The 72,089-nt window shown below is 41.0% G+C and overlaps 1 protein-coding gene across 1 annotated transcript; it reads right to left on the minus strand.

Annotated features, from left to right (window-relative positions):
- Positions 1 to 219: 219 nt before the first annotated feature.
- Positions 220 to 41,758, minus strand: CHRNB3 (cholinergic receptor nicotinic beta 3 subunit). The gene is made up of 6 exons (XM_036749993.1): positions 41,704 to 41,758; positions 26,964 to 27,115; positions 24,496 to 24,540; positions 6,561 to 6,670; positions 4,416 to 5,298; positions 220 to 354 (listed from the first exon to the last, which is right to left on the minus strand). Exons 1-6 carry the CDS (start codon positions 41,756 to 41,758, stop codon positions 220 to 222), a joined length of 1,380 nt encoding a protein of 459 aa, XP_036605888.1.
- Positions 41,759 to 72,089: the final 30,331 nt, after the last annotated feature.

Here is a 72,089-nt window from a genome sequence, read left to right on the forward strand (position 1 = left end):
AATGGGGACCCAAGAATACAAAATCATTTCCTGGTAAACCCATATTCAGGAAGCTTCTCTCCTGGGCAGAAATGTTTTCTGAGCCAGGACCATTTTTAGGATCAGGGCCATTTTCATAAGCATGCTTATTCTGCTTCTGAATATATGCTAATTAAATATTGATTCTAAGAGATAGCTTCATCTTTATGGCATTACTGAAACTATCACAGAAAATGATTTTTAGTGGTAACTGTTTAGCCACATCTGCAAAGCTGGAGTGAATATCAGGACAGAACCTGTTATCGATACTAGCAGAAATAGCCAAAGGAAGATACGGTCGAGGACTTGAGCCACAAACTTCCAGTCCTGGACGACCTGCAAACAAGGAAAATGACATTTTAATAGAGTGAAGACAAGGAATAACTTACCTGACTTCATTCGGCTTTTGTTTGTTTTGGAAGGGGGAAGGCAAGGCAGTTGGGGTTAAGTGACTTGCCCAAGGTTACACAGCTAGAAAGTGTGTCAAGTATCTGAGGTCACATGTGAACTCAGGTCCTCCTGACTCCAGGGTCGGTGCTCCACTCACTGCACCACCTGGCTGCCCCACCTGACTTCATTTGAAGGATACGTGATTGCAAGTTTCAGATTTATAGTACTTCCGTTTGCAGTGAGCTGCAGGGCAACACGGTGGAGAGCATGTTGGACTTGGAGTTGGTCAGTAAACATTTATTAAGCACCTACTGTTTGCCAAGCACTGTGCTGAGTGCTAGGGATTCGGTAAAAGGCAAAGACAGTCTCCGGTCCCAAGGAACTCAAGTTCTAGTGGAGAAGATAACAAGCAGAAATATATATGCTAACAAGTTGTGTGCAAGATAAATTGGAGATAATCAGTAGAGGGAGGGCATTAGCATTAAGGGGGATTGGGAAAGGTTTCTTGTAGAAGGTTGGGATTTTATCTGGGACATGAAGGAAGTGAGTGAGGAAAGACCTCCTTGAGTTTCAGGTAACTCTCTAAAACCTTAGGTTACAGATGGATTCTAGATGGGTCTGTGTTAGGAGAGGGATTTCCCATCATGGCTTGTGAGTTTATATCCTCAATATTCAGTGTACCATACTATAAGGCAGGTAAGTGGTACCATGCATAGACCACTAGGCCTGGAGTCAGGAAGACCTGAGTTCGAATTTGGCCTCAGACACTTACTAGCTGTGTGACCCTGGGTGAGTCACTTAACTCCTATTTATCCTGGTTCCTCATCTGTAAAATGGAGATACATTGGAAAAGGAAATGGCAAACTACTCCAGTATCTTTGTCAAGAAAACCTCATGGACGATGTCCATGGGATCACATAGAGTTGGGCACAGCTGGATGACTGAACAATATTGCTGTATGGTCCCTACTTTAGCCAATACCGTATATTCAGAGTTTACGGTATTGGATCTGTCTTTGAAAATGCTCTGCATAAAACAGCTGTGGCCGATGGAGCTCAGTCCATTTAGGCTGGGACTTTTCTCCTGGCTTAGTGAGGAGCCCTTCCAAATATGTCAACAAAATAATGTCAATGGAATGAAAAATATTCAAAATCTGGACTCTTTTCGAGTTTTTATTTTTAAATGCTGTTGATGAAATAACCCGTCATCCTGTGAAAAATGAGAAACCCTCAGGGCTGTGGATAGCCAGCTTAACGTGTAAAATTAGATTACTTAGAAATAGAATAGAGGTTACTCAGAATGAACAGTACTTTGTACTTTGGACCTTGACCTTTTCCCTTTTCCTCATAGTGTTTTTGTGAACTTTTGGGCTGAAAATTCTTGCCTCGATCCTATGTCTTTTTCAGGGTTTACTTAATTAAGGAAAAAGTACCATTTCAGGCAGAGAGAAAACTGGAATAATAGTAATTAGCTGACACTGCTATGGCTCTTTAAGGTTTGCAAAGTCCTTTACACATATTACCTCGTTTGAGCCTCAGAACAACAATCCCTGTGAAAGTGGGGCAGAGGTCAGAGTGCCAGGCCTGGGGTCAAGACACTCATCTTCCAGAGTTTCAATCTGGCCTCAGACACTTACTAGTTGTGTGACCCTGGGCAAGTCATTTAACCTTGTTTGCCTCAGTTTCCTCATCTGTAAAATGAGCTGGAGAAGGAAATGGCAAACCAGTGTCTTTGCCAAGAAAACCCCAAATGGGATTACAGAGAATTGGAGATGACTGAACAACGACAAATGACATAACAGCTCAAGGACTGGCTTTGGAGCCAGGAGGATCTGTGTTCAAGTCCTGCTTCCGGCAATTAGCTGTATGACAACAGGCAAGTCACTCACTTAATGTCTTTTGCTCCCAGGCAGTTCTCTAAGACTCTAAGGTACAGAGGAGTAGCTTTGATGCATTTGTGGAAGGAGTTTCCATACTGAGAGTTTTGTACACTGGCAAAATCACAGGTACTGATTGAAAAAAACCAGTATTAGTCATTTTATAAAAACTTATAAATTTACTATAAATTAAAAATTTATAAAAATTTCATTTTGATTAAAAATAGTAAGAGTGCATACAGAGACAGGTGACCTGTATTTAATTAAATTCCAGTTCCAATATTCTCTACAGTGCTTGTGCAACATTGTTCAGTCTTTTTTCAGTCATGTTCGACTCTCTGTGACCCCTTCTAGGGTTTTCTTGGCAAAGATACTGGTTTGCCATTTCCTTCTCCAGCTCATTTTACAGAGGAGGAAACTGAGGCAAACAGGGTGAAGTGACTTGCCCAGGGTCACACAACCAGTAAGTGTCTGAGGACAGATTGGAACTCAGGAAGAGGAGTCTTCCTGACTCTAGGCCTGGTGCTCTTTGAACCATGACACCACCTAGCGGCTACTGCTTGCATGACATGGGGCAAGTCTCATTCTGTATCCCATCGTCCTCACAGGATCTTAGCTCTAGAGATGGAAAGGACCTTAGAGACCATCGAGTCCAACATCTTCATTTTACAAATGAGGAAACTGAGGCCTAGATAAATGATTTGCTCAGAGTCACAGTTGGAGAGTGTTTGAATCAGGATTCAGGTCAGAATCTTACATCTCCCTGACTTCAAGAAATGGGCTCTATCCACCTTACCAGGCCGTTTCTCGTCCATTAGAGGGGGCGGAGATAGAGAGAAGGAGAGGGAGAGAGACAGAGAGAGACACATACAGAGACAGAGACAGAGAGACAGAGAAAGAGACACACAGAGAGAGACAGAGACAGAGAGAGAGAGAAGGAAGGAGAGAGAGGGGGGAGAGAGAGAAGGAGAGGGGAGAGAGAGAGACAGATACACAGAGAGAGAGAGAGAGAGAGAGAGAGAGAGAGAGAGAGAGAGAGTGAGATACCCACACACAGAGACAGAGAGATAGAGACAGACAGAGACACACAGACAGAGAGACAGAGAGAGAGAAAGAGAGAGGGACAGAGAGAGATACCGAAAGAGAGAGAGAGGGAGAGAAAGAGAGAGAGAGAGAGGGAGGGAGGGAGAGGGGGGAGAGAGAGAAGGAGAGAGGAGAGAGAGACAGATACACAGAGAGAGAGAGAGACACACACACACACACACACAGAGACAGAGATAGACACAGAGAGAGAGAGAGAGAGAGAGAGAGAGAGAGAGCGGAAGAGAGGGAGGGAGAGGGGGGAGAGATAGAAGGAGAAGGGAGAGAGACAGAGAGAGAGACACATACAGAGACAGAGACAGAGAGACAGAGACAGAGAAAGAGACACACAGAGAGAGACAGAGAAAGAGACACACAGAGAGAGACAGAGAGAGAGAGAGAGGGAGGAAGGGAGGGAGGGAGGAAGAAGAAGAAGAAGAAGAAGAAGAAGAAGAAGAAGAAGAAGAAGAAGAAGAAGAAGAAGAAGAAGAAGAAGAAGGGAGAGACAGAGAGAGACAAAGAGAGAGAGACACAGAGAGAGAAGGAGGGAGAGAGAGACAGAGAGACACATACAGAGAGAGAGAGAGAGAGAGAGAGAGAGAGAGAGGTACCCACACATAGAGACAGAGAGAGAGAGACAGAGATGGACAGAGAGAGACAGAGAGAGAGAGAGAGGGAGGGGGGGGGAGAGGAAGAGGGGCTAGATGAGCTTAGGTGGCACAGTAGATAGCGTGCCAGGCCTGGAGTCAGTAAGATCTGAACTGGAATCTGGCCTCAGACACTTACTGGCTGTGTGACTCTGGGCAAGTCACTTCACTTTTTTCTGCCTCAGTTTCTTCAACTGTAAAGTGGAGATGATAATAGCACCTACCTCCTAGGATTGTTGTGGGGCTCAAGTGAGAAGATAATTACAAAGTGCTTGGCACAATGTCTGGCACATAGTAAGCACTACATAAATGAGAGCTACTATTATGACTGATTATTATTGTTATTATTATCAATATCACAATGGGGGCTGGCTCTGACTTCCATGTTTTCTGAGTTCACTCACCTCGTTGATGAAATGCTCTTTTTTCACATGCCTGGAGATGTACCTAATGGACTCGGCAGCCTTTTCCAAAAAGGCGACCAGGACTTTTTCTCCGTCTTTCATTGGCTTCTGCTTCTGCTTTGCTGGCATTTTTGCTTTAGCCTCTGGCTGGCTTTCCACTAAATCGGGGAAGGGGTAGCGATCGATGGGGCCTTTCATGCAGAGAAGTTTTGGGAGCTTTTGGAGAAATAATCTTTTTACCCAAGGGGCCATGGGGTGGTAAGTGGAGGAAGAGCGGTGGTGAACATTGATAACAAAGACCGTGACAATGATGGACAGGGTGACAAAAATCATGATGAACAGCAGATATTCCCCAATCAGAGGGATGACCTTGGAGGACGATGGGATGATTTCTTCAATCACTAGGAGAAAAACGGTCAGGGAAACCAGAACTGATGTGGAGAGTGAGAGTTTTTCTCCTTCGTCAGAAGGCAAATAAAAGACAAGGACCGTCAGGAAAGACAATCCAAGACAGGGGATGATGAGGAAAAGGGTATAGAACAGAGGCAGGCGCCTCAGAACGAACGAATATGTAATGTACGGGTAAGAATACAAACCCTCCCTTCTGTTTCCTTTCATGCCTTTGGCATAGAGTATTTCCCATTCTCCGTTATCAAAGAAGTCATTCCTATCAACGTTCTCATCGATTAAAACAAGGTCAACCATGGTGCCATCGTAAGTCCAGGAACCAAACTTCATCGAACAGTTCTGTCGGTCGAATGGGAAAAATGTCACGTCCATTGTGCATGAGCTTTTGTAACTGGATGGAGGAGTCCAAACAATGGTTCCGTTGTGTCTTACTATGACCTTGGTCATTAGAGAGCCTTCAAAGCGTCCATCGGCACTGAAAGAGAGACAGCTACTTTCACTCTGAAGATTTGTCATGCGTGGGAATGATTGGTTGTTTCCTTCAACATCATCAGAGCTGCCATTATTCTTTTCCCACTATGAGGATAACTGGGAACCCAACTCTACTACATACTGTGCGACCTTATACAAGTCACTTTATGTCTTCGGGTTTCATCTCTCTCCCTTGTAAAATAAAGGGGTTAGAGCAGACCAAAGGATTATAAACTCTCCAGGGTCCCCTCCATCTCTAAATCCTCCCATCTTCCTCATAGAAGCCTTCTCTTCTTTTTAAGACAATGAAATTATTATTTTGCTATTATATTAATAACCAATTATTAAATGAGGATGCAGGCTTTTTCCCTTTATTTCCTCATTTCAGGCCTGGCCCCTTTAAAGAGTCAATCTCTGAAGGACTTGACTGATTGATGTGCTTATCCTAGTCCTCAAGGAACGTGCTCTTCAGTCTTGAGTGGGAGACCTTGCTTCTGTTTAGAGTGTAAACAGAATCCAGTCTGGCTGAGTTCTTACCCCAAGGAGAAGAGCCCCTATCCTTGTACCTCCCCACTAGAGTTTAGGGTGACCCAGCTCATAAAGGAGAAGACCAACCAGAGTGGTCTGGATGGAGATGGATTCCCCTATCCAGACTGTTGGAGGCTACTGCGTCTCCTGATCAAGACATATTCTCTGCAGGAGGAGCTGAAGACTTCTAGCTCACTTCCTCATTAAATGTCTACCAATCAGGGTTGATTTTCAGTTGTCAAAGGAATTCCCTTTCAAGGATTGTTTAAAGCTTTCAGGCTCTTTATCTTTGGTAAAGGAGAGAAACCACTGACCATCAATTTATTGATTGCTGGCTAGCCTAATTAGTAAATTGATTATTAATTACCCAAAAACTCAGTCTCTCAGGGTTCTTCATTTGTCACAATACAGCTCAAGCATCATCATCTCCTACAGGAAGCCTTGATCCCCCCAAATGATAATGCCATCCCTCTCAAACTACCATGTATTTAACTAATTTGTATACATTTCTATTTATTCTGTATGTATACTTATGCAGGGTGTCCCAAAAAGTCTTAGTACAGTTTTAAGCTATTAAATCTTATGAAAACTATGAAAAATGGATATAGACATACTCCTAGTTGTCTTTCTCTTGAAAAATTTGGTTGTGTTTTACATTTCATGTCACTAGAAAAGCAAACGTTCCTCTTGAGTGTTGCAGTTAATTTCCTTAGGCCATTTCCCTCTTAGATAACTTACTTTTCAAAAAGAACTATATCAGGGAGCCAAAGAGATTCGGATGGAACTTTAATTGAGCTGATTCCATCATATTCATCAGGGTTCCAGCGTAACTTGTGGTCTATCCATTCCTGTAGAGAGTCAGTGAAAAAGTAATTAAAACTTTGTTCTTATTAATTGTCCATCCCTCTCCTAGGGACCCTATAGGCAACTCCCATGGTATGGAGGAGGACAATTTCGTGATGAAAAACACGTCTGAACTCCAGGGAAACCAAGAAGCCCCTATCCTTGTCCTGAACCTCCAATGATTTTACAATTGTTATATTTAACTATTAATTATTTAGCTATTTTAAACTATTGTATTTAACCATTAATAATAACTATTAATGTATTTGTCATATTTAATTAAGTAGTATGGCAAAGGGAATAAGGTACTAGCATGGAACTAAAGTCTTGCCTCTGATACATACTGTGATAACTGACAAGTTGTATATATCACATCATATAGTAAGCACTTGCTTTGTGTGCCAAGGACTGCGAACCTCTTGGTGCCCTAGGAAACTTTTTTTTGGAGGGGGGAGGGCAGGGCAATTAGGGTTAAGTGACTTGCCCAAGGTCACACAGCTAGTAAGTGTGTCAAGTGTTTGAGGCTGGATTTGAACTCAAGTCCTCCTGACTCCAAGGCAGATGCTCTACTCATTGCGCCACCTACCTGCCCCCCTAGGCAACTTTTCTAAGACTGCAAGTTACAAATAAATTCCTGAGAATGTAAATCCCTTGAGGTCCGGGACTGATTTGACCTTTCTTGTTATCTGTAGTGCTTAGCACAGTGCCTTGTACATAGTAAGCACATGATAAATGCTTGTTGGTGTTCTGACTAACTGTTCTGTATCAGGGGAAAGATTTTCCACATCAGGATTTCTAAATGCTGATGAAAACGGAGGTCCAAATTAAAAAAAATAGTTTTAGCTTCCAGTGATTTTTATATGGTTAGCTTTCTGCAGGTGGTTTTTCATTGTTAAGTCATTTTCACTTGTGTCTGACTCATCATTTCCCCATTTGGGGTTTTCTTGGCAGAGATATTGGAGTGGTTTGCCATTTCCTTCTCCAGCTCATTTTACAGATGAAGAAACTGGGGCAAAAACAGTTAAGTGACTTGCCCAGGGTCACATAGCTAATAAGTGTCTGAGGCTGGATTTGAACCCAGGAAGATGAGTCTTCTTGACTCCAGGCCTGGCACTCTTATCCACTGTACCACCTAGCTGCCAATTTTCTCATTAAAAAAATAATTACAGGGGCAGCTAGGTGGTGCAGTGAGTGGAACACCGGCCCTGGAGTCAGGAGGACCTGAGTTCAAAGCCTCAGACACTTGACACACTTACTAGATGCGCGACCTTGGGCAAGTCACTTAACTACAATTGCCCTGCCTTTCCCTCTTCCAAAAAAAAATATAAAGATAGGGAGAACAAATCAAATTAATTTTAAGCTAGTCCATTTATCCAAAACATCTAACATCAAATCTGAAAAGTGCTTGATAGTCATCAGCCATGCATGTTTTCTGTGGCACCATAGCCTGCGATAGACAAATAAATATATGCCAAGATTATTCTCCTATGCTGTCATCTGACTGTCTTCTTACAAGCTCCCATTTAGATTTCAACGTAATACTTGAGATCTGGTTATCTTCCACATGTTTATATACATTTCATTATAATAAAATTAATTGTCATCTCCGAGTTCAGCAAATTGAAGGATTGTAAGAAAAACAAGACAAAAACCCCAGTCCCAATGGCTTGCTTGACTGGATTGCAGAATATGAGTAGGTGATCGATGGATATCACAATTATAGTGCATGTGGATTTTAATAATGCTTTAAATACAAAATCTCATGGAATCTGACTTGAAAATTAGATTCCTCTGCATTTATGCCTGTTGTCTGGACAGTGAACAATTATATAGTCTCTCGCAGAATGACATTATACCGAGTTAAAGAGAGCTGCTCCATGGGGTTCTTTCAGGATCACTGTGAGATGTGCCTTTATAATTGAGTCAGGAATAAACAAATGGATGATATAATCGCATGCTAAAATAGTGAAATATTCATGAAACCTGAAGACTAATTGAGTAGGGCAATATAGCCAAGTCATCATCATGATTAATATATACTATGCTCTGAAATTTGCATGGCACTGTGCTCCATCTTGGAAAAAGAAAGGCAAGTGGATGCAGTCACTTAAAGAGCTTGTAATTGCAGACATAAAATTTGCATGACTATGGCAAAAGGCTTCCCCGTGTACTGACCATTCTCTAGCACCAGCTAAGATGGCTGATTTTTCTGTACTTCTTTGAAGTGACAGGACCTGTGGGATGCTACTTTGTGATCTTTTACTGAAAGGATTTTCTCCCCCTTTTCTGCAGGAGTGAAAATACTCCAGTACAAATATCTCACTGATGTGGATGTTCTCTCTAGTGATTCAGATTAAAAGCTATCTATGCCTACCTGTTCCGTAACACTTTCCTACATCCTTCCAATAAACTTACCACAAGTTTATTGTTCTGGGGCCCTTCCTTGTATACGCTTGACGTCTCACTCTTCCATGTCAATGTAGCACAAAGAAGGTCCATGAATTATTCTTCACTCTCTCCATGTGACCAGCCCATCCTTTCTTATGGCCATATGAATGAAAATTCTCTCCAAAAATCCAATCTTTCTGATCTAGATCTGGGCTAGTTCCTATGGGGGCAAAAATCTCAAATATTTCTCATTTAAAAAGTGGGCAGCTAGGTGTTGCAGTGGATAGAATGAGTCAAAAAGACTCATCTTTCCTGAGTACAAATCTGGCCTCAGACACTTAATAGCTGTTTGACCCTGGGCAAGTCACCTATCCCTGTTTACCTCAGTTTTCTCATCTGTAAGATGAGCTGGAGAAGGAAATGGCAAACCATTCCAGTATCTTTGCCAAGAAAGCCCCAAATGGGGTCACAAAGAGTTGGAAATGACTGAAAACAACAAAACCTAAAGTAAAGCATCTCCTGTTTGGGGATCATTATGTGGGTAGTTATTAGGGGGAGTGGGTAGTTATTAGGGCCCTTTGAAATTCTCACTCCACTAGTTACTATGGACCCTCTTGGAACTTAAATATCTAAATCTAATTCATAATCAGGAATACTGACCCAACAATTTTTGTCTAGGTAATAATTTTTGTTTTGTTTTTGTAGTTGAGTCCTCAGGGAGATAATATATATTACAGAAGTGAAACTCTGGGTAAAAATTTAGACATAACCTTTACTCACACTTCTTTAATCACTTGTCACATAGCCCATTGATTTTCAGTGTTTACTACAATCAGAATAATATCTCCCTCTCTCTTGCCTCTGATATAATTAGTAAAATATCTATCCCAGTCCAAAATGGGGAAGTAAGCATAGCATATAATGTCAAGTTGTGTGCTATACGATTGGAGGACAGATGGTTGGAATGTAGACTAGTTGGAATGACGAGAGTCTTCATTTAATTTCCACTTGAGCAGTTCCTTAAAGGAAGTGGCATTTCAGAAAACATTTGGTAGAATGTACATTTATAGGATAGTTTGATTCAATTCAACAAATATTTTTTTTGAGCATCACCCAGATGTAGAACATGACCTAACAAGGACGTTTAGTCACATTGCCCAAAGAAGAATGAAACGTCGCTGACCTCAAGGAGTTTATAATCTAGTAAAAGACGCAAGACATTCATAAGTAAGTATGGAGAATGTGGGAAAAAAGTTCCCTTTGGCCCCATTGGTGAAATCACAGAACGGGTAAGAGAAAGGTGGGTTATTAATGTGTTAAACAAAATAGAAAGACATGTCTATGCCTTGTGATCGCTTCACAAAGTGCAAAGGAGTTCTCCCTGATAGCATCAGAGGGGCAGCTTGCCATCATTTGGCCAAAGATTGGCGATACTGTTGATGGTTTGCCAATTCTGAAAGATGGCTGAGGGACAGCCAAATCAGGAAGTTGCTTTGTGGAGTATAATTCCTACACTTTTATCAGAAGGCAGTGGAAGGGGAGATGGGATCTACCAATCTTCCCCCATTGGCCATGGCATCAGGTAGCAAAGCCATGCATCCAGTAGGAGGTACCATATCCTGGAGAGGTGGAGGGGGATGAGTCATTGAACCTGTGAAGTTGGCTCCAAGGGATAAGACCCTTAGTAGCAGACAAAAGAGCTAGCTATGAATTCAAGAGAGAATTAGCCCTGCCAGTCATGTTGAAGAGAGCAGTAGAACCAGAAAGCGACTGAGAAACCTATCCATCCCTTATGGCTGCATCTGGAGGAAGTAGAGTGAAGATACCAAGTGAAGCAAAGAGACGTGGAGATCCTGAAGTACCAGAGGCTTACGTTACCTTGGCAACATGCATTCCTTTCTTGTGTGCTTCACAGCCAGCATACGCTAAGCTTGTGCCCACTTTTCCCATTGACAATGTATGCTTTTGAGGGAAGGAGTGTCAAAAGTTTATGGAGGAACACTGTGTAGCTACTGTCCTTTGTAAATGCCTTTGCTTTGAGCTAACTATGTCTATTGGCTGACTACTAAAGCTAAGTGCACCAATAGAGACCCTGTAAAGACAACCATTTACTTATTGCTCCTTTGGGGGCATATCTGAATCAGAGGTCAGGAGAAAAGAGAAGAGAAGAAGAAGAAAACAGTTGGGGGTGGTGCATTGTAGTGATTTCCAAGTATTTCCAAGAAGTATTGTCCTGAGGATGGGTGCTTCAACTTTTTCCTGCTTGGCCTCAGAAGGCAGAACTAACAGCAATGGGTAGAAGTTGCAGAATGGTAGACTTAGATTTAATATAAGGAAATATTCCAAGCCATTAGAATTATCCGAGAGCGGAAATTTTGTCTTGGGAGGTAGTAGGCTCCATTTCACTAGATGTTTTCAAGCAGAGGCCTGTTGAGGATATGGAAGATGGGTTTCCTTAAACAAGTATGAGTTGGACCCGGTGGCTTCTGAGTTCCCTCACAGCTGAGATTCAGTGATTTAGGGGACCTTGACTCAAAAACTACTTTAGCCCATGATTTTTAGCAGGCAGTAACACCCCTGGGTTCATGTTCCATAAGGGATTTTCTTGCTTTCAGACTCTATGTCCCACTATCTAAATGTCTAAGTTGAATCCTGGGCAAATCTAGCCAATACAAGAGTGTATTGGTAAATGCCCAATACACATTTAAGTTTAATTTGCATTATTAACATTTTCTCCATCACTTTCTTATATCTAGACAATCAACAAAACAATAAATCAAGCCCTGATTTGAAGTGTTTGTTGATTTCCAAGGTGTAAATACTCACAATGAAAATTTAACCGTTGGCTCCTGGGAGCCAAAAGTCTGTGGGAAAGATTAAAGAAGTCAACACAGCTAGGCACCTTATAAGGCTTTTCTCTTGGGGTCTGCCCGGGGTCAGGATGTAGTAGACAGCACTAGCCACAGAAGAAGTAAAGAGCTTTGTTTGCTCACAGCCAGCCATAAGAGCATTTTGTTTGTCTTATTTTAAATTGTGTTAATGACCAGTTCCTGTACAATTGATCAGATCAGCCTTGCAGTTGATTTAATTCAGTCATTAGGGTGGCTGAAAACTCTAGACTGACTCCTTTTTGATTCAGATGTTTTGTTGTTTTTGTTTTGTTTTTTTATTTATTGCATAGACCCAACCACTAAGCCCTTTGGCTTTATCGATGTGAACCTTGTGACGCTCAGCTAAGTACCATGGAACACATGTAGATTTCCCCGGGTTCATATTTTGATGAAAAAATCTTAGAGTTTGGCCTGTGTGGTATTCCTGTATCTGGATTTCAGAAAATTATCCTGGAGACGCTGGTGCTGTTGTTTACAAGGAAGGAGTTTCACAGTCTGCCATCTTGAATTCAGAATCAGAATCTCTTAATCATTTGAGCGTTTGAGGTCATCTAGTCTAATCTGTACATGAAAGGAATTCAGAAAGATTCCTTTTGTGAACTTGTTTACCACCCCTGCCCCCACTTCAAAATGCACTTAAATCTAGGACATAAAGGCAAGAGGATCAGTGAAACTGCCAGGTCTCCAACCCCATTTAAACTCTTGAAGAAAATACGGTAAGATGGATTTGGGCCAGCACAGTACAGTTGATAGAGTGCTGGATTTGGAGGGAGAAAGACCAGGTTTCAATTCCTGACTCAGACACTTACTAGCTGTGTGACCTTGGGCAAGTCACTTAACCTGTTTGCCTCAGTTCCCCTTCTGTAAAATGAGAGGCTTGGCCTGGCTGGCCTCTAAGGTTCCCTTCCAGCTCTAAAGCTATAATGCCACGATGATAACCCACTTGGTAATTCTGTGCAAAAGACTGACAGCAACAGCCCTGCTGTCTCCCCTACAACCTGCCCACAATGGCGGTGAAGAGGCTTCAAAGCCACAACCCCCCAGGGCCCTGTTCTCTCAAAAGCCCCAGGAAATTGTTGACTATATCCTTGTTACCCTGACCCCTGATCTCCTGCAGCCCTGGAACCTCAGGAGGGCTCCCCTCCCTGCCCTTCTCTCCTTCCAGCAGCAGCTTAGAAATAACATCCCGTGTTTGCGCAGCCGGTTCCAGTCAAGACTCTCAAAGCCCTTTCCAAATATGAACTCAGAGTTGTTTAACATTGGCTACAATAGGAAACAGAATAGGGGAGGAGGTATACAGACAGTAGAACCAAATATTAAAGTTAATCCACAGGAAAAAAAAGAACCCTTGATTCCAAATATATGTCATAGCATCTCCTCCTACATTTGCCTTCCTTGCACATTTACATAAAATAACCTTTGCCTGGTTAGGTTATGATGATCTGAAACAATATTCCATTTAAACCCTACTAAATTGGATTTTTCTCACTGTAAATAAACCAACCTTTAAAATGATTCAGCTTAAAAGTTGAATCAAATGTGGGTGAGGATCAAATCGGAGTCACAAGACCAACACTTTAGGGATAGATGAGACTTTAGACTTCAGCTGGTCCAACACTCTTATTTTTCAAAACAGGAAACTGGGGACCAAAGATGGGCCCAGAGACTAGAAATAAGTTACCTAAAGTCATACAGGGAGTAAGTGATGGAGCTGGGATTCAAATCCATCTCCAGATGCCAGACCTAAAGATTCTGTCTCCCTCCTCCCCTCTACAGTGATCTCTCATCGATTCCCAAGCCTTATATCTAATAGGGTAACCCACACTATGTGAGGGAAGGTACATTGTAAAATTCTCAAAATAAAATTAATTCTGCTTCACTTTAATTTTAAGGTAAGTATCCGCCAAACAGCCTTTGGGCCTCATGCAACGATTCCATTCTCAGATGGGATAGTTCAGCCATCAGTTTCAGTGTGGATAAGAATCACAAATGGCCTTTGTTCATTGTAAGGAGAAGGGGCAGAGCCAAAGTGAGAGTCAGGAGACATGGTAAGGTGGCCGCAACTGAAAATAGAAACGAATCCTATCCAATACATTGAATAGAAGCAGGAAGCTTTGGGGATATCCTCTAACCTTTATGGTTTGGTTCTAAAAGTCAGAGGGCTTGGGTTTGCTCCCACTTTGGATGATCCATAGAGCCTCCCTGGGCCACCATTTCTTCATTTGTAAAAGGACAGGGTTGGACTAGATGGCCTTCTGAAAGGTCCCTTCCAGTTCTTGAGCTATGATGATCTAATGATTTTAGAGGCAGATGTCTGGGCTGAATGGTTCTACCTCGTTTTGTTCCTCCTTAATAATAACATTGGGGTAGTCACTTTGGGTATCATTACCTCCACTTTATAGATGAGGAAATGAAGTCTCAGAGAAGTCTCACTTTTAGTTGTGTGACTTTGCCCGTGGTCACATAGTCGTAAACATCTAGTTTAGCATTCTAGTAATTTAGTATTTAGTAATCTAGTATTGTTTCCATTATGGCACGTTTCCTCCATTATATTTTTTATATCATATCATGTCATATTATACCATGTGAGTGTTCAGTTGTTTCAGTCATGTCTAACTCTTCCTGACCCCATTTGGGATTTTCTTGGCAGAGATACTGGAGTGGTTTGCCATTTCCTTCTTCAGCTCATTTTACAGATGAGAAAACTGAGGCACACAGAGTTCAGTGACTTGCCCAGGGTCACACACCTAGTAAGTGTCTGAGGCCAGATTTGAACTCAGGAAGATAAGTCTTTTTGATTCTAAGCCCAGAGCTCTATGCACTATGGTGCCACTTAGCTGCCCACACGTTATACTGTACTATCCTATATTAGTTACATATTATAGTTATCTAACATATGTGTTTTATTTTCCAATCAGATTATAAACTCCATGAGGGCAGGGACTATGCCTTGTAAACTGGTACCAGCCCTGCCTGGCTTTGGACATATAATTAATGTGGTAGGATCAGGGTTTCTTGTTTCCTGCAATCTTTTTCTCTAAAAGGCAACAAAGCTATCTTTGGGATTTGATTGGTCCCTGAATCCCTTGACACGGCTTCCAGGTCACCTAAGTGAATTAAAGTGTCCCACTCATGTTTGGTCAAGGAGACTCTGATTTGGTGGATTTCTGAAGACCACACTAATCATCATGCCCTTCACCATAGCCTACCCTGATAACCAAATGCATTTCCATATGTGGAAAAGGTTTGTGTATTCAATTGTACCCAGAGAAGCAAAATACCACCACATCTTTGTTGCACACACTTGTGCCAGAGCAAAGAAATCTATCCTTTTGTTGACAGCTCAGTGCTGAACGAGAACCTCATTTCATTCTGATGTCAGACCTGAACTAAGCAAATACTGTTGTTATGGCTGCCTCCAACAATAAACCCTCACGTTTGCTCAATTAAATGTTCTTTGTACTCTTAGTTGATTTTCAAAAAATCAGCTATTGGAGAAACAACCCTGACCTGAAATACTGACCTTGACAAATAGCTAACCAACTTTATTTTCTTTAGATGGGACAAGGTGATAAGTGACCAAAGAAAGTCTCAGCTACAGTGGAACTGAGATTGCACAGATCACCCAGGGATAGCTCAAAAATTTCAACACAGAGACCCTAGGGCACGTAGGCTTTGCCAGACACCCTGGCTGGGACCAGGAGGATGGATGATATAGCCAAGTGCCCATGATGACGAGTGGCCCAGCTTTAATGGGATTAGATCTGGGGAAAGAAGATGATGTCCAAGTCCCTGTGTTTTCCCTGGTTCTTATTACCCTGGCTTATTGGCCCTGAGACTTGTTACTTCCTGCTGCTGCAGAGCAGTATCAAAAGTCCCAGATACACCATGGCTGTTTGGACCTCGGTCGTGGAGGGGCATGAGGATGGGTAGAAATGCTAATGAGTCAGGAACAAAGAATGGGATTCCCAGCATTGGTAGTTAAATGGAATTTATGAAAAAATTAACAGCACATTCCCCACCCCTGGCCCAAGAAGATGCAAACAACCAGACCCATCAGACACCCAGTGGCTTCTAGTCCTGTGTCTGTCTGTCCCTTCCTCATCTTTGTTTTGCCCAAGTTCAGCACTTGCTTTATTTTCTGGCCTCACGTAGACCTCCCTTATTAGTTGTGGGATCCTAGGCTAGGCCCTTAAAGCTTCCTTGGTTTCAGTCTCCTCTCTGTAAAGAGAGAATTGTCAGGGTCCCATGATCACTGAATTGTAAGCATTCTGTGACTTCTGACACAGGCATTCTGAACCACTAAGGAAGTGCTCCAAAGGCGTAGTCAAAGATGCAGTGGTCTGGGACCTTGGGACACAGTCTTAATTGCCAACCCCATGGTGTATCATGTGCAGGTTACCTTATCATCAGGTACATTAAGACACACACACACATCACAAAGCAACACAAACACAGGGAAGGTCACAGGTAATCAGACTCTATAGAGTTGTGTTTATGTGCCAAGTTAAGGTTTCAACGTCTTTCTTGCTTCCCCTCAATCAACCAATCAACATTTATTAAGCACCTACTAGGTGCCAGGCGCTGTGCTAAGCCCTCCCATTAACACACTTAAGTCTACTGCTTCGTCATCAGGGCCACTTTAGAACGCCAGCTCAAGGATCCTGGAATCTCCCCGATATTATTTGCTGCCAACAGGTAGCCTCAGGATGAGAATAAGTCTGATTCTCTTCTTAGAATACATGTTAATAATCATCATTGTAATAATAGCTAACATTTACATAGTGCTTACTTTCACTAGGACCAGGGATGGGGAACCTGTGGCCTCAAGGCCACATAGGGCCCTCTAGGTCCTCAAGCGTGGCCCTTTGACTGAATCCAAACTTCACAGAGCAAATCCCCTTGATAAAAGAATTTGTTCTGTAAAACTTGGACTCAGTCAAAAAGCCACACCCAAGGACCTAGAAGGCCACATGTGGCCTCGAGGCTAGGCACTGTGCTAAGCTCTTCGATCCTCACAACAGCCCTGGGAGGTATGTGCTATAACTATCCTATTTTACATATGAGGAAATTGAGGCAAAATGGGGGTTAAGTGACTTGTCCAGGGACACCAAGCTAGTAAGTGTCTGAATCAAGTCTTCCTGGCTCCACGACCACAGCTCTCTCCACTGCCCTCCTTGTTAAGGCAAGGTGTTGACAACGCGCACATGAATAAAGGCGCACACATACACACACACACACACACACACACACACACACACACACACACGAGCTATCTTTAAAACCACAAGCCACTTGGTCCTACACTACTACTTCCCTGCCTCCCCCGGCCCTGCTCTTAACATAATAATAATACAAATAATACTAATGCCCATGCCACTTAACTCAATTGCTGTGAGGCTAACATGAGATGTTACATGTATGCAGCCTGAGGCTATTAGCATGCATCATCCTCATCCCTGTGGTCACAGCTTGTGGTGGGAATATTTGGGAAGCTGTAGGCCTGGAATGGCTGGCATAGTGCTTGGAGCACATCCATTTACCTCGGTGGACCCTTCTCCACTCTGCATTTTTAGCCCCTGACTGCTGATACATCTGTGAAAACTTTCACAGGGACAGAGGAGTCGTGCATTCAGTCTCATCTACCATTACCCTTACTCACTGAACTGTGAAGCTTAGTGACTCAGAAGATGAATTTTTTATCTTGCTGATCCTCATCTCCTTGAAACAGAAACTTCGTAAGGCGGTTTTTCCTAGAGGTTGTTCATGAGGTAGTTTCTCGAGTGGCAGCATGGAGTGGTGGGATAGGCATCAGACTCAGAGTAAAAACTAAAATAATAACTAGGTTTGAGTGTCAAACTGTTTTCAGTGGTGCTGCCATTTATTACAGATAGAGCGCTGGGCCTGGAGTCAGGATGACTCACTATTCTGAGTTCAAATCCAGCCTCAGACACTTACTAGCTGCATGATCCTGGGCAAGTCATTTAACCCAGTTTGCCTCAGTTTCCTCATCTGTAAAATGAGCTGGAGGAGGAAATGGCAAACCGCTCCAGCCTCTTGGCCAAGAAAACCCCACAGAGGGTCAAGAAGAGTTGGATACGATTGAAATGACTAAACAACAGCAAAACCTGTGTGACATTGGGTGAATTATGTGGGAAAGCTTTATTTTATTATTTGAACCTAGCTCTGCATGGATGGGCAATCAGACCTATTGCTTAGAGGCCAATTTATTTAATGCTTAAGTCAGGACCTAGCTTGTGCTGACCAGAAACCTAGTCAGATCTGAAGATTAAAGTAAGAAGTTTCCTCCCTCTGTAAATCTCAAGCAAGCCATGTGTCTTCACTGAAAACAGCCTCCGTGCTGGCCAATCAGCTACTGCTCCCTTGTTCCTTTATTTGACTCTCAAGGGGAGTGAGCCACCCCTTTTTCGGATCTACCATTTGACGGATGATTTACCAAACCTCTTTTTAATTATTTCACAGTCAGGCATGACCAAAAAGGACTAAACAACAAAAATTATTTCAGGTCTGGGTTTTCTTCTCAGCCAATACTTGCTTAACCCCATTGTACCTCAGTTTCCTCATCTGTAAATCAATCGATAACCCTTTATTAAGCACCTACTATGTGCCAGGCACTCTGCTAAGTGTTGTAAAATAAAATGTGCTGCTAAGTAAAATGAGGGGAACTTGGATTAAGTGGCCTTTGGGGTGATTTCCAGCTCTAAATCTGTGACAGGTGGTAGTCGACATACTTCCTCCATTGACAAAAGGAACAGCTTGACCTCAATGATGTCTAAGCCTCTTTGATATGGTTTATAGTTCTTTGATACATTCTATAGTTCCCGGCAAAGGGGCCAGATCTATGTCACTGAAGGAAAAGCAGGCTCGATTTCTTGATTGTTTCTAATAGTTTGTCCATGCTAAGGTCCTTTTAACCTTGGAGTGGGGGGTGTGGAAGTCGGGGCCCAGGGCATTAAGTAGTTTCTCGTGCTGGCTCAGCGAGTCACTATTAATAATATATTTATGGTTTATGGGTTTTGATTACTTTGTAGAGTGCAAAGGAAAGAGGAAAAAGTATATGCAAAGTAAAATCAATACAAATAAAAATAGCTCCCCATACAAGTCTGCTTTGAACAATTGCTGGGCCTCTTTGGTGGGATGAGGGAAGACTGTCTAAATATACATCAGGACGATAGCAGGGAAGGACAACAAGATGTGGGAGGACCAGGTGAGAAGAGCAAACCTTTGGAATGGTAGAACCAGCCGTGCAACTTGCTTCCACTTCTGATAGGTAGAATTTCTGTTTCATGTGGGAGTGGATTGGGATGAAGGAAGTCATAAGTTTCAGTAGCAAGTCAGCTTTGATGTAGCATTTTATCTTAATTTTTAATAGTGATGTAGTCACAGAATCACAGAGTCTCACGTGGAGGCTATATTCTGGGTCTTGGTGTGGCATTTTATTTTTATTTTTAATAGTGACGTAGTGGCAGAATCAGGGGCAGCTAGGTGCAGCAGCAGAGAGAGCACTGGGCTTGGAGTCAGGAAGACTCATCTTCCTGAGTTCAAATCTGGCCTCAGACACTTACTAGCTGTGTGACCCTGGGCAAGTCACTTAACCCTGTTTGCCTCAGTTTCCTCATCTGTAAAATGAGATGGAGAAGGAAATGGCAAACCACTCCAGGATTTCTGCCAAAAAAGCCACAAATGAGGCCACAAAGTGTTGGACACGACTGAAATGACTCAACAGCAACAAAAGTCACAGAATCACAGAATCTCACGTGGAGTCTGTATTCTGGGTCTTAGGTTCCTGGGGGAAATTTCTAGTCACAGAATGTTAGTGCTTGGAAGAGACCTTAGAAATAAGTTATTGCAAATGCTTCATTTTGGACACGAAAGAATGGAGGCCCAGAGACTCCAAGTGACTCACTTCCTGATTTGTTAGCTCCTCAGGAAACTGAACCCTGGAGGAACCAAGTGACTCAGCCAAAGTCACGTAGTTAAGTGTCTTCACTGGGACTTGAAACAGAGAGTTATTATCTCATTCGATCCTCACAGGAGGTAGGTGTTATTATCCCCATTTTACATAGGTGGAAACTGAGGCAAACAGAGTAAGTGACTTGCCCAGGGTCACACAGCTAGTAAGTGTCTGAGGCTGGATTTGAACTCAGACCTTCCTGACTCCAGGCTCAGTGCTCTATCCACTGCACCACCATCTATCTCTTCCATTAGTCAGATCTATGTAATAACTCCCATGTCCAGTATTTTCTGAATTCTTCTCCACTGCTGCTGCCACAGGAAAATATATTTAGAATGCGCTTTCCCCATAGAAATGGTGGTTGGATGTAGGTGAAATAACATAATTAGGACTCAGGCAGAGTGGGAAGATGAAGATAGGACATGATTATTATCTCCAGACATTTAAATGGTTGTAAGAAGGATTAGGTTTGTACTGCTTGGCCTTGGAAGAGTAATGGAGGTATATACCTCCTACAGCTTAGTCATCATTATATTTACTTCATATATATTTTACTTTTATTACATTTATTTATCCGTGGCACCTGTAAATAGTGCCTGGAACATAACTGGTACTTAATAAATGCTTGCTGATTGACTGACTGGATATGCTGTGGCCTACTTATGCCTACCATCTATGTTCTCAATGCCTTTCAGGTGACCTGCCATTTTAATTCTTCAGAGAATGTGATATTTCATGATTTATAGTCAATATCATCATTGGATGAATACCAATACTAAAAAGATTAGTCTCTGTTTCTGGGGTCATTAAAAGCACAGAGCAATTTCCCAAACAATCCAGCCTGCTACCTTTTTCCTATTTAATTCTGATCCCAGTTCACTTTCCATTTCTAGAGTCTGTACCAGACTTGTGTGTGTGATAGACTAGCTCTTTGAATTGTACCTCAGTTGTACAGCTGACACAATAAGCATCTTTCATTGAATTATTTTTTCCACTGAATCTCAAATATACTACCCTGGGTCCTAAGATATGATAGTTGAAGATTGGGATAAGGTCTGTTAAAGATAGGATGTGGTCATTTAAATCAGTGGTATCAAACTCAAATAGAAATGGGGGCCACTAATCTGTCCATAAGAATCCCTGCTGAATGCATGTTGACTTGGGTTTTAAAATGCAGTGTTATCTACATTTTATTGTAGTTTTATGTATTTTAAAAAATACTTCCCAATTACATTATAATCTGGATCTGTGCTTTTGGGAATTTTGCAGCCGAAGATACCTCTGATCTAAATCATATTCAGATGGGCACACATTACCAAACCTTTGTGGGACAACTTTGGTTGTAAGTAAAATAACGTACAATCAATCCTTGACTATTAAGTTTTCTCACTTCGTGCCAGGAATGCATGCAAGAATTTTTTACTAATCATAGAATCTCTGAGTAGGAAGGGACCTAAGGGTTCATGTAGTCCAACTTGTAACTACATAGGAATTCCTTCCCTAGTAGACCTGATAAGATCTCTTTCAACCTTTGCTTGAAGATCTCCAATGAGGGAAATTCATTGAATGTGCCACTGACTACTTATTTCCACTATATGTTTTTCCAGTGCCCATTGGGCCATTCATAACCCAAGACAGTCCATTCCACTTGGAAAAGCATTAACTCTTAGGAAGTTTCTCTTTACTCAATTCTAAATTTCTCTTTTTTGTAACTCCTATCCATTGCTCCTAATCTGGCTCCATGGATCCAGGAAAAGGTTTCATCTCTCTTCTATGGGACCATTATTCAAAAACATGAAGACAGATATCATGTTGCCTCTAAGTTTTCTCTCTTCCAAGCTAAAGATCCCTAGTTCTTTCAACCTGTCCTCAAAAGATATGAAGTAGAGGCCCTTTGACATCATAGTTGCCATCTTCTGGGCATTCCTCAGCTTATCAATGTCCATCCTAAAATGTTCCACCCAGAAATGAACACGATGCTCCAGATGGGATCTGCTCAAGGCAGAGGACAGCAGGATGCTGACCTCTCCATACCTTTATTAATGCAGCCCAAGAATGATTTAAATTTCCTGGCTGCATATCGCATGATTAGCTTACATCAAACTTTCAGTTGACTAAAACCTGCAGATCTTTTTCAGAACTTACATCTAGCCATGCCTCCTCAATAACGTACTTGCAAAAATGATTTTTGGGTCCAAGAATAAGACTTTACATTTATTCCTACTGTCTTTCATCTTATTAGATTTTGTTCAATGTTCTAGCCAGCCACGATTTTTTTTAATCCTCACATTTATTTATTTATTTTTAGCTATTCCTCTAAGCTTTGTATCATCTGAAAATCTAATAAGTATTCTACCCGTGATTTTATCCAAGTCATTGTTAAAAATGTTAAACAGCATGGTGTGCCCAGCACCATGGCGACAAGCACAGATTTCTCTACTGGAGATTTCTTTCCAAGCTGTCACGGTTCCATTAATAACTTCTCTTTGGGTCCAGCCATTCAACCAATTCCAAAGACCTCTAACTATACTATTATTTAGCCTACATTTCTCCATCTTGTTCATAAAAAAGCATAAGAATCTGTCAAGTTTTTTGTAAAACTCAATTAAAATATATCTATAATGTTCCCCTGGTCTACCAGGTTAGTAGTCCTGTCAAAATAAGAAACAAGGTTAGTTGGGAATAACCTGTTCTTGGTAAAGTCATATTGGCTCTTCATAATCACAGTTTCCTTTTCTAGAGATTCACTGACTTTCCCTTTAATAATATGCTCTAGAATTTTCCCACGAGTCAAAGTCAAGCTCACTTGGCCTAGAATTTCAGACTCCGTTCTCTTCCATTTTTGGAAATTGAGGATAATATTTTCCTTTCTCCCACCCTGTGGTATATCTCCAGTTCTCCACAATCTTTCAAAAATCATTGATAATACCATACAAATTATATATGGCAGATTTTTTAATATTGCAGGATGTATTTCATTTGGGTCAGGAATCCTAGAAAGATAACATGAAAAAAATGGAAGGGGAGAACAACAGTCCTTCCTTTCTCCAGCTATGTCATTGACTAACAGAGGTATCGGCTCAGTAACAGGTCATATAGTTGTTGGGTTATTGAATTCAGAGCTTGAAGAGATCTTGGAGATCAACTAGCCAATCTACTTATTTTTCATATGAGAACAATGTTGTTCAGAGAGATGAATGGGGTTTGTCCAATATCACCCAGTGGCACATCTAAGATCCAAACCTGCATCTTCTGACTATAAATCCCTTCATACCACAGTGTACATGCCACTTTAGCCTGTCGGTAGAAATAATTGAGCATTAGACTTAGGCGAATAGATATTACATATGTGGAATAAAATTAATTTAGTGCCTAAGTATTTTTTCCCTAAAAATGTGTTTTCAGGTACTCTAATTAGAAAGAGAGAGAGAGAGAGAGAGAGAGAGAGAGAGAGAGAGAGAGAGAGAGAGAGAGAGAGAGAGAGAAAGAGGTGGCAGGAGGTTGGAAGGAGTGAGAATTAGCAGATAGTTCTTTTCTAATTTTGAAGTAATTTATGTTAATTTCAAATGTTTGAATTTTATTTTTAATTTTAAAAATATTTTATGGCTTGTTAGTTATTCAGAGAAGCACCATGGGAAGACAGAGAGACTTCATGGTGTAGTGGATAGAAAGCCAGCTTGGAAGCCAGGAAGGCTTGAGTTCAATCGTGCTTCTGACACGTGTGATCCTGGGCAAGCCACTTAACTTCACAATGATCAGGGCAACTCTTTAAGACTATATAAACTTTATTTTTTCTCCTAAAATTTTTTTTTGAAATTTTCAGTTCTAAATTCTCTCTTTCCCTCCACTCCCCTCCCCACCCGTTGAGAAAGCAAGAAATATGATATCCATTAGACATATGAAGTCTCAGATGATTTATAACTTGTAGAGAAGCTGCATTAGAAGAGGAAGTTTCCACACTTTCTAGTTCCCTAAATTAGTGAAATTACAGGTCTAGACCCTATCCCTGACTATGCATTCATTATTGGGTAAAGCATGAAACTGAATTGAACTTCAAACATAATAGCATAGTCTTATGCTTTTCTGGGAGCCTCAACTGTATTTAAATCCTGACTATTCTCTGTTCTAGCTGTGAGATGCTATGTCGTCTCTTCTCCCATCCTTTAAAAGTTAATTCCAAAGCCACCTCTTATAGGAATTTTTCCTGATCCCCTTCTCTCTCCAGGAAAACCATTATGCACCTGCATAATGCATTTATCAGGTAATGTTTATATTATTGTCATCTGTGTCGTGTATGTATCTATAAGTTCCATAACTGTCCTGTCTAAATGTTGAATATCTCCTCCCTTCCCTTAGCACCTACCACTCTGCTTTACACATAGTAGGCACTTAATATTGCTTATTAAGTTGTACTGAAATGAATTGAAAGAGTGTTTAGATTTGAGGATTGGGGCACGTACTTAAGTCAGAGGGCCTCAAGGCTCCTTATTAGCATTTCTTCCTTAATATTAAAAAAAATCAATATTTCCAAATTCTTCTGCGGAATTAATTTGTTACCTTTTTGTTTTTAGGTTACCTGTTTAAGCCATACATTCGTTGTCATCAGCTGATTCTTTTCATCCTAGGAAAATGACAAGGAAAAGAAAGTGTCAATTGAAACAAAGAACATTGCATGAGGTCGCTATTTGTCTAAGATCACCCTCTATTTAAGTACATCTTTGGAAGGGTTTAGAGGACTCCACAGAAATAATCATTTCATTCATTCTCAGTAATTTGCCAACTGCTAAGGTGTTTGAGTTTGAGATGGTTCAGAAAGGCCATTACTCACTGAAATGGACCAGTGATTACTAGACCAAACAACTCTTACGTAGGAAAGCTGCCTCTGTCAGTGTTCCCCCGAAGCTGATATCCAGGAAGATACTTTACTGTTACTGGTTAGAAGGTAGCTACTTGGTTGACTCAAGAAGTAGGATGGATAGAGGAAAGGGGAAGCATATTTTTGCAAACATTAGAAAAAACAGAGAAAAGCTAAACAGAGCATTCCAGAGGAGTCCAACCAGGATTTTAAGGGGCTTGGACACTATGCTATACATGGATTAGCTGAAGAAATCGGGGCTGTTTAGTCTAGAGAGTAAAAGACCTAAGGGGAAGGACATGATAACTGTCTTCAAGTAATTAAAGAGTTTTCGCATGTGTTAGACTTGTTCTGCTTTGATCCAGAAGGCAGCACATATGGAAGATTTAGGCAAAGAGGTGAATTTAGGCTCAATATAAGGGGCATCTAGTTGGTACAGTGGATAGAGTGCCTGGCCAGGAAGACCTGAGTTCAAATCTGACCTACATGACCCTGAAGTCACTTAACCCTGTTTGCCTCAGTTTCCTCATCTGTAAAATGAACTGGAGAAGGAAATGGCAAACTACTCCAGTATCTCTGCCAAGAAGATCCCAGATGGGATCACAAAGAGTTGGACATGACTGAAACGACTGAGCAACAAAAAGGAAAAACTCTGACAGTGGGATCTGCCCAAAAACAGAACGAGTCTTAGTTCTTCCTCAATAGAGGTCTTCGAGCCAAAGATGGATGGCCTCTTGTCAGGGAGCATGGAGCAGGTTTTTGTTCACATAAAGGCTGTACTTGATAATATGTAAGGTTCCTTCCAGTTCTGAGATTCAGCGATTCACAACTTTGAGGTAAAGAAACGTGCTAGCCTTAAGCTAGTAGGCAGTCAGTTAGGATATACTCACGTGAGATGGTAAAAGGATGAACGCAGGATTTGGGGAAACTAAGTAAGGGGACTTTAAGCATTTGGGAATTTAAGGATCATCAGTTTTCCTACAGTTATCATTACAAGAGAGGTAAAGATTTAGTGTGTGGACAGGTTACCAAATTCTACAAGCATTTGTTATAGAAATTCACAATGAGTATACATCCCAGAGTTAACACCAATTTCAAGGAAAGGAAGTATGCTTTTTTTTTTGGAGGGGGGAAGGCAGGGTGATTGGAGTCAAGTGATTTGCCCAAGGTCACACAACTCATAAGTGTCAAGTTTCTGAGGTCACATTTGAACTCAGGTCCTCTGGACTCCAGGGCTGGTACTCTATTCACTGTACCACCTAGCTGCCCCAGGAAGGATGCTTTTAACAAGGTTGTGCAAAAGGAATATCCTTTGTTAGACCTTGCATCCCAATTTGAAGTTCAGAAAATATGGTCCTCATAGTTATAGAGAAAAGCAAAGATATAGGTTAGTGTGTTCATTGAGTGAGATGAGTGTCTTAATTAAGAGTTTCTTGAAGATAAGTCAATAGGGTTTAGGGGTCTATTAGTAACTTATTTTCTAGAACAATAACTCTAACCAAGTTGAGGCTCTCATGACAGCTAGTGCTCAGTGTATCATCTGCCCTAAAACAGCAAAAATAAAAATATCCCTTTCCCCATTTTGCTCTGCCCTTCATTTTGGACTCATCCCTAGCAAAATCAGGAGGAAAAAAAAAGAAACTGTTGTGATGGGATTTGAACCGAACACAGCAGAATTAATGACACACTGGAAAGCATAGCAGTTGTCCCAGGTCAGGTCAATTCGTGTTTAGTTACTGTCTTCTATCCCCTGACTCCTTCTTCAATTCCTTCAGGGCATTTGGTACAAGTTAGCCCTGAGTTATGTATTTAGAGCTGGAAGGAACCTTATAGATCATATTATGGTTGAGTAAACATCACATTTTGTAGCTAAGGTAGGCACAGAGAACTTACGTGACTTGGCCACAGTCACACAAGTAGTAAGGGACAAAGTCAAGGTTTGAACCTGGGTCCTCAGAGTCCAAATATAGGGCTCTTTTCATTACACCCTCACTGTGTAATTTCCAATGACATCTTCCATGCCCAAACAAGAGCTCTTAACCGTGGTCACAAATCTCCATTTTACTTCCACAAAGCTTCTCACTTTTTCCCTTCCAGATTTCCAGTGTGCCTTTCTCTCACAATTTTTTTTAGGTCTTAGTCAAACAACTAGGTTAATGACTCTATTTTGGGGATTCTCAGTTACTTACCACATCTACTAGCTGAGATATTTTTAATCCAAAATACACTTTTATGGTATCATTGGCATTCAATACAGGGCGGACCCATTTGTGGTACCCTTGGAATAAGTTCCTGAGGAGGGCATCTTCAGTTTCTGCTATGGAACTGAACCCTAGAGAGGCTATAAGGACAAAGAAAAATTCAGAATTAATAAAGCATGATGCTGAGTTTAGCTTTCAAAGCTTTTATAAGGAAAAGGAGTATGGTGGGCAAGAGTTAAATGAATGACGTAAAAATAATTACATAATGAACTAAACTTCCTCTGATGCTGCCTTGCTGTGTGGAGGTGACCAGCCTCTCAAAGGCTGAGCTCAAACTTTGGTAGCTGCTACTCAGCTAGAAAGGCTTCAAGTAAAGGCCCTTTTCTGGTGGGTGTGTCTGTCATCTGAAGATCAGGCCACAGAGGCTCATCAGCAGGATGACTTCCAGGTGATGAATTTTTCCAGCTAAAGTCACTTACAGTTATAATCTACTTAAGGCAATTTTTTTTGTATGCCATGGACCCTTTTGGCAGTCTAGTGAGGTCCACAGGCCTTCTCAGAATAATGTTTTTAAATAATTGAAGAAAATGCTGAATTTCAGTTAGAAATTAATGCAAATGAAAATGTTATCCACCCTCCCATCTAAGTCCAGAGACATCTTGAAATCTATCCATAGACCATGGGCCAAAAGTTAAGAACCCCTTTTCTAAGGTATAGTGGCCATACAAATCAAAACATTCATTTTGAATTTTGGAAATACAAAAGTCAGTCAGTTAATAAGCATTTATTAAGTACCTACGGCATGTCCCAGGCATTGTGCTAATCTCTGGGGACACAAAGAAAGGCGAAAGACGGTCCCTGTTCTCAAGGAGCTCACAGTCTAACAGCCAAGAGGTCATACCACGCTGACTACCTAGTAACATCGAATAATAATCATAGTCAGCTTTTACATTGTACTTTTAAGTTTGTAAAGTTTGTATGTATTTTTTTGTTGTTGTTGTTGAGTTTGTTTCAGTCATATCCAATTCTTCGTGACCCTGTTTGGGGTTTCCTTGGCAAAGATACCAGCATGGCTTGCCATTCCTTCTCCGGCTCATTTTATAGACGAGGAAATGGAGGCAAACAGGGTTAAGCAATTTGCCCAGGGTCATACAGCTAGGAAGTGTCTAAGATCAGATTTGAACTTAGGAAGATGAGTCTTCCTGACTGCAGGCCTGACACTCTATCCACTGGGCCACTAGGCTGCCCCAGGGGTAAGACCAGCTTTTTGGGAAAATTCCCTCGCTGCTACACACACACAAACATGCACACAGGCATATATACACATAGACATATATACATATGCATATATGTAATGTGTGTATATGTGTGTATATTATATAATTTCATGTGATCCCCACAGCCTTGTGAGATAGCTGCGATTATTAACTCCTTTTTATAGCTCAGGAAACAGACTCAGAAGCAGCCAGGTGGCTTAGTGAATAGAGCACTGTATTTGGAGTCAGGAAGACTTGAGTTCAAATCTAGCTCCAGACACTTACCATGGGCAAATTATTTAACCCCTGTTTGCCTCAGCTACCTCATCTATAAGATGGGGTTAATAATAGAACCTACCCCTCACAGTTGTTGTGCGGATCAAATGAGAAAATATTTTTAAAGTACTCTGGAAACCTTGAAGTGCTGTATGAATATCATTGTCAGCATTATTCAGAGAGATTAAGCGATTTGTTCTGAGTCACACAGCTTATATACATCTAGGGCAGAATTCAAACTCTGGCCTTCCTGACCCCAAGTCGGGTACTCTATCTATAATGCCTTTCTAGCTGCCTCCCAAAAGACAATAAGAATCTCTAAAGACCAGCCCACATAGAGGATTTTAGAACTATGAGGGATTAATGATATGAAGGGGCTATTAGGACTTTTTTTTTTAAATGTAAAGAGAGTCAGTGTTTTTTGTCTTGCTTTGTTTTGTTTATTTTTTGAGAATTTCCACATATACAAAATGTAAACTGCTGAGTGCTAACCCTCTCTGTGACTTCTTGAGGTTTGGGCTCCCTGTATAAGTGTGGTAATCCAATTGTACAAGTATGAACATATGTGTGTGTGTGCAGATATTTCTATGTACATGTGTATGCCAGGCCTAGTGAAGCTTCTTAATTAACAGATTCCTGATTAGTAAAATCTTCAAAACTGGAATTCCACACTGATCGATTTGCCCAAATCTCTTTCTTTTCTAATTCTGTATATGTAGTGAAGTCTTCAGTTTTTTTTTCCTTCCTGCCATGCAATAATACTGGCGGAGTACTTGGGCATCTTTTCCTCCTTCTAATCTGGATGTTGTGGGAAATAGTTGTGGATAATTTGAATAATTTCATCCTGTTAGACTCAGAGAGACAATTAGGGGAAACTGGGTTATTTTGTTCAACTTCTAGAAATACCTTGTCTCAGAGCTCAGGAAAAGGGACTATCAGACCACACCAAGGTGTGTTCAGTTTGAATTGTGGTTCCTATCTATTTCAGGTCTCCCACAAAAGCTCTCCCAGAAATTAGGAGCAATGCCACCTCTCTTATCTCTGAGCTGCAGACACAAGACTGAGCTCCTTGAGGGTAGGGACTGTCTTTTGCCTTCCTTTGTACCTCTAGCACTTAGCACAATGCCTGGCACATTGTAGATGCTTAAGAAGTGTTGTATATCTGGCCAGGGATGTAGGGACCGATCAAATGTAAATGATGTGTTTCTCAGTACTCCTTATGGTGTCTTGCTTCTTTTCATTTATTTTGTTTCTTATTTTTCTTTTTTTTTGCAGTGGAATATTTTCTAGTTGATTACATACAGATTTAACTTTCCATAAAATTCCTTGAAATACTTCCAAACACCAAATAGTGCAAAATATAAAACCAACTAAAGAGCAAAAAAAGAAAGAAAATCTTGTTTGCTATGCATAAATGAAAACAAACTAAGTGAAGTTCTTAGAAAAAAGCTGTTTACTAATTGCTTTGAGAAGTTCATTTCCTTTCACTACTGTGGGTCGTTCCCTAATTAACAGCATTATTACCTGTCAAGTGAGTTCTCCTGGAAGTTTCTGGTCTTCCCTGAATTCTGAAACAGCACCCTGAAGGCAACTGGACCAAGAAGTCTAAATAATTCCAGTAGAGTTCCCTTTGCGAAAGACTCGTGGAAATAGATATTCTCTGAAAACCAAATCCTTCCTTCCAGTAGGGAGATTCCATAGAAACAATAGATAACTCCCTGGAGTTATGTCTAAATAATTTATTCAGAAGATGGGCTGTAGCAATTTCTAAATAATTTATTCACTAATCAGTCATTGATCTAGTCTCTTTTAGGCCAGAAGAGACCATTTTCCTCTTCCTAAAAAGGTTTTACCTCTTTTATCCAGATATGTACCAGGTCAGTATCAATTAAATAAAAGGACCACTATCTTCCATATTCTATTGTTTCTTTTTTTCTTGATATCTGTGCTTTTTTTCTCTATTTTTTTTGAAGTTACAATACTTTGCTTCCATCTAAGCCAGAAACAAATCACCAATTTCTTTTTCTTTGATCCTTTTGTGTGCTTTGAATTAGTGATTTTAGGTCATCTGGGCTTCCACTAAGGCTTACTTAACTTCTTTCTCACCCTTTCTATTTCCTTAGCATCTTCTTGAAACTTTGTGTTCCTCCTTGTCTTTTGCTTTGACTCTTTGAAGGAGGCTTTAGAGCAGAGATTTTTAACAGGGGGTCTATGAACTTTCAAAAAATTTTAATAACCATATTTCAATATATTTGGTTTCCTTTGTGACCTTGTGTGTTTTATTTTATACATTTAAAAACAAGATTCAGAGAACAGGTCCATAGGTTTCATTGGATTGCTAAAGGGGTCCATCACACACACACACACACACACACACACACACACACACACACACACACACACTGTTAAGAACCTCTTCTTTGCAAAGTAGAACTTCCCCAGAATTGATGGCCTGTTGGATGGTGTCCATTATTCTGGCTTCAGCCATCTATTCCACATACAAACTCCTTGATTTGATCTGTTTCTCTCTTGAAATCCATATAAATGTGTTTAATATCAGTCAACTTTTCTTTAGAACCTATGTACTTCTTTTCTAAGATGACCTTTTCAAAGAGCAGCCTCCAATAGGACAATCAGTCCTTGTCCTGGTGGAGTACATTGGACTCTTTATCCACAGTTCCTTCTATGATGATACACCGCCCATTTCTCCTTGTCACTTGGGACAGAATAGACTTTCCCTAAAACTTGGAACTGTCCCAGGTATAGCCTGGGCAGACTGCAAGGCCAGTGCCTGGTACAGGTTGGCAGTGCCAAACTCCTGCTCAAAGGGCTCTAGGAGGCCTATCCCAGTGCCAGGGAGCAGGAAAGGGGCGGTCTTGTCCTAGCTGTGGCAGGCAAGTAGGGGGAGGGAGGTCCATAGGGCTACCACCCTCAGACACCTAGTGCCACCAGCATAGCAAGGGCTCACCTCTTTTCATTTCATATGCTCCAAAGTCTTCAGTGGGATCCTATTACCTATCAAGTAAAATTTGCATTGCTTTTTCTAGTATTCAAGGCCTTTCTTACCCTTTGAACTTCATCTCATGAGCAAAGAGAATGCTTCCTCTCCCTTATACTCCATGTTCCAGACAAACTAGATAATTCTCTGTCCTGAATATTTAATTCATAACAGTGCAACAAATATTTTTTTCTGTTTTTTTTTTGGAAGGGGGAAGGCAGGGCAATTGGGGTTAAGTGACTTGTCCAAGGTCACACAGCTAGTAAGTGGGTCAAGTGTCTGAGGCTGGATTTGAACTCAGGTACTCCTGACTCCAGGGTTAGTGCTGTACTCACTGGACCCATAACTGCCCCACAACAAACATTTTTAAAGCATCTGTGGACGCAGAGATAAAAAAGAAATAATCCCTGGCCTCAAGGGGTTTATATTCTACTTTAGGGCTGGGGTGGTGGTATATAAAATGTATACATAAGCAGGCCAATACAAGATGATTTGAGGAGGGGGTGGGTATTAACAGTTGGAGGATCAAGAAAGAGCTTGTAAGGAGGAGGTCCCTAAGCTGTGCCTTGAAAGAAGCTAAGTACTCTAAGAGGTGGAAGCGAGGAAGGCAACAGTCTATGTAAAGGACTGGAGGTGGGAAATGGAGAGTTGTGGATAGGCAACAGCTGGCAGGACAATTTGATAGGATAATAGGAAATGTCTGGAAAGGTAAGTGGAGGCCAGATTGTGAAGGTTTTAAAATGCCAACGTATAGTTTATTCTATTAACAATAGGAAACCACTGAAGATATTTGTATAGAGGAATAACATGTTTAGGCCTGAGCCTTAAGAATATTTTGGTAGCTATGCGGAGGTTGGAATGGAGAGGAAAGAGGCTAGAAGTAGGGAGATTGCTTAGGAGGCTATTGTGATAGTCCAAATGAGAAGGCCTGAGAAAGGCCCTGTGAATAAAGAAAGAAATAGGTGTAAGAGATGATGACTTATTATGTTAAATGTCATAGTATCATTATAAATGCAATTATTATTAGCTAGATCTAGACTGCTCTTTAAGATGACGTTATGGAGGTAGATTTTATAAGACTTAACCACTGATTCCATAAGGTAGAAGGAAGAATCAAAGATGACTTCAAAGTTACAAAGCTGGTGGTGCCATTGACAGAAACAAAGAAGTTTGAAGAAGAGTGGGTTTATGGAAGAAAAAATTTTGGACATGTTAAGTCTGAGAGGTCTAGGAGACAGCCAAGTAGAGATATCCAAAAGGTGATACAGGACTAGACTTCCAGAGAGAGAGAGATTAGGGCTGGGTGTATAGGTAGGTTTGGTGTTAGGAAGACCTGAGTTCAAATCTGGATCAAATCTGTGACCCTTGGGCAAGTCACTTAACCTCAGCCTGCCTCAGTTTCCTCGCCTGTTAAATGGGAATAGTGATAGCCCCAGGGTTGTGGTGCAAATCCAGTGAGATAACAATTACAAAGCCTTCAGCACAGTGCCTGGCACGTAGCAAGTGCTACATAAATCATTTTTTTTATTATTTGCTTATAAATGATAATCAAACCTATGGGAGTTGGTGAGCTCACTAAGAGAGACTGTGGAGAGAAAGAGAAGCAGGCCTAGGAGAGCCTTGAGGGACACCCATGCTTAATGGGAGGGAGAAGAAGAACGATCTGGCAAAGATTTCTGAGGAGGAGCAGTCAGACTCTAGAACAGCAGCTAGGATGGAACAGGGTTGCAGAGGCCCAGAAAAGCACAAAGGATACTGACGGTATTCAGCCGTATCAAACACGGCTTTGAGATCCCAAAGGATGAGGACTGAGAAAAAGGCCACTGGATTTGGCAGCTGAGATGTCTGTCAATCTTGACAAAAAAAATAGAGTTCCATTTGAGCGGTGGGACCAGAGGCCAGACTGTAAGAGCCAAGAAATGAGTGGGAGGAAGAGAAGTAGAAGCAATGGTGTAAGCATTTTTGTTTTTTCTCTAGGAGTTTGACTATAAAAAGGAAAAGAGATATAGGACAACAGTATTGAGGGATGGCGGCTTTATGCAAAGGATTTTTTAAAATGTATTTATTTATTTTTCATTTTCAACATTCACTTCCATAAGATTTTGAGTTCCAAATTTTCTCCCCACCTCTCCCCTCCCCCACCCCAAGATGGCATGTAATTTGATATAATCTCTACATATATATATTCATATGGAACCTATTTTCACATTAGTCATGTTGTAAAGAATTAGAACCAATGGGAGAAAACACAAGAAAGAAGAAACAAACAAAAACAAGAAAAAAAGAGTGAGAAAGCAAATAATATGCTTCAATCCGCATTCAGACTCCATAGTTCTTTCTCTGGATGTGGATGGCATTTTCCATCATGAGTCTGTTGGAGTTGTCTTGGATCCTTGCATTGCTAAGAAGAGATATTAAGTCTATCAAAGTTAGTCATCTATGCAAAGGTTTCTTAAGGCCTGGGGAGACATGGGCATGTGTGTAGATGGCCAGGAAGAAGCCAGTGGATAGGGAGAGATAAAAGATCAGAGAGAGAAGAGAATAATTAGAGCGGTGAGCTCTTGGAAGAGGCATGTGGGATGGTATTGAGGATACGAGTGACAAGGAGAAGGATCAGAGATCTGGAAGGAGGTTTAGAGGCCATCTGGTCCAACCTCTTCATTTTATAGGTTACAAAAATGATACCTTAAAGGACCTTAAGTGAAGTATCCCAGGAGATAGAGGTAATAAGCATGAGGTAGGATTTGAATTTAGCTCTCCTGACTCCGCATCCCATATTCTTCCCACTACCTCTTGGGCCACCATTTTGTAAGAGACTCTAGCAAAGCAGTGGGGGGAAGGTGAAAAGGGGTTTTGAGGTGTGGAGAAGAGAGAGCCCAGCTGAATGGCCTGTTTTCCTAGTAAAGCTAAAGGTAAGGACTTCTGCTAAGAGGGAGAGAGAGAAGATTTGAAAGTTGCTGTGGGGAATATGATAGTGATTGTGGGAAGAATGAAAGAATCCATGTGTATCAGTGGGGGCCCAGTTAAAATAAGACAAATGCATTGTGGACCCAGAGCATATGGTTAACTGCATTTCCCCTGTAGGATTCTGCAGCACCAAGTGGCATTGGAGAAGGTAAAATAGTTGTGTCATCCCAGAGTTTGGGTTTGGGAAGGCACAAGCAATAAATGAAGGCAGGGTATACTTGAGCTGCCAACGACGGTGTCTGAACTGTGAAGGGAGGAAAGTGAGACCAGTACAGGGTGATGGACTGGAGGGCCTGGACACTGCTGTTGCTCATCCTTCATTCTCAAAGAGGACCAATGACATCCTGAGGGGGAGGCAGGAGCCATGCAAAGTCATCAGCCTTGTTCTGTCTTCCAGAATCAACCGAGTCCAGTGGCAAGACAAAAGCCAAGACTACTGGCAATGGCCGAGGTTAGAGTGGGTGATCTTGGCCTTCCTAAGTTAAGGTGTTTCTCAGGTCTCAGTTTGTCTGAGGCAACGCCCATTTAGTGACTAAGGGCTAGGTAAGAATTGAGACAAAACATGGCCTAGTTTACCTGCAGATTGCAGTGAAAGTGAAGAACAGATTTGGAAGATATAAGGCTGAGAGAGAGAGAAGGAAGGACAAGATGTTATAATGAAGAGGAAAATTTCAGAGTTCAGGATCACAGAGGATAGTTCAGTTTTAGTGATGCTGACTTCTAAGGCATAGTATATTGTCTCTGTGGTTGAAAAGAGGGTGTAGATTCAAGAAGGTTAAATGATTTACCCAAATTCACACCGGTGGTAAGCATCAAAGGTGGAATTTGAATCTGTGTCCTCTGACTTGAAAGCTAGTACCCTAGTGAACCATACAAAGGCTACCAGACTATCAGCTTCATGAGGATTACTGGAGGGCAGGAATTAAATCTTAACTAAATTTCATGTAACACTACACCAGTGCTGGGCTCGGGGAGCTATAGGGTACCTAGCTTCTCCCAATAAGGAGCCCCCACCTCAAACTCTAGCTTGTGCAGATTGGGTTGAGTCCTGGGGGAGCTTGACCTCTGAATGGGAGGAGTCAGGTTCTTTTCCCTCATCCTCTGTCTTTTTCCCTCCCTACTTTGAAGCCCAAAGGAAAATCAATTAAAGCTTAGATTTGCCTTATTTCTATGGTATCCCTCAAAAGGAAATAGAAAAAGAAATACTTAAAACACAGAAGACTAAAAAGCACACGCTAGCAAAGACTTAAAACACCATACAAGTCTCATTATATTCTCTCAAAAGATCAATATTTAAAGTATTAAAATATGAAACATTTTGTGAGACTGCTGAAGTCATTCCCCCTTCACCTCAGCTGTGTACGGTTTGTACGTCTTCCTCAAGGTCTATGTCTTCTGGCACACCAGGGCATAGCTTGGACTCATACTCCTAGGAGTGGTTATCTTCTCCTAGAAGGGTATAGTGCCAAAAAGCTCCCTCTACCAATTAGGATTCGGAATCTGAAGGACTCGGGAATGCCTGATTTCTCATATTCTTGAGGTTGTCTTCAAGATTGGAAATATCCATCTCAGGATCACTGTTTGGTCACCTATGCTCAGGGAAAGAAATATGAAACAGAAGAGACCACCAGGGGTCCAAAGTCCTTCAGGCTCAGGCTTAGCTAGGTCAGACATGTGCTTATTACCATATTTGAGCATCTACCATAGCTGACAGGGATGGGAAAGGAGAACAAAACCTTCTCCCCACTATGGGAAGTCCAAGGGAGTTTTCAGAGTTACCCTATACTCAGAAAAGAGGAAGAAGAAATCAAGAGCAGAACTGATCTCTCCCTTCGAGGTCCACTGAATGAGTGGCTCAGTGACCAATCCTCTTTGACTTACTCCCAAGCCCTATGTTCATTCTGCCATGCAATGCTACCTTAATCAGAAGGATGGGTATTCCAAGACCAGATAATAATAATGGCTAATATTCATATAGAGCTTACTATGTGTAGATACTGTGCTAAGTGCTTTACAACTCTTGTCTCATTTCATCCTCAAAGCAACCCTGGGAGTTAGATGCTATTATTATCCCTGTTTTAGAGATGAAGAAGCTGAGGTGAACTGGGGCAAAATGACTTGCCCAGGGTCACACAGCTATTAAATGTCTGAGGCCAGATTTGAACTCAAGTATTTCTGATTCCAGGCTTGGCACTCTGTTCAGTGTACTGCCTAGCTGCCCACAAGTGACAGTTGCCTTCTGTTCCACCGAGACCAACTCTAAGTTTTCTATTGGGAGTATCTTTTCTACCACTAGGAAAGATGTCCTGTATAAGTACATCCACCCTTTTCAATTAAAAGAAGGTTTAATCAAGTCAACAAAAGCAAGTCTAACATGGATAATTATCTACAATTGACAGTGGGTACAAGGCAGAGATTACACAAGGCCTCTGCCCACTCAGGTTGGGTGGTGCATGCACTGTGCATGTGTACGGGCACATAACTCCTGAATGGCTGAGAGAATACTGAGCCACAGTGCTGTGTGTACCTGAATGAAGGAGATGGGACGTTTTCAGATTGTTGGAGAACTTTGAGGGAGATGGCTGTGAGAGAAGTGTGCTAACCTTTGAATAGCTAATAGAGCTATATAGGAAGCCAGTCCTCCTCCCCCAATTGTGCTTTGACTTCTAGTGCTTAAACCTCTGAAACTAATAAAAATATGCTCCCCAATGGCGAAATCTAAGATTGTTCCCTTTCCTGGTTTGAGCTGAGATATTATCTTGCTCCCAGACAAAGAACCCATCTACTCTTATGTATCCTTGGGCTATTTGAATCTGTACAACCTTACCAATTTTTCTATATACTGCTTACTTTGAGAAAGAGGTTTGGTAAAGATGTTTACTAGCCATCTGTGATGGTCCTTTATGTAACCTCATGAAAGGGTTGGTGGTGACAGTAAGCTAGATAATACCTTCCCCTTTGAGGATGATCAGGGAAAGTGGTGTTTATCTTGTGCCCCAAAGTATCATACCCCTAGACTAGCAATATTTGAGGTATGGTGGATAGGTATAATTCTAATCCAATAAAACTTTTTGAAGGTAGGTGAGTGAAGAAGCTAGTGCATATCTCCAGCCCTCCTCCTGCTTCCCACAGATGTGGCAATCACAGGTTCCCTTGGAGAGGGGTGGGTGGGATCCTAGATCAGATATCGATCCAACCCACACATGAGCTAATCTGTGTTTTTATTTAGACAGCAATCAGACGTGTCTATCATACATTTAGTTAGGGTATGTGCAGACATGGTCAACTGTGAATTGGCACATGTTGAATCTTAAATCAGACTTGATATGCCACACCACTTGTCAGTAGGTGTAGGCTCATGACACAAGTGAGCTGTGTCATACTGATAACTGTATTTGAACATGAAATGTGTAGACTTGAAGTCAACTAATATTTGTGCAGAAGTTAAAAATACCATAATTTGTATTATATTTCTCAATGTCCTTCATTTTGGTAAGAATGCTACAGTAAGGTGTTTGGTTTTTTTAATCCCATCACTTTTTTAAAAAATGGAAACAACTAAAGAATGATTATGGTAATCATTTAAAATTTAATGATTAAATTTAATTATACATATTTATTTTTCTAAAAGTTTTGAGGGGGGTCTAGTAATTTTTTTGTTAAAAAGGAGGTATTGCTCTATAGTTTGAAAACTATTATCTCAGTTGAGGGTTGTATGATTTGAAAGACTCATGATAAAAGACATCAACCGGTAGCCAACCTGCTGGGAATGAACCTCTCTGAACTTAGGTAGAGTAGTCCTCAGATGATAGACAGGTAATCTGTATCTGGGAATGTACTTGGAGCTTTTCCAGCTTGGTGGAATCTACCAGAACTTGTGTCCTACTGGTATAGCCTTTGAGAACCCAGGGTCTGCTGTACACCATGAAGAGGCATTAGAGATTCCCAGTGCCTGGTACATAGTAGATGCTTAATAAAATGCTTGCTTGATTGGAGGAAACTTTAGTTGAAGTTGTCAAACCATTTTCCTCCATTTTTGCTTCAGAGAATATGATCACTATGAACATGGGAATCCCTTTGCCTAAATTTCTGCCTATGATCTCTCTGTCATGGTCCCCCATGCCAGAGTCACAACTAGTAATCCTTATGCTTGGGTCAAAATCAGTTGAATGTAGTGGGGAGCTGGGCAGGGCAGAAGTGGCAATTCAGGTTCAGTAGCTGGGAGAGGGGACTGATCATCCCTTAGAGAGCCTGGATGTTGCCTCTACAAGGCCTGGAGGGAAGATGGGCCCTGGGAGGGCACCATGGTGATGGTACCCTATGGATAGCAGCCAAGGAATAGTTATGGTACCCAGAGACACTGGACAGTGAGGGACCGAAGAGTACAATTAGAGGTACAGCAGTCACCACCAAGAAAAGTCTTAAATCTGCCTTTGCTCTGGACAGTCCAACACAATTTCAGAAAATATAATGTTTAGCTATGAATTAAAACAATGCATTATCTCTTGATGACCTGGGGAATGTCCCTTCTTGTTTCCATTCCCTATACACTACGCTCTTCCTTCTCCTTACCTGTCCCATATCTGGGCCTCATTTTTACCTATTGGCTGATTCCTTTAGGAACCAGCCTGGCAGACTCCCAGGCTCGCAGCTGTCCTTCCCCAGGAAACGAGCTCTCTTCTCCCTCTAGGGAGGTCACAGGCTGAGAAAGCCCTCGGACTGAGGCACCTGCTCCCTTCAGCAGGACACACCAAGGCTCAGAAGGGTTGGCTGAGCTGCCAAGCTTTTCTCTCAGCAGAATCAGAATCAGGGAATCCTTGAGTACACAGCCTCAAGAGGCAGAATGCTGCGGGGCAGAGTGGGTCCTTAGGGGTGTGCCGATGCCAGGTAACAGAGCCACCTCTACGGTTTCTATCCAGCAGGGAATCGACCAACTTGACTGCTGTTTTCTCCTAGCAACCAGCTGCTTCTGACTGATGTGATGGTTATGGCTGGTTTTTCTTTTAGTTTTTCTTTTGGTAACCTTATTTACTTTAATCCACATGGTGTGGTAGTGGATAGAACTCAGACCTTAGAGTCAGGAAGACCTAGATCAGAGACTTACTAGCTATTGCTACTGGGCGAATCACTATACCTTACTGTGACTCAGTTTCCTTATATAGTAAAGTGAAGGACCTGTTCTTGATGAGCTCCAAGATCTTTTCTGGCTTTAAATCTATGCTTTCTCTACTGGATGACCACCTCCACCTTCTCCTGACCTTCTCACCTACTCTTCTTTCACTTCAGACTCCATTCCAGAATCCCCTCCCCCCATAGGTGAGTTTTCACCCTATTTTGCTGGGGTCCAGTCCTCCACACCATTTCCTAACTGTTTACCTGTCCTTCCCCCCACTTTTTCTATCACCTCTTCATGTGTTGTCTTCCCCTATTAGAATATAAGCTCTTTGAGCAGCTTGACTGATTTACATGCTCATATTTGTGTCCCCAGAGCTTAAGATGGGGACTGATACACAGTAAGTGCTTAATAAATCCTTTGTCTATCTTTAGTTATCTCCCCTCCTCAGTTTCTTTACCTGTAAAATGGGAGAGGGTTGGGTGGGCTAGATCAATTCTAGGTTCCTACATTCTGTGTGTGTGTGTGTGTGTGTGTATGTCAACTTGGGGGTCCTTATCTCACCCAGGCTGGAAGCCCATCAGCCCATCATGGGCTCTATTCTACTACTGATCAGCATGGAAACTTTCATCTATTTCATTTTTCTGACTTGGACCAATTTATCCCTCCTTAATGAGGGTAGCCTTCCACTCCTGGGGGCTCACTATTTTGGCAAAAGACTTATGTGAGATCACCCAGTTGGCTTTAGCCCTACTCTCTCAGACCCCCTGTTAAATTACCAGCACCTGAGGGCAGGGACTGTGCCATTTTTCATTTTTGTATATCCAACATGGCCCCCCTCGAACACTGATGTTTTGTTGATTTGAATGAATGCAGGGACTAACCCCAGAAGGCAGTTCTTCCTCCCATCATAATGGATTACATTTATATAGTGCCTTAGGGTTAATAAAATTCATGCTGGAAAGGAATAATCAAGGTATTTCCCTAGCCTGCTGAGGTAACAACGACCCCCACCCCATCCCTTAGATGTGCCCATGAACCATTTCTAATGCTCTTATGTAACACCTATTATACAGAGGCATCGATGTACAAAGGTTTGTATTTTCTGCTATTGTTAGCCAAAGAAAGGAAAAGAAAGAATCTGGTCGTTTTACAAAAAATGATAAACACTTAGGAGTTTAGGTGAAAATTTGTCAGAAATGCAAATAGCAAATTTACCTTAAAATCCACTGACTTTTTTTTTTATTTTGAAGGGCCATTATATAGCAAAGTAAATACAGAAGTTTGCCAAATTTGATGATGTTTGAAGCAATAAAAAAGTGAATTAATTTAAAAACTCACAAAGTTAGAATGCTAATATTGGCCTCTCCTCTTCCTCTCTTCTCTTTTTCCTTCTTTCTTGCTTTTCTGTTACTGTTCATTCCTCACCCTTTGCCCCAGTGTTCCTCTGCTTTCAATAAATACATGTGTAAATATATGTACTAACAATGATGGTAGGGGGGATTTAAACCCCGCTCTTCCTTATTCCAGGTCCATCACTTCATCTTTATCTATAGACACATGCATGTATGTGTATACATGTAACATGGCACCCAAACCTACTTCAGATGTTTACGCAGGTCTAAAAATAAAGAAACCTACTTCCATGTCCTTACATAGATGGAAACAGTTATAACCAGGAGACAGGTTTCTGCACCAAACATATTGTGCCAGCTTTTGAATGTCATCAACTCTTTCAGCAACTTTTAAAAACTTTTTTTAAAAATGTTTTATTTATTTTCAACATTTAAAAAAAATTTTAAATTACTTTTTAGCAACTTTTTGCCAGTACAACCTATCCCTTTAAATTACCAGCCCCGATTTAAAGGAATATCATGATCCCAGACTTCCCAGGGCACCGCAGAAGTTCTCAGAATTCTGGAACGGCTGATGACATCTTAGAAACATTTAGGTTCCATGACACTGGCAATGGGATCCACACTTACCAGCTGTCATTCAAACTTCCTGGCAAACACATTCCCGGTCCCTACCAGTATACACGGCAGGTCGCTGCGGGATTCCTTCTTAAACCATTCTGCCATCCCACCCTCGGTTTTTAAGTGAACAAGTTGTCCTTACCTGAGGGGCTCACAGCCAGGACGAGGAGTACTGTAAAAAAATCTGGAAACACCATGATGTCTGTCGGTTTTTTGGAGGGCAGTCTTTTTCCTTTTCCCAAACCATAAATTCCCTTTCTAGAAAGGATTTTGAATAGAAAGTGCAATCATTCCCAGTTAAAAGAGGAACACTTGTACCTGAACAGATGGGTAAGTGGAATTCAAACCCTATCTCCCATCAGTCTGATGCATCTTAAAGCACATTTCATTGATTTCCAGGCAGCTGTCACGTCCTTTAAGTATCCCTGGGTCCTAACTCCTGACTTATTTATTTATTCCCTCTCAAGGCTCTGCTGGGCAGTAGAGACTTTGCCAAGTTAGGAAATCAGCCGTATTGTGAGAGCTGGGAGGGGAGTTGCAAACCATCTCGGGCTGTTTTGGTTGCAGATGTCCAAGAAGAAGAGAAACAACACCATACACATCCTTCCAGGAGGCCTGGAGGAAATGTCCTAGGTTGTAGTGTTCTCATGTTGGCTTTTCTATTTGAGCTTGGATTTTTAAAATAACTACTAGATGTGTGAGGACAGGCTTAATACTGTTTCACAGGTCTGTGGCTCTCGAGGATTTCTATCCTATAGCCCTGCCCTGAGGTTCCCCAAGATCCCTCTGTGATCCACTGCCATTTCTCTTTTCCCAAATGGGTGGTATTTCCATGCTTTTGAGAAGGGGAGAGTGACGATGAGGCCTATCTGCTTCATGTATTTCCAATTCTCACCTACTGCAGTGCAGGAAACACTGCAAGCCCTCGGGGAATGAGTGTTGAATGAACAGAGGGGTCTCTAAGGTGTGCTGACCAGTCCTGCAGGCCACGCCCAAAGTTGGGACTGGGGAGGGGACCTCCCTTGGGCTGGAGAGTTTGCCAAGGGATCTCCCACTCCAGTTCATTGCCCTAATCCCCTCTCTTACCTCCCAATAATGACCTCTCCAAACATGGTAAGGGCAGCTAGGTGGCGCAGTGGACATGGTGCCTGGCCTGGAATCAGGAAGACTCATCTTCCAGGATTCTAATCTGGCCTCAGACCTTACTTGCTGTGTGACCCTGGGCAAGTCACTTAACCCTGTTTGCCTCAGTTTCCTCATCTGTAAAATGAGCTGGAGAAGGAATGGCAAACCACTCCAGTTTCTTTGCTAAGAAAAACCCAAATGGGGTCATGAAAAGTTGGACACGACTAAACAACAAACATAGTAAAGGGAGGAGCTATTATACATTTAGTGGATTCCAAACACTGAGGAGATTGCTTGGGCAGTAGCTACATATCAGGAAAAAAAGGGGACTTGAACAGTGTGAACTGAAGGATTTCACAGTGGGTGTGGAGAAAAGGTAACAACTGACTGGGAAGTTACAGCATGGGGAAGGGAGAGGCACACAGAGCCAAAGTGGGTTAAAGAAGACCCTGGCTGCCAATCAGGAGACCAGAGAAAGGGTTAAGTGCCAGGATCAAACTAAATCTGAGGAAGCCGCTAAAAGACACGGTCTGAGAATAATAATGGTTAGCATTGGGGCAGCTAGGTGGCACAGTGAGTAGAGCTCCGGCCCTGGAGTCAGGAGGACCTGAGTTCAAATCCAGCTTCACTTACTAGCTGTGTGACCTTAGGCAAGTCACTTAACCCCATTTGTTCTGCGTTCCCCCTCTGTTGGGGTCCACTACCCCCAACACCCAACTTGTTGGGGTCTGTTACCACCCCCCCCCAACACCCAGACCTTTGTCCAGCAAAGAACCTGATCTTGCGGACAATGAATGGGGCGGGAGCCAAGTTAGTAACTCTGTTTTATTCAGGTTAGAAGCAAACGTTTATATCTTTGGTTACGCAGGCATTAGGGCCACCCTGGTTCCGCCTACTCTCCTCCCCTTCTCTTCCCAGGCTAACCCGAAGTTCCCTGTGGTCAGGCAGTCCAGACAAAGAAAATGAAAGTGCCATGTGCTCAGGCAGGTCCAGACAAAGAGCCGGGAGTGTCACGTTGGCAACAAAGGCGAGGCCGCTCCTCCTGTATCTCAGAGCCCTGAAGGTCCGAGGAGGGCAGGGGTTGGCCCTAACTCGCCTGTTACACCCCTCCAAAAAAAAATAATAGCATTTGTTTCGGGCTTTAAGGTTTGCAAAATACTGTCCACATGTTATCTCATTCTATCCTCACGACTGGGAGGGAGATGTTCTTGTTATCCCCATTTTATAGGGGAAGAAACTGAGTCTGAGGGACTTGCCCAGGATCACACAGCCGATTAATTTCTGAGACAGGATTTGAACTCAGGTCTTTCTGACTCCAGTGGTCACCAAGCTGCCAGAAGAGTTCCCTCCTGGGTAGGATAAAGTTTCCTACTAAGATAGCAGAGAGAACCTCGCAGAGTTTACATAGTTTTCAGTGTTCAGTTTCTGGATGCACGTTCATATTCATACTTCTCGTTTGAGACTATCTATCTATCTTTTAGCATCTTCTAAACTGGCTGCCATTTTAGATGCTTTATCTCTGTAATGTCCTCTGTAATGGTTACCCTCAACTCACAGGAGCCCCCTCACCCCAAATGGCTACTTCAGAATCCGAATGCTACTCAGGCACCCCTAAAACCATAACTCATGAACCTCCACAAACCAACGCCTTTATCTTTAATAGTCAGAGGAGGCAATTAATACAAAGCAAAGATATTTAAGGAACTGGTACAGTAAGAAAAGCAGCAATTAAACATTTCATAGGAACAAACCATTTCTCCCATAAACCAGAGGCAATACACTTTCTCAGGATGAATGTCAGAGTGGACGCACATAGGGAACACATGTGTAGAGGCACAGACCTAAGAAACACCTTGATCCAGGACAAATGTGTGGAGGGTTGTTGGTGATCCGTAAAAAATGTTGTAAGAGCGCATACCTGGGAGGCAATTCACTCCTCCACAGGGCTGCTGATGTCTGCTAGTAATGTAATTATACTGCTTCCACTGGGTCTTCAAGATTCCTAGCGTCCACTTGATAGGGCTCAGTCAAATGCATCATCTCTGCCAGATGCCACTCCACTGGTTGCTGCTTTGCCAAACACTCATCAGCTGGACACAGTCTCCGCCGTTGCTGCTCAGCTGGATGCATAGTTGGGTTTCTGCCTCGGTTGAAATTTTTGGCTCTTTCTTTAAAGGAAAGGCAGGTGCTGTGGTGTTCTTTCAGATTACATAAAGTTTCTAGGCTTTGTCAGGTTCTTTTAGAAAGTAAAGAAAACCTTTGCCCTACGGCCCTACCGAGTCTTGGCTCCAGAGACCTCTCACACCTCCCCAGCAGGAGATTCTCGGTCCCAGGTGCCAAGTTCTTTAGAACAAGGAACAGAGTGCTCCCAGTTCCCAACTAGCTAATAACCTTAGGCTTGGTTTTTCCTTTGTTCCCTTGCTCTGCCCAAAACCTCAGACTAGTTTATGACAAGCATTTAATATACTTCCCAGTTTTCAATACAACATAGGAAGGGCACACAAGCCTCTGAAGGCTATACTGTAATCCATGTAACAGTTATTTGCCTAACAATTTCCAAACATTTCTGGGGTTTGAGATCTTCCAGTTTTAAAATTCTCGAGTCTCTTCCATTCTCACATGTAGGTGAATGGGTAAATAGACAAAGGAACAAGCTATGCCAGGGGCAAGGTCATTGTGTCTGTGACCGATCTAATCTGCATTCCTGGCCTGTATGGTATGTACAGATAAAGCAAGCTCAAAGCTGCTCAGATATTCCACACCTGATGCCCTTCTCAGGTGAGAATGCCTCTTTATAGGATCATTCCATCACTCCAAAAAAGGTAAACAATCACCAGACACTTCCATTGATTTAGCCAAAGGTGTAAACTAGATATAAATTAAATGAAAGCAGATGAAACTACCTGGGAAATACCTAATGATTGGTTGTGGAGAATCAGTCACAGCCTGTGGGACTTCGGATAAAAACAGCAGGCCATTTGGGAAGATGGAATTTCAACAGCAAGCCCACCTAATTGTGGAGCGAAATGCTTGGGGTGGTGGGGCTAAGGGGGAAAATATTTCCCCCTTTCTCCCTCGACCAGAGGAAAACCTTGTAACCTTCTAAAGGTCAGAATGTTTAGACTTCTCAGGACAGCAATGTCCCTGGAATAGTGATGACTGATAGCAACATCTTCACTGGCATTTAAAGACAAACTAAATACACCAAATATAGCAGCCTCAGGACTCTCGCAAGGGCACCAGTGTGCAGAGAGATTGGGCCCCCTCAGGTGAACTTCACGAGTGCTCCCCAAAGGGAGACAAGTACTTCCATCCGACTCCTTTGCCAAATTAGCTAAAGCTCAGATCCACTTTCCCCTGGACTCTATATACTTGTGAGAGAGTGTGCCCTAGACATTTGCAGGAACGCTTTTGTGCCAACTGACCTTTCTATACTACCTATTTCTAAAAGTTAATTAACTGGCTGGCTAATGAATAATCAGTGAGGAGCACAACAGTGATAATATTATAAAACCTCCCCTGACCCCTCAGAGTTACCCCTGGTGTCCTGAGAGGAGGCCTAAGAGTTGGCCCAATCTACTCGTTCCAGTAGGAGCTGGACAACTACTCTCAGACAAGAGCTGCTGCAATAGGAAGCTAGGGATTCAGAGAGTAGGGAAGAAATGCATTCTGGGCAGGGTGGGATGAGGTGGGGTGGAGTGGAGTGGGGACCACCTGTGGAAAAATGGAATGTTGTCAATTGGGAACTGCCAGCAGATGGGCTGGACTGAAATGGAGATGACTTAAGGTAGGGCAGTATGAAGTTAAGACTCTAGTGGAAAGGTAAGTGGGAGCCATATTATGAAGGACTTTAAATGCCAGACTGAGGATTTTGTATTTTATCCTAGATTTTTGAGTATGACATGGTCATATCTGTGTTTTAGGAAGTTTCATTTGGCAACTATGGGAAGGTGGTTTGAAGGTAGGGGTGACTGGAAGCAGGAACACACACTAAGAGGTTCATTAACACTATGTAAGTCACCAGAGCTAGCTGACCTTTGCATTTAAAAAAAAAAAAGAAAACAACCCACAAAAAATGTTGGTTCAGAATTGGGAGGGATCTTAGGGAAAAATCCTGGGACCTAGGATGATCGTGGACCTGATAATGCACATATTTCTGCCACTTATCTTGTTGTTCTGTTTAATGAATCATTTTGCTGAAGTTCCCATAGTTAAACTCCCTTACTACATTCCAAAAACCTGAGGACAGGTGGCTAGACCTGCAACCACAGTTTTGAAGCAAGCCCAACAATTAGCTCTCTAGAGAAGATTAATAAACAAATGTGCTTTATCATGTTTCCCCAAGTTTAGCAACCACCTCCCTGGTATGCTAACTTTCCCTAATGAAACGTATAATTATTGGTTAATTATATGTAATCCTTGGGTTGAGAACAGAAACACTAACATAGATAGTCTCTATATTATAGTTTATAGCAATGTGTAACATACCCATTATAAACTGTTTAATAACAAGTCAGCATCCAGGGGACTAGGCTGCCACTTTTAGCCTGTATCTTCTTCAATACTTCAAAGTTTTAAAATTTAATCTGTGTGGGTATTCCCTTCACCACCAGAGATCACAACTTCCCCACACCTTCTGTGGATGGTGTCCAAGTGCTGCTTTGGCAGAAGGATTCACCGCCCTCTGGCCAGCCCTGTGATACGAACACTTAGCTAGGTTGGTCTTTGGACGACAGAAGTGTATGTGGTCGTCACTGGTCCATATTAATTTCTGTTGTGATGAATCCTTCTGCCAAAGCGGCTCTCAGACACCACATACAGAAGGCTTGGGGAAGTTGTGGTCTGTCTACATGTTAAGTTTTTCCAGTTTGGTGGGATCTGCTGCGTGTGTGCCCCTTGAGGACCCATACACTTCACCTGCATCCCACAAGAAGAGGGCTCTATCTACTGTGTTAGTTAGATAACAAGCATTTATTAAACATTTCCTGTCTGCCAAGAACTGTGCTAAGTCCTGGGGGTACAAAGAAAGGACAAAGTACAGTCCTGCCCTCAAGGAGCTCCTATTCTAATAAGAAGCAAAAAAAAAATGTGCTAACAAGTTGTATACAGTGTTAATGGAAAGTAATTTCAGAAGGAAGTCACTGGGGAGAGATGGGAGGTGAAGGGTGTCTTGAGAATTCAGGATTTAAGCTGAGTATAGAAGGAAGCCAGGCTAGCCAGGAGGTAGAGGGGAGGAGGGACTATTCCAGGCATGGGGAAAGCCAAAGAAAATGGCCAGAATTGGGAGAAGGTGTCTTTGGTTAAATATTTCTATTTACCTGGCATCCACAGAGCCAGCTCTTTCTTTTTGACAGTAAATAAAATCAGGGAAGCCTAACGTTGAAAGGAAGCTTAGAGGTTATCTAATCTAACCCCGATTTAAAACATAAATTTCTTTTTTAACACTTGGAGGTTCACCGTCTTAAGAATCAGTCATTTTCAATTCCAAAAGACTTGTGATGGAAAATGCTATCCACATGCAGAGAAAGAACTATGGAGTCTGAATGTAGATCAAAGCATACTATTTTCACTTTTTTTTGTTTTCTTCCCTTTTGGTTTTGGTTTCCCTTTTTTGTTTTTTTCCTTTTGATTCTTCTATCACAACATGATGGATGTGGAAATATATGTAATGTGATTGTACATGTATAACCTATATCAGATTGCTTGCTGTCTTGGGGAAGGGGGAGGGAAGGGAAAGAGGGAGAAAAATTTGGAACTCAAAATCTTACAAAAACGAATGTAGAATTGGAAAAAATAAAATACTACTAAATGCAAAAAAAAAAAAATAGAATAAATCATTCTCCCAGTCTCAGAAGTATGTCACTGTCAATATTAACTAACTGGATGAAGATGAAGATTTTGAAGGTGCAGCCACATTAGAGTACATGTGCATTATATATTGAAAATTTTATAAGATTCATAGAATATTAGAGGTGAAGGGGCCTTGGAGCCCATTTAGTTCAAAACCCTCATTTCTTCAAGGAGGAAAGAGCACTGAATTTAGGGACAAAAAGGCCTGGGTTCAAAATACTGGGTTCCTAACTGCTATTTCCTATCTGCGTAACCTTGGGAAAATCACTAAACCTCTCTGGGCCTCAGTTTTCCTCTTCTGTAAAATGAGAGTTTGACTGGATATTCTCTAAGGTCTCTTCCTTCCATTTCTAGAGCCTATTCTCCTAAGGGACTTGTCTAGCGTCTCATTACTACATAGTGAAAGATCTGAGACTAGAATCAGACTCTCTCGCTTCCAAGTTCAGCAACCTTTTTTTATCAGAGGTCCCCCCTTGCCAGCGAGGAGGAGCACTTTAAATTTGGTGATTTTAAAATAACTTTTTAACCTGTACTTCTGCCTGAATCCATCCTCCTTTCAGCTTTTAGAGACCAATCCCTTAAAATAAAGAATTTTGAGGCTCACCGGGTTGCTTAATAAATACAGAAATGTGGAAGAAAGAAACTGGGGGCAGGGAGGGAGGTTGCAGGATCCAAGGGCTCCATCTGGCCTTTGAGAATCTTGCCCTAAGCTGATTTACATGTCCCCCAGGTGCATTATGGGGGCTGAAGAGAAACTTAGCATCCTAGCTCTATCCCCACCTCCTTTTCCATTTTGCTAAATGGAGACCCCAGACTGATTTGAAAGGATTCAAGCTAATGACCAGGGGCACAGCAGGGGATGACAAGATCAAATGAGATAATATATATATATATATACATATAGCACTTTGCAAACTTAAAGCTAAACATCATTGTCATCACCATTACTGTAATTATTCTTTTTAATCCCAAGTCCAATAGGAGACCAAGATCAGGGATTCCCGACTAGTAAGAGAAAGGGCAGCCGGGTGGCCCAGTGGATAGAATGCTGGGTCTGGAGTCAAGAAGACCTGGATTCAAATCTATCCTCAGACATTAGGTCTGTGGGGACAGCTTTCTTTGACTCCTATCTACCTCAGTCTTCCCTGCCATGGCTGTAGTGAGAATAAAATGAGAAAATGTTTGCAAAGTGCTTTGCAAACCTTCAGGTTCTCTATAGATGATGCTGATTTTAAACGTACTTTGTGGTGTTTCCTCAGCATGTTCTAATGGGGGTGGGGCCATGAATGGATGGGGAATCAAGTTTAGAGCTGGAAAGGACCTCAGAGAACCAATTCTCTCCATTTGACAGATGAGGAAACAGAGACCCAGAGGCCAAGAATCAAGGCCCGGTCCTTCCTACTGAGCTGCCTCGCCCCCAAGTCGATCTACATTGAGTGAACACGGGGTGGGCTTAGGGAGGGGGAGCAAAGCCCCTGAGGGTCTGGAGAAAGCACCCTTGACGTTTTTGTCTAGGACTTCTCTTAAAATGTTTACTACTGTTGGGGAGTAAAATGTGAGAATTCTCAGCATAGGAAAAAGGTGTGCCCTGTGGGACTTGGGCACCACCTAGTGGTTCTTAGTCAAAACTGCAAATGTTAGCGAGCCCTTACAGATGCCTGGGTTCTGGGGCTCCAGGGCCAGAGTCAGAACTCCTGGGTTTGAGTTAGCAAACTAGCCTGCTTTCTCCAGTGTCTATCAGCCGCATTCTCTCCCTTAGCACACTCTCCCTAAGTCTCCCGCACTCTTCCTCCACCAAAAATTTTGAGCAAGTATATATTACTCTTTCATAATCTAAATTCTTTCTTCCACACGAGCTTGTCACATGATCCGAGCCAATAGTATTTTTTTTTAAAGGAAATTATGTGACCAGGGCACTCTGCTAAGTGGCTGGAATACAGACATTTTAAAATGTTTTCTTTGCCCTAAAGAAATAAAGCAGTTTGTAAAGAACAGAGAATTATATACGATACAACTAAAACCATGCAAAATCATAGGATCATAGACGCAGGGGACCTTGGAGGCTGTGCAGTCCAAACTCCTCATTTTATAGATGGAGAAACTGAGGTTCATAAGCAGCGACAGAGTCAGGACTCAAACAACCAAGTGCTAGACTAATGGTACAAAATGGAGATGCTTTAAGATTTAAGAAAAGGGCTGGGCAGGGAGGGTTTTGTGGAAAAGCTGGACATTCAGGAACTCCTGGAAGAATAAATATCAGATATAAACAGAGCTATGACGAGGGTGGGGCAGCTAGGGCTTTGTTCTAGGGTGCTCCGAATCTGGGGATCTGTGTTTCCTCCCTTGGGGTCCTTCCACACTTCAGGGTCCTCTACCAATACAGCACCGTATCCATCTTTGCTCCCTTGCCTGGCCCCAGGCTATCGTTTAGTCATGCCTGCCTCTATGTGACCTCACAGACGATTGTCTCTGGGGTTTTCTTGGCAAAGATACTGCAGTGGTTTGCCATTTCCTTCTCCACTGTGTCCCCAGTTTTCAGATGAGGAACTGAGGCAAATAAGGGTGAAGTGACTTGCCCAGTAAGTGTCTGTGGCCATATCTCAACTCAGATCTTCCTGTCTCTAAGCTGGGTGCTCCATCTACTGCACCACTTAGTGTCCCAGGTCACTACCCTGTAAATGGGTCATATTGGTATTTTGTCCCCTTCCCAGGAGTCCCTAGGTGGACTATGGCACTACTGACCTTCTGATCCTCTAGAGTCATGGGAGACAACTGTGACTTTCTCATCATTGTGTACCCAGGCTGCTGCTTCCCCTCCTGCTGTCTCCTGAGAATTAGGTAAGGTCTAGGTGTATGGGCTGTACTCTTTGGGGAATAGACCATTCCTCTCCCAACGCGACTACATTATATCAGGGAGGTTTTCCAGCTATGGCAAGCTTTCCCAATTTGGAGCATGAGTTTCTCAGGGATTTCCTCTTCCTCACAAGCATGGGAGCCTGTGGTAAATGGTAATGGAGGAATACAACAGCGAATAATGTTCGCTTACATAATTTTTCTTTTTTCTTTGCTATTTGTTCCCAATTAAATGCTTCACTTTTTAATTTGTAACTGCTACTCCATCTGTTGGTAGCGAATGTACTAAATAGGAGCCGAAGATATATTTCTATGATTAGTAAAACAAACAAGTAAAAACAAAAAAACAAAAAAAAACAAAAACAAAGAACCAAACAAATAAACAGATTGAACTTCAGCTAGCAAGGGGTTCCAGAGATGAGTGGAACCCCTGTCACATGGATGCCTTTTGAAATTTTCATTCTGGGTCATTAGATGCTTCTCAAGCTTAACTGCAACCACACTGTGGCACCAGAAGACCAACAGAAAACACAATTTCCTCCAGGAAGCAAAGTGGTGGCAGGAGGCTACAAGATGAAAGTTGTGGTTAGGGCGTGTTCCTTTTGACATACTGTGCACAGTAAAAATCACGCAGAAACGATCTTCCAGTGCTCCTCTATGCCACCAACCTTGGTTTGGCACACACCTGGACAAACCTGGGTGCCATGGATCTCTCCTTCATGCCAGTGTAGGGATGGGAGGGGGTCAATTGAATCAATTAACCAATCACTCCACTCCACTTAAAGCAACAAACAAGATAATCTAGACTTTATAAGGTAAGCAAGTACCTACTGAATCAATCAATCCAAGGCATTAAACCAGGTGCAATAAAGCTCTTAATACATTTGGAAGGAGCAAAAGCCATTGGATCAAATGGAGTGACATTAATCAGGAAGTGTATCGGGCCCTGTGGGTCTGGTTTAAAATAGTAATCATAATCGTAATAGTAATATAGTTTGGAAATTGGGCATTCAAGTATCAGGCTAGTATAGAGGAGAGGACAAGTAAGTCCCCAAGAAAAAAACTGCAGGGGTGTAGGGGAGGAGGAGAGAGAGCCTCTGTCTCCCCTCTTCCCCCCCTCCTCCCCACCTCTTTGGCCAAAAGATGACCTTGTGAACTTTGAGAGGCTGAAATATCTTGAACTTCCCATGATCATCCTAGCAGTGTCTCTGAACCAGGAGTGGCTGATATCAGTGTTCGCATTGGGAGCCAAGGGGAAAATAGTCATAAAGAGGGAATCAGCTTTAAGGACTCTAGAAGGAGCCCCATAGAGAGCTGCATTGGGGCAGCTGGGTAGAGCACTGCTGGCCTTGGAGTCAGGAGGACCTGAGTTCCAATGTGACCTCAGACACTTCTTAGCTGTGTGACCCTCGGCAAGTCACTTACCCTTGTTTGCCTCAGTTTCTTCATCTATAAAATGAGCTGGCAAAGGAAATGGCAAACCGCTCCAGTGTCTTTGCCAAGAAAACCCCATGTGGGGTTACGATGAATCAGACATGACTGAAAAAATGACTGAATAGCAACAAAAATGATCAATAAGGGAAGCACACCAGTGGGGGCCTATGAGCGATAGTGGTAGAAAAAACACTCCCAGTCTCACAAAGTCACTTCTAGAACTCTGAAGGGAAAAGCGGCAGTTGTCCAATGTGGACCTAACCTGACAGTGCAAGTTGGGATTGGGATAGTGGCCTCAGAGCCGTTCTGGTACGCCATGTGGCTTAACATTTTCAGAATCTGATCAGTCCCAACTACTGTGAATCTGGCTGGTCTTAAGAGAGGGTATTTTCGAAAATCTGTGTTATTGATATGGTATCTACTATGTCCTCTTCGGGTGGCTCACAGCTTTGAGAATTCAGGGTATCCTTTCCTATGGAGCAAATCCTGAGAAAAAAGAAAAACTGGATGGAAGAGTAATTATAGAGATGCTTGTTGTCACTTTAGAGATATGGATTTGAAAGCCTAGACTGTCAGAGGTTCTATTTTTTCCATGTTCCATATTTGAATTTTGGGTGTACAACGTGTACACCCAAAGTGTACAATGTTGCCCTGATATGGCATCACGGACCAACAGATTGTGCTTAGGCCAGGCACGGTTGTCTGAGAGAGGGAAGGGGTATAGAACATACAGCAAGCCAGTCTGTTACACTTTTTAATGAAACAAATTCATTTTAACAAAGAAAAAAGCATAAGTAATTGTTTAATATAATTAAATTTTAAAAATACTTATTAAACACCTGTTATGTACTGAGGCACCATTCTAGGTACTTGAGACACCAAGAGTGTAGCAGGTGAGAAAATACCCCCCTCTTTAGGTTCTTCCTCTCTTTCTCTCTGTCTCTGTCTCTCTCTGTCTCTCTGTCTCTGTGTCTCTCTGTGTGTCTCTCTCTCTGTCTCTCTCTCTCTCTCGGCACACTCATTATTCAAATTTACACTAACGCTGGTAGGCTGGGATTCCCCAAAGGGAGTAGCTACTACAAGTATTTTCATGATTCTAGGGTTAACCCTTTGTGTGTGTGTGTGTGTGTGTGTGTGTGTGTGTGTGTGTGTAGGGGGTAAATTCCTACTACTGTAACTCCTTAGTCCTTACCTGTGTGCTTCCCATGCACAAATTTGCCAGGTGACTCAATTAATTTTTACCAACAGCAGTTACTGAAACAACAAAGCAAGAACCATAATTACACAGCATTCTTCCCATTCACCTGAGGTGTTTTCTCCCACTACTGCACAGTGCCGTCTGTGTGAGGCCTCTTTTCTGATGGGGGTAAGCTGGAGGGAGTGCTGCATTCTCTCAGGGCTGGCAAAAACCCTTAGACTGGGATTTGGAGAACCTTCTCCAATTCTACTTCTCTGGACTCTGAGTTCCCACTCTCATGTAGCAGGTTGCAGTACAGAGAGGTATTGCCTCTCACACAGCACTCTCAGGCGGCAGCTGGCATTGCAGAAAACTATTCTTTCCTATGAGCTTGAGATCTTTTTTAGACAATCTCTTTTGGGTTCAGGGTTGGTTCCTCTCAGGGAAAAAATGCACTCTTGCTTATGGTATACATTACCAAATTTTTGCCTCTGCTGGTCAAGCCGTAAACAAGAAATTTATATTTGTCCAGTAATCACAAAACTGTTCTGGGCCTCAGGGCTCCCCAGTTATGAACTCTGAAGTCCTCCTCTTGGTTGTATGCAAGTGAGCAGCTGGAAAACAAAATATTAAGGACAATCCTGGCCCTTTGTAAGTGCATTATCTCTGGAGGCTGGGTTTTTTTTTGTGTTCTTTATATACAAGTCACACATTTGTCTCTGTCTTTCCCACTTCCAGTCAGCAAAACCACAAGAGTCTGAAATGGGTACAACCTTTATAGAAAGATTAAAAAAAAGACACAATTTCTGTTCTTAAGAAGCTTACATCCTAAAAGGGGTAGGAGTGGCTAGGATGAAGCATGTACACAGATAAGTAAAACACAGGGTAGGGAGTGATAGGGGCAAACAAATCCAGACACAGAGCTCTGGAAAAATTCAAGGAGGGAAGGAATGTTTTCACTTAGGGGAATCAGGGAAAAATTCATGCAGGAGTTGGTTCCTGATCTAAGAAGCTGGGAGACAGAACTGCAGGAGATGTTCCTTCAGTAATGCAACTCTTCCTATCTCAAAATGTAAGGCTTTTGAGTAGCATTCCTTTCTCTAGCAACATGGGAATTCATGGGACATGATACGATCTCTTGTTGGAGGAGAATGGAGCCGAGAATTATTTCGTCGCTCGATTGTCTTTGTTATTTAGTTTGGGATTCAGTCCCAATTAAATGCTTTACTATTTGATTTTTTTTGGTTCCTAGTTGGTCTGTCAGCAATAAATCCTCTAGATGAAGTTTAAGTCACTTTTACATAACTATGATTAGTAAAATGCCAGAGATTGAGCCTAGGGTAACAAGGAATTCCAGAGTTGTGTGAGACCTACGCTTCATTATGGTAGTTCATACGGGGTATCTAGGTTTTTAGCACTATTAGGAGCTGAGTTTAGACAAACCTTTGAAAACACTAAGGCAGGTGTTATCCTAGAGAAGCAATAAACAATTTCATATTAGAGGTAAAAGAAAAAACAAGAGACTTCAATCTATGGGCAAGACTTCTCACTTGAGGGGTCCCTTTGACATAGTTACCACTGAAAGGCTGTTAAACACTGATGCAGACTCAAGAGATATAAAGTACAAAGAAAGGAATTAACAAAAGAGAACAATGAAACTTTAGCACGTGTCAACTGCCTGAAAACTATAGAGTTTTTCTTGGTCCTCAGAGAGATGTCCAGAATTGAGAGGCAGGCCAATGCACCCCAAAGCACCCTAGTGTAATTTGTAGGTTCTAAAATAAACTTGAAAAGGGAGAATATTTAGGGTATACTCAGTCAATGGCATCTAGGGGTAAAATTCCATACACAAATGCAAAAGTCCTTGTTTCTCTCTTGTGAGGGCTTTGTTCTAGGATTAACTGTTTCCTGAATGAAGCGAAATTCCCTTGTGAGAGTAACCTTTTGATAAGGTTACATGTGTCCTGCTGAATTAACTGCATCCCTTGCAGATCTGAATGCAGATCAAAGTATACTATTTTCACTTTTTTGTGGCTTTTTTTTCCTTTTGGTCTGCTTTTTCTTTCACAGCATGACTAATACGGAAATATGTTCTACACAAGTGTACATATGTAACCTATATCAAATTGCTTACCATCTTAGGGAGGGGGAGATGAGGGAGAGATGGAGAAAATTTGGAAATCAAAATTTTAAAAAAATGAATGTTAAAAACTGTCTTTACATGTAATTGGAAAAAAAGATACTATTAAAAAAAAGAAGAGGCCAAATGGCCACTTATAATGAGAGATTGGGTTAGATTGGATGGGCGCTAAGGTCTCCTTTCACCTCTGAAATTCTATGATTCTGTGATCCTATAATCCCAAGTACTAGGACCTCTTCACCCTAGGGTAAGTCTGATGGGCTGTTATATGTCTCTGGTGAAGATGGAGAGGTGTCTTGACTGTTTATTGGCTTGTGTGTCCTTTGAGATTTGTGTGTCTCCTTCCCCTCACCTCTGGGTCAAATAAAGCTTGTTTTGTAGTACAAACACACACACACACACACACACACACACACACACACACACACACACAGACTATATATATCCCGAGTACTTGAATGGAAGCTGAGGACTCTATCTTTGTTTTGTAAAGGCCTAGACATGAGTCAAATTTTGATATTCCCAGGGAAAGCCTGGGTTGGGGCATGAGCCAAATAAAGTTATTTATGTCCCAAGACTGAACTCTGTCTATCTAGTCTATATAAATCCAGAGTCACTGGTTCTGGGCCATGGGTTACATATAAAGATAATCTCTTTACTTCTAGTTTTATTTCAATTTAAACTGTTTTTGATCTTGTCCTTCTATCAATTACGAATAATTTCCTGTCATTGTGGCCACCATTATAGTCTCTTGAAGTTCCTAAATTGGGGGTGGCCCTTTGCTTCTGACAGTGGATTAAAACTTTTCATTACTGTCTTCCAGGGTTTCCATTACTGTTTGACAAAATGCATTCTTTCATCTTTTTTGCTGATCCATTTTCTATCTGTCTACTTCCCCTTTTTTCCTTCTCCCTCTATTTTTTTTTTGCGTTTTTTGCTCCACTTCCTTCTCTGGGCATTTCTTCCTGTTCTCTTGACCTGCCTCATCTCCTCCATTTCAAGACATGACTTCTAATCTTTGTGAGGACCCAAACATATGAAAGTATTTATGCTAACAGCATCTGGTGATTGAGAAAATATGTGATGATTAAATATGTGATACTATAATTTTAGCAATACATATTAATCACACACACACACACACACCTGTGTACCTTTGAAAGTAGTAATGTATGCATGTGTGAGGCATATTTATTTGGTCTTAAAAAAGGTATATTTGCTTATTAATGGATTTGCACATGGACTCTTGGAGGGGCTCATGACTCAAAGATTGGGAACTATTGATATAGAACATCCTGATCTTACCAATATGGTAAGATTCTTCCTCTCCAAAGCTTTCAGAAATATTTCTTAGATAGATGACCAGGGTGATTTTGGTATCACTAAGATCTCAATCAAAATTTAGGGTAAAAGGATACTTTTTTTCCCCTTTCTAGCACACCTATCTTTACCCCAGAAACAATAAAGTTAAAGATTCTTTGCTTGTCAAAAGGCACTCTAAGACTGAGGAATTCCTCAGATACTTTGGAAGATCTGCAATTTCACTAGCTGGACTCTTCACTGACACAGTTAGCTGCCTCTCTCTCCATCCCTGAGAAGATAGATGGCTTCATGAACTGCTATCCAACAAAAAGAAATTCATCACCTGGTGGCCAAACTTGAGGTGAATGAGCATCTCCTAACTTAGCTAGGCTCCTTCTTAGATGCTAAACACAGTTTACTCACTGGCAGGCCCGCACTCCGAGTCTTTCCTGCCTGGGCAGACTTTCTAGTGCTCACACTTCACTGGTACAGTCTCCAAGAATCCAGGCTTCCATCCAAAGTCTGGTGAGGCCCTGGAGGGATTTCAGTGGAGAAAGGCAGTGTCACAGAGTGTGGGAATGCTTTAAATTTGTAGTCCAAGGGTCTGCTTTTGAGCCTCAGTTCTGTAAATGAACTTTACTTCCTTTATTCTCCTCATCTGTAAAATTAGGATAACACATACTTGCACCACCCACCTCACATTGTTGTTCTGAGGATTAAATGAGACAGCGTATGTGTACAAAACACTTTGCATTTATACCATATTTTACATTAAGTTCCAAAAAGATACTTGATTCTAATCTAAAAGATGCTGTAATGACTGCACATGTATATAATCTGTATCAAATTGCTTGTCTTCTCATAGAGGGAGGAAAGGAGGGAGGGAGAGAGAGAATTTGAAACTCAGAATTTTAAAAAATGCATATTAAAAATTTTTGTTTACAGGTAATTGAGAAAAATTAAAATTTAATATAAAAATGTTATATAAATGTGAGCCATCATTTTTGTAACCAAATTTAAGTTTTATTTTATTACTTTTTTTCAATTAACAAAAGACTATTTTCTTTTCCTCCAACTTCTCCCTCAAACACCTTTGGAAAAGAAAGGAAAACAATATTCTTGTAACAAATATGTATATTTAAGCAAAACAAATTCCTGAATTGGCCATGTCCAAAAATTTGTATGTTTCACTCAGCATCACGAGTCCATCACCTCTCTATCAGGAAGGTGGGGTAGCATGCTTCATCATCAGCCCTCTGGAATCGTGATTGGACAGAATTCTTAAATATCTCAAAGTTTTTATAATGTTCTTATTATGTAAATTTCATGATTCTGCTCACTTTACTCTGGAACAGTTCATACAAGTCTTCCTAGGTTTCTCTGAAACAATCTTTTTCAACATTTCTTATGGCGTAATAGTATTCCATTATATCCATATATCATAACTTTGTTCAGTCATTCCCCAGTTGGTAGGCACCCCTTTAGTTGTTGGTTCTTTCCCACCATAAAGAGTTGCTATAAATATGTTTGTACATATAGGATATTTTCTCTTTTGTTAAAGGGTATGCAAAGTTTAGTAACTTTTGGGGTACAGTTCCAAAGCATGAGCTATTAATAACAATATATGTCTAGAATATAATTTTTAAGCATTTGAATTTTTTGTCTTATCCAAACAGATTTGTTTGAACTAAGACGTGGTAAGGTCTTGCCATAAAAGCTGCTTTTCAGAAAAAAAAAATTGCTTTTCCAATAGTATAAAACCCTTGGGCACCTCTGTGCCTCTCTGTTATGTCCCTGAGCCAGCATAGCTGACCTTAGGCAGCCTACTAGTAAGCAGAAATTAAGATCCAGGTCACTATAGAATATAGGCCTAAGTCCCCAAATGACCTCCCAAATCACATGTTTTTAAAAACCTGGCACCGTGCTCATCTGCTGCTCACCTCTTCCCCATCTATTCAATGAAGATAGAATGTAATGATGCACTACTTTATTCCATTTTAAGTGAAAACCAGTAGAGAAAATTAGAACACAGACCCTTCTCCCTAATGAATGTGGAGGAGATACAGGCAAAACATTTTTGTTTTTAAACCAGCCTGCTATGTGATATTTACCAGCCCACTTACATATTTTAACTGCCTGGGTACATATGGGTGTCTTCTTAATTACAAAGTGGGCCTGATAGGCATTCATACAAGAGTCCAGGGCTAAATCCAAGTTCCCACAATCTTTTTCAGGTTCTCATTTACTTGAATGAATGCTTTGAGCCCTGATTTCTTTGTTTTTAACTTTTTCTTCAATTAGCAAGTATTTATTTTCTTTCATTTTCATCTCACTTGTCCCATACAAAATTTTAAAAGAAGAGAAACAAAACCATTATTAAAAATGTGAATAGTTAAGCTAAACAAATTACTTCATTGGCCATTTCAAAAAAATATATGTTCTCTTCTGCCTCTTAAGTTTGCTGTGCCTTTATGAGAAGATGGGTAGTATACACTTCATCGTCAGTCCTCTGTCTGGTTCCTACATTGACTGGAATTCTTGTCTTTCAAAGTCTTTTGTCTTTACAATGCTGTTATTTTATAGTCTGTTTTCCTAGTTCTGCTCATTTCACTCTAAATCAGTTCATACAAGTCTTCCCAGGTTTCTCTGAAACTGTCTCACCATTTTTACGGCACAATAACATTTCATTACATTATTATATCATAATTTGCTTAACCATTCCCCAATCAATGTGCAGCCTGTTAGTTTCCAATTTTTTTTACTCCTATGAAAAAAACTACTGTAAATATTTTTGTCCATATTAGATCTTACCCCTTTCCTTTGATCCTTTTGGGACACAGGCCTAGTAATGGTATCATTGGGCCAAAGGGCATACACACTTTAGGGACTTTGGGAACATAGCTCTAAATTCTGAGTCCCAATTTTCTGCTCTCTGAATCTCCACTACCTCAGACCAGTTAGTTTTATTAAGTACATGAGAGCATAATAGAGTGACAGAAAAGGACAGTTTACTTAAAATAGAAATGCAGGATAAAATTAGGACAGTGCATCAAGCACTCTCAAAGCCTGCTTCACAAAACAGGCCCCAGGATCTGATGCACTAAACAAGACATTGCTGGATAAGGGCCCTCCCAGCAGGGTATCAGCAGATCTGGGGGCTGGGGCTGGTGGGGTTAGAAAACATTAAAGAAAGCTTTATTGTTTCCCCAGACAAAGCAACCAGGTGAACAGGCTCATCGGGGATAGCTCTCCAACACTTTCTCTTCCTTATCCCTCCTGCATTTCTTTTCTTGGCTTGAATTTTTGCCTCTCTCCAATGGCCTTCCGGCTCAACCTTCTCTTTAAGTCTCCTCACATATGGCCACCACAAAAGTTGAACCACCTTTTGTCAAAGTCAATCATAACAGGGTTGGAAGAATGGAAATGACCAAATTAATATTATTAAATTAATTTTAAAAACTATTCACTATTGCACTAATGTCTATTAATCTCTGAAATAATTATTCTAGAAATAGTTACTGGAAACTTCTTAGTCATTAAAAAAAGAAGGGTTTTGTTGACTATAATTCTAACTGAATCATTTTCTACAACTCATGCATATGTTTGATCTGAAATGTGAATGTTGCCAAGATCCAGTACAAATAGAATTAAAGTTGCATGTATACAAACCAATATAACACATAGAATGCAATTTATTTTTTAAAAATAATTTTTTATTGATGGATTTTGTTTTTGTATCTTTGCCATTTCTGGATATATCTCCTCCCCATTGAGCTCTTCCTTGTGAAAAAGAAAAGACAGTTGAATCAAATTAATGTAATAGGGGGCCTTGCCAACAAGGGCCAAGTCCTGGGAGCTTGTAAGTTTTGTGAGCCTGTTTCTGTAAGTGATTGATAATGCAAATTGAAGATTTCTTTTTAGTGTTATTTTAATTTACATTATTAAAGTAATCATATGTGTGGTTCTGATTTTGCTTACTTTACTCTGTATCAATTCATATAAATCTTCTCATATTCCTCTGAATTCCTCATATTGTTTATCTTTTATGGCACAATAATATTATATTCTATTTGCATCATAATTTGTTCAGTTATTCCTTAATCGATGGGTACCCATTTGTTTCCAGTTGATACACCTGTACCAATATGCTGATTAGTATATCTAGATACATATATATGTGTGTGTAAAGGTACGTTGACTATATGAATCAGTATACCTAGATAAGTATGAATGTATATTTATGCATACATATATTCATTTACATATATAAACATAGATAGCCTTTCCTTCAATCTTTGGCATTCTTGCAGTATATTCCAAGAACGTGATCTCTAGGTAAAAGGACATGGCTTTTTTCATGTAACATGGTACAGTGGAAAGAGTATTGATTCTACTGTCAGAGGACCTGAGTTCAAATCCTACCTCTTACGGCTATTTAGCTGTGTGACCTTAGGCAAGTCATTTAATTTCTCTGAGCTTCAGTTTCCTCATCTATAAAATGGAGCTATTAGACTAGATGAGGTTCCTCTCTGCGGTCCCTTTCATCTTTAGATGCATGATCTTATGATTCAAAGTGTTTTCCAGAAGATCGGAATAGCTTTATGGCTCCACTGATAGTACAACAATGTTCTTATCTTCTCCACAACACTTCTAACAGCTGATAAATTCTCAATAAACAGTCAAATTCCAGAATTATCAGATCAAGGAGGAAATACTGCAAGCTGCCAGAAAGAAACAATTTAAATATCATGGAATCATAGTCAGGATTACACAGGACCTAGCAGCTTCAACACGAAAGGATCTGAGGGCTTGGAATATGATATCCTGGAAGGCAAAGGAGCTTGGATTACAACCAAGAATCAACTACCCAGCAAAATTGAGCACAATATTTCAGGGGAAGAGATGGACATTCAATGAAAAAGGGGACTTTCAAACTTTCCTGATGAAAAAGCCAGAGCTGAGCAGAAAATTCCATTTTCAAATACAAGACTCAAGAGAAACTCCTTCCATGTGCCAGGTACTGTGCTGTAACAACAACCACAACAAAAGACAAAACTGAAACAGTTCCTGCTTTCAAGGAACAACATATACACAAGTACATTAATTCATACAAAATAGGTAACAGAGAGGGAAGGGTAGGGTGGGAGGCACTGGCAGTTGGAAAGGGAAGATCAGGAAAGACTTCATGTGGAAGTTTAGTAGAAATTAGGTTTAGACCAGAACCTTACACTATATTCTACAATAAATTCCAAGAGGATACTTCATTCTAATATAAAAAGATTGTTAACAAAAATAGATGACAGGAGGTCAATGATAAAAAAAGAAAGACACAATATACACCAAAATATTTATAGTACTACTTTTTATAATAGCAAAGAACTAGACATAAAGTAGATGCCTATCAATTGTAGAATAGCTAAACAAACATTTCATGTGAATGTACTAGAACATGACCACCACAAGAAATGATGAAGATAGAGAAGCATAGGAAGATATGAATGGAGGCAAAGTGAAGTAAGCAGAACCAGAAAAACTATATATATATATATATATATATATATATATGTGTGTGTGTGTGTGTGTGTGTGTGTGTGTGTGTGTATACATATACATACACACACACACACACACATATATATATATAACCACAACAATGTAAATGGAAAGAATAACAACTGAAACAGAATTCTATAACATTGTAATGACCTAGATTGGCCTCAAAGAAGAGATGGGAGAAGGCACCTCCCTCCAATCTTTTCAATGTTAGATTTTTTGATGTGATGATGAATTATGGTTAATTTTTCCCTTTCTTTTAAAATTTTCTATTATAAGGGATGACTCTGGGAGAAGGAGAAAAGAGCTGCCCTTTAGAAAATATACATGATGTAAAAACAAAAAAACTCAATAAAATTTTATTTTAAAAATTAGGGGGAAATGAAAGGAAGCACCTTTCATGACTATGAAGTCGGAAAATTCTTAACAGGAGATAGAAGTGATCATAAAAGATAAAATAGATATTTTCAATTACATATTTAGTTTCATCTTTTATCGTCTTTGTAAATTTGATGAGGTAAAACTTCAGAATTCTTTTAATTTGCACTTCTCTTATTAGTAATTTGAAGCTTTTTTCATATGGTTGTTGAGAATCTGCCATTCTTCTTTTGAAAACTGTTCATATCCTTATCTATTAGGAATACCTGTTGGAAATATACTTTTTTTGTCAATTCCCTATATGTTTTGGATATCAGACCTTTTATCAACAATTTCTCCCACTCAACAGCTTCATTTTTATTTTATCTGCATTGATTTTTTTGTTCATGGAAAAAACTTTTTAATTTTGTGTAATTAAAAGTATCTACTTTATCTTTTATGATTACCTCAATATCTTGTTTGGTTAAGAATCCCTCCTTTCCTCCACTACCATGGTTGTAAAAGGTATTTCCTTCTTGTCTCCTCTGTTTTTTTTCAAATCACTGATCTTTTATATTTAGGTCATGTATTTCTTTGGAATTTGTTGTGGAATATAGTATAAAAAACTGATCTAAACCTATTTTCTGACACATATTTTTCAACTTTCTCAGAATTTCTTGTCAAATAGGGAGTCATTCCCCTCATAATTTATGTCCCTTTGGTATATTTGAACATTGGCTTAGTGTTAGATTGTTTCTGGGTCTTTGCTGTCTAATCTATTCCACTGATATGTTTGTCTATTTTTTGAATCAGTACTAAATAGATTTGAAAATTATTTATTTATAATTTAATTTGAGGTCTGAAAATGCTGTCTCCTTCATTCCTATCTTCCTCCATTATTTCCCTTGAGAATCTATATCTTTTGTTCATCTGAATTAATTTTGTTACTATCTTTTTTTATAAAATATCTATTTTTACAAAGTAACTCCTTTGCAGTTTGTTTGGTATAATATAACATCTGTAGGTTACATTAGGTACTATTATCATTTTTATTATATTGGTACCACCCAACCATGAACAATTTAATTGAACAACCAATATTTTGTTCCAGCCACTGTGATAAGCATTAGAAATACAAAGACGAAAACCAATCAGTATCTGTTCTCAAGGAACTAGCATTCTGCTGGATGGATACAATGTATATCCAGATAAATAAATACAAAATATATACAAAGTAAATATAAAGCAATTTTTTTGCAGGGGCAGAGAGGAGAGGATGGGAAGAAGACAGTAACAACTGGCAGAATCAGAAAAGGCCTCTTGTAGGTGGCATTTGAACTGAGCTTTGTAAGGAGCTTAGGAGGCAAAATATTCCAGGCATGGGGGAGAACCTGGGCAAAAGCATGAAGTGAGATGGAGTGCTATGAATGTGAATAAGTCAGCCAATTTGCCTGGAAGACAGAGTGTATGAAAGGGATTAATGTATAATCAGCCTGGAGATAGATAGACTATAGCCACTCTGGGAAGGCCTTTGAATACTAAATGAAGAGGTTTATGTATTATCCCAAATAGGGAGCCATTGAAGCTTCGTGAGCAGGGAAGTGATATGGTCAGACCTGTGGTTTTCGGAATATCAATTTGGAAGCTTTGTGGAAGGTGTATTAGAGAAGGAAGAAGTTAGATGCAGGAAAAGCAATTAGGAGACTACTGAAAATTGATGAAGGCCTAAACTAGGCAGATGGCCACATGAATAGATAGAAGGGGACAGATGTGAGAGCTAGAAGTGTCCAAACTTGGCTAATTACAACTGATTGGGTATAGAGAGTGCGTGCAAATTATTAGAAAAATGGTGATGCCCTCAATGGAAGTAGGGAAGTATTAGGAGGTGGGGTGGGTTTAATGGGAAAGATAATGATATCTACTTTGGACACGCTTCTCCTGGGCTGTAAAAGTCCGCTTTCAGGAGCTTTCTTCTTAAACCCCATGGATAAACACAGATCTCTTTCTGCCTCAACAATGCCTATCCCTCCAATTCTTCATCTTTCTCTTTCTGTAAAGAGAGCTTTGTAAGTTCTAAATATAAGTCCTAGTACACTAACATCTCACAGTGGATGTGTGCTGGACTTGGAATCTGAAAGACCCTGGTTCAAATCCTACCTCTGACACTAACTAGTTTTGTGCCCATGGGCAAGTTACTTAAAATGTAAGTCCTACTTCAGCCTCAGTCTCCCTCATCTGTAAAATGGAGATGCTAAACTGTTCTCTCCCTGTTTTACAAGACTGTCATGAAGAAACTACTTTGTAAACCTTAAAGGGCCATTTGAAATGTGGGCTGTAAGTGTTTATAGGGTGTTGTTGTTGTTTCTTTGTTTTTGGAGAGGACCGATCGCAACAGAAGGATGATGTCTTGACATGCACTTGAATTGGATTTAAGAGGCTACGTGTGGCCCTCTAGGCCCTCAAGTGTGGCCCTTTGACAGAATTGCTCTTGAGAACCTAGAGGGCTACATGTGACCTAGAGGCCACAGGTTCCCCACCCCTGGTGTTAGAGCTAGAAGAGATCTTAGAAACCACCTAGTCAATTCCTTATTTTACAGATGAGGAAGCTTGAAATTGAGAAAAGGGTGGTTGCAGAAGGGGCATACCTGCGGACTTGCAGTGGGAGCCCTCACTATGACAGGTACCATTTCTGTTGAGCTGCTCTTAAACAACTCTGACTTTTCTGAGATAAGTGGAAGGTAGAGTGTTTATTCTTACCTGGCTCCCCAACTTCTGAATGACATCCATACCTTTTAACTCTTTTATCATTAAAAAAACCCAAAACTTTGCTTTTACATTACCAACATTTCCCAATACATACGTCCCTCTTTTCTTTCCCTCTCAGTCATCTCTCTTATAATGGATTAAAGGAAAACAAGCAAAAACAGCCACTCCATTGAAGAAATCTGGCACTATGTGCAATACGTACATCCACAATCCATCACCTTTGTAAACAAAAAAGAGAGGCATCTTCTCATATCCTTCCTCTGGGGCCAAACTTGGTCATTTAGAAGAATGTTAAAAAATAAACAGAAGAAAAACCTTATTTAATCAAAAATAGTAAGAAATAAATATTTTTTCCAGTCTAAAATTCTTTCCAGACTTACCTAAAGGAAGGAAATTTTATGATTACTTGATCAAACTTCTTTGAAAATAATGCCCCACACTAAAATTCTTTTACTCAGTCCTACCTCCTTTCTTTTAGGAAAGTGTGTAAAAGGTCAAAAATAAATGCTGAGGCCCCTGAAAATGAATTAAGGGTGGTAACCAAACTTAGAACAAGAAATACTTCTTGTCTAGTTAAGATCATTGCCTTCCCCATTCACTGAAGGGATTAGAGTTAGGACCCACCTAAGGGCTGTATGCTCTTTCCCCATTCAGGAAGGATTGATGAGAGGAAAGAGGTCTCTTTGCTTACTTAGGGAGTGGTAAAAGAGGAATGAGTGATTTTAGGAAAACAGCTCTTCTGGGGCATCCTGGAAAGCTTAAATGACTACTGTTCTATTTGATAGACATGTAACTTAAAACTGTATTTTATCATGTTGGGATATTTTTCTGATTCAAGATTTCTATAAATGTTACTTAATATGTTACTTCAGCAGCTCTAAGCTAGACATCCTTGGATTCAGAATAATGTCAAATTAATAAAATTTGCTTCTGTCAGACTTGTGCCTAAATCAATATTAATATTTTTCTTCAACAGTCATTCTAATTTCACAGCATTCCATTTCAATGGTTTTGCTGTTACTCTTTTGATCTACATTGTTGTAGTCCTTGGGTATATTGTTTTTCTGGTTCTGCTTACTTCATTTCTCATGTTGTTTAAGTCTTCTCATGCTTCTCTATAATGCTTGTACTCAACATTTCTTTTTTTTTTTATTGGGGTTAAGTGGCTTGCCCAAGGTCACGTAGTTAGTAAGTGTGTCAAGTATCTGATGCTGGATTTGAACTCAGGTCCTCCTGACTCTAGGATTGGTGCTCTACTTCACCACCTAGCTGCCCCCTCAACATTTCTTATTGCCTGAAAATAATCCATTCCAAACAAGGGTTCTTAGTGTGTATGTGTGTCATGGACACCTTTGATGGAATGGTGAAGCATAAAGACTTCCCAGAATCATGTTTTTAATGCATAAAATAAAATACATAGGATTATAAAGGAAACCAATTATATGGTAATGTAATAATCAAGATAGTAAAAAAAATCAGAGACTCCAGGTTCCTAACCCAGCGTTGCATTCATGTACCGCGGTTTGATTAGCCATTCCCCAGTTGATAGACATTTACTTGGTTTCCAATTCTCTGCTACTATAAAAAGTGCTGTTATAAATATTTTGGTATATGTAGGTCCTTTTTTTTGGGTCAATGACCTCCTTGTAACTTTGATTCTTGAAAATGTGGCTTACAGGACAAGAAGGAAAGAGACAGGTGAGTTATATAGATAAATATATATTTTTAAAGGGTTGTTGTGTCAGAACTGTAGGATTGCTACTATTCAAGATGAAATCTTGGGACTCCATTGATCAAGCATTTCTTGCAAAACACCCTGGGTCTAGGTTTGTAGGGGATATCACATTGAGTACAATGCATAGTCTCTGTTCTCAGGGACCGTATATTCTTCTTTGGGCAGACCAAAAAAAAAACGAACAAACCAGAGACTGTGTTATGAAAGTATTGCACACTAAAAGTGCAAGGTAGAGAGAGGAGAGAGAGCATTAGGAGTTCTGCTATAAAAAATAATAATGTTAATGACGATGATAATAATAGTGGTAGTAACAGTTTGCATTTATTTAGCACTTTAAGGTTTACAGGCACTTTGAGGTTTAAGGGGCTTTACAATTGATCCTCACAACCACCTTGTGAATCCCCATTTTACAGATGAAGAAACTGAGGCAGACAGAGGTTAAGTGACTTGCCCAGGATCACACAGCTAGTAGGTACCTGAGGCAGGATTTGCACTGAGGTCTATCTGACTCCAGGTCTAGACTCTATCCACTGTACCACCTAGCTACTCCTTAGAAGAAAAGCCATAGACTCCTAGCTGGTCCCTGGCTATGAACAAAATTGTGGAGTAGGAAAGAACAGGTAGAAGAAAGGAAGGTGGAGGAGGAGGAAGAAAAGGAAGAAGAGGAAGATGAGGAGAAGAAAAAGAAGAAGAAAGAAGGGAAGAAGAAGGAAGAGGAGAAGGAGGAGGAGAAGGAAGAGGAGGAGAAGAAAAAGAAGGAAGAGGACGAGGAGGAAGAGAAGGAGGAGGAAGAGGAGGAGGAGGAAGAGGAGGAGGAGGAGGAAGAGGAGGAGGAGGAGGAAGGCCCTGCAGTGTCCTTTTTCAGTCCATGATATAAGATGGGTACCATTTAAGATGGAGAAGTGGCCTCTTTCAGCTCTCTTAAACACATACCACTAAGTTTCTTCTGATCACAGTTTGGGGATACTTTTTCCTCCACTACCTTGGTACTTCCCATTCCAATTATTCCCCTTCCCCTGCTGAGAAGGGCTTTGACATCAAGATTGGTCATGTTGGGTCTTGAATAAGAACTACTCAGTTTCCTCTACATTATACCACTCAGAGAGTGATGCTCATGCATGAAGACACTGAGGATGGATCTTGACTTCTGTACTGACTAGGACCTTTGAAATTACTTGGAACTCATTTTTATTCTCTCACTCATTTCTCTTCTCATCCTCTCCTCAGAAAGATCAGTAATTTCCCAAGTGTGGATAATCCCTCCTATGATGCAGTCCTCAGCCTCAGTAGATGACACCACCTTTCCTGAGTGGCTGTAGTGAATGACCGTGGGTGATTAGCCTAGCCAAAGTTGGCCAGGCTGGTTCTTGAATGACAGGCTTGTGATTCCCGCCTGGGTCAATACCAGAAGCCTTTCTAGCCTAGTAGAACCAGTAATAATAGCTTGCTGCCTTTAAGAATCCAGGGTCACCACTTCACCCCCACCACCCCTGTGATTAAATCATCAAAGGAATACCTTAGATGTGTGACAGGCCAAGCCAGCTATTATCTGAAGAAAAGCTGACTGTGGATTACTGTTCATGGGAACGAGAATATGTTTCACATGTAACAAGGAGAAAATTGAGAAAAATACCATTTAGACATAATTATATTTCATTAAGATATAATAGAACTAGGGGTTGGGGGAGGAAAGGGGAGTAGAGGGAGATGTGCCAACCACGGAGGGCTGAGGATGACTTACTACTAAGAAAACATGTATTTAAGGTTGCTAACTAACCATTGCTCCAGTTAAGAACATAAAAGTTCTTTTCTGAAAAATCTGGATTGGTAACTGTTTGAAACATGGATTTCTTGTACTTCCAGTGGGGGAAAAGATCAAGAGCTTGAAGGGACCCCAGGGGTCAGAGGACCATAGACTTAGAGGCTAGAAGGACCTTATGGGTCAGCTAGACTAATCAATTTATACAGATGAAGAAACTGAGGCCCAGAGAAGGGAGGGGATCTGCTTAAAGTCACCCACAGCTAGCCTGGGATCATCTGTCATCAAAGATTAACCTTTCAAAGGGGACAAATATGATACTCAGATATCTCTGTGGAATATAATCCAGTCTTTCACACACACGAAGATAAAAATTATTGTCTCATTGTTTTAAGGATTAAAAAAATTTCTCTTGAGGGGTGCTGGGCCACGGGTTACAATGAAATGCGTTTATGCAATGAATTTATTTTATGATCCAGATTTTAGGTTCAAAATACTCATCTCATTAGGAGAAGGGGGTGAAGGCAGCTAGGTGGAGCAATGGTCCCTGGAGTGAGAAATCCAGGTTCAAATTCTGAGTTCAAATTCAGCCTCAGATACTAGCTGTGTGACCCCCTAGGCAAGTTATTTAATGCTGTTTGCCTCACTTTCCTCATCTGTAAAATGAGCTGGAGAAGGAAATAGCAAACCACTCCAGTGTCTTTGCCAAGAAAATCCCAGATGGGGTCACAAAGAATCAGACACAACTGAAATGACTCAGTAACAACAAAGGAAAGGGGGCAGAGAGAAACCAATTTTGGGGGAGAGGGAAGAGGTGATGCATGAGAAATCAAGCTCAGGAAGAATGTGGTGCTTTTGAAAAAAAGGTGTTTATCTCGTATGTGGTTTGAGACATTGTTTTCTGGTACACAAAGCATTGCTGAGAAAGACTAGGTGGGGCCTGATAATTAGTTGGAATGGGGTAGGACGGAGGAAGGAACAAAAGAAAAGACAGAAGGTAAAGGATAACTACCAGATGTAAAAACTTAGATTACAAGGAGAATTTTGGTGTGATTAAACATGTCAGGAAAGGAGGCTGACTTAGGGTAAAGATGATTAGTCTGGTTTTGGGTGTGCTGAGTTTGAGATGTGGGTGGAACATCCAACTAGAGATATCTAGCAGGCTGGAAATTGGGAGCCAGGTCTGAGTTGGAGATAAAAATTTGGGAGTCATCTACAGAGAGGTGATAGTCAAAACTGGTGATTTGAATAAGATTGCTGAGGAAGAGAGAACAGAGAAGAGAAGGCTTAGGACAAAACTTTGAAGACCCTTTATGTTTAGTTCTGTATTCAAGGCCTTCCACAGTCTTGCTCCAAATTGGCTTTATAGCCTTATATACTGAGGCTCTGGACTTAGTCCCCCAGATCAAGGCTGTCCACATCTTCCCCTCAGGGTTCCTAAGGACCCTTCTGATGGGATGTAGGCAGTCCTCCAGTGCTATCATCTTGAGCCCCCATTTTGGCATATTCCCCTAATGTTAACCACCAGTGATTAGCACCCAGTTTCATTTTGCCAATTAACTTTGCTTAGCTTTTACAAAAAAAATTTCCTGGGAAGTTAAGTCAAGAACAGAAGTTAGAAACATTTTCTCCCAACAATTAGCAGGTCCACTCTCCCAAATACCTTGGTCCTAGTAGATAGTGAGCTCCAACTTAATGCCACTACTACAACAGTTCATCCCACCAAGTTCTACAAATTCAGCACTGATGAATTACTGTCCATGCCTCTTGGCTGCCTTCACCCTATCCTGGTCAAACAGGTCACATGGGACTTTGACCCTCACCATCTGGCTTAAGAACTTAGCACTTGAGCACGAATGAGGGAGAACCAGAACCTTTGGCCAATTAGTGTCTTCTTAAATCAGGCCTGATTCTGGCTCAGCAACCAATCGCAGAAGCTCCTCTTTTTCACACAGTAAACAGACCAGAACCAGTTACAGAATGTATGCACATGCTCCAAATCAGAGAGCAGGGCCTTTCATCATGACGCCTCTTTGGAAGCAGGCTCCCTAGTGTCTTCCACATGGGAATAGCCTCAGAAGAACAGGATACACATGTTCTCCATTATACTTCCATAACATTATTCTTTCTTTTTTTTTGGAGGGGGGAAGGCAAAAAACAATTGGCGTTGAGTGACTTGCCCAAGGTCACACAGATAGTATCAAGTGTCTGAGGCTGGATTTGAACTCAGGTCCTCCTGACTCCAGGGCCTGTGCTCTACTCTCTGCACCTAGCTGCCTCCATAACATTGTTTTCTTGAGTATTCTACACTCCCATCCAACAGAGTGAGTTACCATTCCTTGAATACATCCTGTACTTTACCACCTTCATACCTTTGCCCACTCCATTCTCCATGCCTAGAATATCCACTATTCTGCCTTACTCACTTCTTGACATTCTTTTTTTTTATTTTTTTTTCATTTGTTTTTGGCAAGGAA

Source organism: Trichosurus vulpecula, chromosome 3 (genome assembly GCF_011100635.1).
Source record: "Trichosurus vulpecula isolate mTriVul1 chromosome 3, mTriVul1.pri, whole genome shotgun sequence".
Taxonomy (NCBI): Eukaryota; Metazoa; Chordata; class Mammalia; order Diprotodontia; family Phalangeridae; genus Trichosurus; species Trichosurus vulpecula.

Bases quoted from the DNA above. Each gene is read 5' to 3' on its own strand.
- CHRNB3 (XM_036749993.1), bottom strand. From the start codon at position 41,758: ATGGTGTTTCCAGATTTTTTTACAGTACTCCTCGTCCTGGCTGTGAGC. The intron at 24,541-26,963 runs GTAAGTAACTGA...TCATTTTCCTAG, and splicing joins TATCTCAGCTAGTAGATGTG to GATGAAAAGAATCAGCTGAT. The intron at 6,671-24,495 runs GTAACCTAAAAA...GACTCTCTACAG, and splicing joins CGAATGTATGGCTTAAACAG to GAATGGATAGACCACAAGTT.